This window comes from Gastrolobium bilobum, unplaced genomic scaffold (genome assembly GCF_033153095.1).
Source record: "Gastrolobium bilobum isolate Gb01-03AN ecotype WA unplaced genomic scaffold, APGP_CSIRO_Gbil_v1 utg16407, whole genome shotgun sequence".
Lineage (NCBI taxonomy): Eukaryota > Viridiplantae > Streptophyta > Magnoliopsida > Fabales > Fabaceae > Gastrolobium > Gastrolobium bilobum.
The window spans coordinates 74,906-146,994 of NW_026895530.1; the positions used below are offsets into that span (position 1 = coordinate 74,906).

The 72,089-nt window shown below is 34.1% G+C and overlaps 5 protein-coding genes across 7 annotated transcripts; 2 read left to right on the forward strand and 3 right to left on the reverse strand.

The window, feature by feature from the left end:
• The first annotated feature begins 14,190 nt into the window (after positions 1-14,190).
• LOC133315496 (probable CCR4-associated factor 1 homolog 9) lies at positions 14,191-15,183 on the forward strand. The gene has a single exon (XM_061517134.1). It carries the CDS (start codon positions 14,312-14,314, stop codon positions 15,155-15,157), a length of 846 nt encoding a protein of 281 aa, XP_061373118.1. The 5' UTR covers positions 14,191-14,311; the 3' UTR covers positions 15,158-15,183.
• A 13,173-nt stretch (positions 15,184-28,356) lies between these two features.
• Positions 28,357-29,399, reverse strand: LOC133315503 (uncharacterized). Its single transcript, XM_061517141.1, has one exon. It carries the CDS (start codon positions 29,149-29,151, stop codon positions 28,498-28,500), a length of 654 nt encoding a protein of 217 aa, XP_061373125.1. The 5' UTR covers positions 29,152-29,399; the 3' UTR covers positions 28,357-28,497.
• An 8,518-nt stretch (positions 29,400-37,917) lies between these two features.
• On the forward strand, positions 37,918-39,582 carry LOC133315489 (uncharacterized). The gene is made up of 3 exons (XM_061517123.1): positions 37,918-38,284; positions 38,973-39,164; positions 39,249-39,582. The coding sequence occupies exons 1-3, from the start codon at positions 38,057-38,059 to the stop codon at positions 39,405-39,407; spliced, it is 579 nt and encodes a 192-aa protein (XP_061373107.1). The 5' UTR covers positions 37,918-38,056; the 3' UTR covers positions 39,408-39,582.
• Positions 39,583-39,834: 252 nt separating this feature from the next.
• On the reverse strand, positions 39,835-45,177 carry LOC133315461 (transcription factor E2FB-like). The gene is made up of 14 exons (XM_061517090.1): positions 44,762-45,177; positions 43,586-43,775; positions 43,334-43,393; positions 42,626-42,711; positions 42,461-42,549; positions 42,314-42,368; positions 41,925-41,977; positions 41,779-41,829; positions 41,625-41,673; positions 41,437-41,502; positions 41,274-41,350; positions 40,887-41,106; positions 40,506-40,572; positions 39,835-40,339 (listed from the first exon to the last, which is right to left on the reverse strand). Exons 1-14 carry the CDS (start codon positions 44,960-44,962, stop codon positions 40,209-40,211), a joined length of 1,395 nt encoding a protein of 464 aa, XP_061373074.1. The 5' UTR covers positions 44,963-45,177; the 3' UTR covers positions 39,835-40,208.
• Positions 45,178-48,058: 2,881 nt separating this feature from the next.
• LOC133315443 (5'-3' exoribonuclease 3-like) lies at positions 48,059-53,515 on the reverse strand. 3 transcript variants are annotated; one of them, XM_061517083.1, is made up of 23 exons: positions 53,345-53,515; positions 53,134-53,239; positions 52,919-52,995; positions 52,622-52,813; positions 52,365-52,484; positions 52,195-52,257; positions 52,056-52,106; positions 51,805-51,975; positions 51,633-51,710; positions 51,370-51,519; positions 51,137-51,280; positions 50,894-50,989; positions 50,656-50,751; positions 50,452-50,522; positions 50,230-50,358; positions 50,048-50,124; positions 49,921-49,961; positions 49,750-49,824; positions 49,511-49,641; positions 49,227-49,325; positions 49,060-49,135; positions 48,841-48,911; positions 48,059-48,766 (listed from the first exon to the last, which is right to left on the reverse strand). In XM_061517083.1, the coding sequence occupies exons 1-23, from the start codon at positions 53,504-53,506 to the stop codon at positions 48,208-48,210; spliced, it is 2,835 nt and encodes a 944-aa protein (XP_061373067.1). In that variant the 5' UTR covers positions 53,507-53,515; the 3' UTR covers positions 48,059-48,207. The 3 variants fall into 3 exon arrangements, with proteins under 3 accessions (XP_061373067.1, XP_061373059.1, XP_061373063.1); XM_061517075.1 differs by having other exon boundaries at positions 49,227-49,328; XM_061517079.1 differs by lacking the exon at positions 53,345-53,515 and having other exon boundaries at positions 49,227-49,328; positions 52,921-52,995; positions 53,134-53,161.
• Between the last annotated feature and the right edge of the window lie 18,574 nt (positions 53,516-72,089).

Here is a 72,089-nt window from a genome sequence, read left to right on the forward strand (position 1 = left end):
AAACCGAGTTAAAAGAAAAGCGGGGTCTGCATAATTAAATAAAACCTTGGCCAGGTCATTTTTTCAGATGTAGCAGAAAAGCTAATCTGAATCAATAAAGCCACAGTGCAAGAAACCAGGATCATACTTGGAAATATTGATAATAATACGATATAAGGCACATTAGTCAAAGAAATAATTTAGTAAAAATTCCAAAAGAAATTGAAAAAGTAAAGACCGAAAACAATCCCAGCAATATTCAGTACAACACTATAAGGGGGCCAAAGACCCCAAGTTAAAAAGTACATGATAAAATCAGCATCTTGGCTCTCCACTCAAATGATTGGATAACTTCAGGTTATTCCAGAATGTGATTAACGTGGGTTACAAAATCTCGAGTATCTGCTCCATCCATGTCTATATTAGGGATTGTTGTGGGGGGAATGAATTCTCCATTGTCCACGTACCCAAAATGGTGAAGATTCTCCATTTTGATTAGAAGATATGGGTTGAAAAATTTCACCTGGTCAATAACATTATGGAACGCACCTTCAACCGTCTTCTTAAGCTCAAATTGAGAGAAGTCATAATCATCCTGCAACTATTTATGATCAGCTTGCAATTTCTCCAACGCAATTTTCTTATCATGAAGGTTGTCGGCTCTTTCTTTAAGACAATTAAGAACGGATGCCAAATTAGCTCTATAATTTAGAGTATCGGCAACATATCTGAAATTTTCCTTGCTTTGATCTAACTCTTTCTTCAAATCAAAAGAAGAGTTCATCAAAGATTGATGATCTTCAACAGCTTTATCCCTTTCAGCACGAAGAGCAGATGCTTTTGAAAATAACTCGACATATTTATCCTGAATTTGAAAATATGGCTTCATTATAGATGCTACTTTCATTGTATAATGTTCCATTTTTTGAAGTTATTCAACTTCAAGTTCAGATACAAACTCCGCAGCAAACCAGGAATGAGGTGGATGAATTATACCTCAGAGCTCATCCGTTATCCCAAACCCCCAAAGAACCCATCTCAAAAGTCTTGAAGGAGGTAGGGTGAGGGAGGTTCTTGATCAATAGTAACAAAAGCACCAACTGCAGCAGAAGCGGTATCACCAAAAGAAGAATGAGTGACAGGTGTATCCTTTGTTTTAACTATGCCAGAACTATGACTTTTGGATTGAGAATCTGAAATCTTGAGCCTTTTGGCCTTGGGATCAGAATTAGAACCCCCTCTATTCTTGTTTAAGGAGGCTAGGTAGCCAGGATTAGCCATGCTTGAATATGAGAAAGAATGAAAGAAGCTATTAGATAAAAACAACAAGTATAAAGTTTCCATATAAGATCTACATGAGTAGATGGATAAAGCAGACAATCAACAATCAATCAATCACATACTCATTAGAATTAGCTCGGCTTGTGCTTTTGATACAAGGGAAGCAGAGCTAATGTGACCATGAACTCCCACATGGCCAAGTAATTTAGTAGCATTGTTCTCGTCATCTTTTGAAAGTTTAAGTCTAAAGTCGGAGGACTTTAGATGATGCTCCTAAGACTAATAAAGAGGAAATTTACTCTTAAATCTCTCAGAAGTCATAAACCAAGGTCTTTGTCCGACTTCGACCACTACCTTAAAAAGTAAAGTCTAGAAATATTTGAAGCAGTCGTTGTACACGGAGAAGAATTTCTTCTTGTGACAACCCCGAATGTTAGTCCAACCTTTTAACTCGGGTGGTTCAGACCCAATCCAAGAGGTGTATACATTGAAGAAATGAAGAAAAAGAGCTACTATCTAGAGTAAATTCAAAGATTAACAGAGTTGTTCGAAGGCAATTATGTATGCCCAACCATTTGGATGAATATAAGAGGGAGAAAGATGTAGATGATTTAACAGATCAATCTGAAACTCGATGAAAGAAAATCAAATACCGACTTTGATGATCAAATCACGATAAAAGAAAAAGAAAGGAGTTTCCTCCGAGTTCCTCCCTGAACAAACAGGTTCATCCTCAGCAGGAGGAAAGACATTGTATCCAACCAGGGTACCAACAAGGAGCCCAGTTACATTCTCGACGCTCATGTCAGATTTAATACTTAGGACTTCTTGAGTAACCCAAGGATATTGGGCAATTAACGCAACACTGGGTGGTTGATGCCCCGGATCAATGGAGGTGACTTCAACTTCTACCTCTGTAGAAAGTGACTCCATAAAAACCTAGAATAGGAAAATTTGAAGATTAAAACAAGGGATATACATACCCGGATTAAAGAAACTACTACTGGATAAGCTAGATGTATCATCTGAGATATCAGTAAGATGACATCTACTCCTCGAAATTGAACCCGGTTCCTGAATACCCTCTTGATATTGGCAACTACCTAAAATGAGGTAGGCCATAAAATCGTTGCCATGTTCAATGAATTTAGAACTCAAACATATGCAGGCAAAGCAAAGCTCTAAGTTTGAATTCATGGGACATAAGTCTGAAACTGATAAGGGTGTATTCATCCTTGTTGATTGATTCTTGTAACAGCTTGTTACGTACCGGTATTGTTAACATTAATTATGATATTAAGCGCAGTTACAATCACAGCAATTCATTTATAAAAATACGAATAAACTTTTTCCGATTATTACGCGAGCATTTAAAACAATAAAACGCGTAATAATTAAAAGCTGTGACAATAACTGTTAACTCTTGCGGAATATTTATTTTATCTATTTTTACATCACAATATACTTATTATAAGTTACTAAGGGGTTCCCATAAACCCACTTAGCCAATTACCAAACTTTACGTTTTTACCTATTTGAACATGGTTCACTCCTCAATTTTCTGCGAACACACTGCTCACAACCATACCTTCTTTTCAGATTATATATTTTTCTTACTTAATTTCCTTTTCAACAAGCTATCACACGCTCAATTCGGAGCTCATTTGCTCCGGTTATCGCCGTTTGAAGTTGGATAAGCAAAACAGTCAACCAACCCCAAAACAGCACCAAAACCACTTACACTTCTCGAATTACTGCGCACAATCCACTCATCCAATTGCTCTCAAATTTTTATCCTACAAACTAGACATCTCAAACTTCATTTTTTTCACACGCTCAATTTGACTGAGAGACGAAGTGGGAATCAATTTCCCAAAAACTGGCCAGAACAGCCCCTGCATCAGAGGTCCCTGGAAAGTCCGAACTCAATAAATTCCACAGGGCTGCGTACAACCCAGAACTTGCTCATATTTTAACACCATATAGGGGACATCTCAAGCTTCAAAATGGCGTATGGCACATCCCTATCGGACATCTGTAGAGGGAGATATGCTCTCTTAAAGTTCACCTAAAATCTGCCAATTCTACAGAAAATTTGCCACAGTTTCCTTTGTTTTTCCAACAATCCCCAAATTTGTACAAGCTCACTAATGCCTCAAAGTACCTAATAATCCAACAATAATACAGTAATAATTCAATGGGTGGCACACACATGGACCAACAACGCCTTGGGGCACTTACAACCCAATCTAGTTTATATTTATTACACAGTTTATACTATAGAGCTCACATTATATTCCTTACTTGTTTCACTCACAAAGGTCCCATTTACATGTAGTTTCACAATATAAGCATATAACCATAACTCTAACATAGGCCTAAAATCCTTCCATCTTAGTACATCATGCATCTCTTTTACATTTACAACATATACTTAAATATTACAACTTACGACTTCAACTTCAAATTACCCTTTACAATATTACAACTTCAATTACAAATTTAAACATAAATTCAAATGATACAAACTACTAGACTTAGGCATGCCAACATGAACAATATGCCAAATACTGAAAATGTTCCTCTATCATTCTGCGGGCCTCTTGCCCACTGCTCCAACGCCACAGGTACATCCTGAAATAAAATGCCCCGAGACGGGGTGAGATATACGAATATATCTCAGTAACCCAGAGGTTCTGGAGAAAACTCCGCCCAATGGTTCACTTTGATGCATATGAATAGAATACAACAACCAATTTTAAAACGGGATATAGCAAGGGTTTTAGAGAAAGGGGGAATATAAAGATACAAACTACGACGATACGGGATGGTAACCCCAATTCCATGTACGCCCTGGGCATATATAAGCCTATGGGTATCATCCAAGGTGCGTTCAAAAAACCACAACCATGATGCCCCAACCATCCAAAACGCTAAAGACATTCCTAGTGTGCTCCTACCCGGATCACACACCATGACCCACGGTCAACTGGAACTCCCTCCTGGAGACCTATCCAGTGGAAGTCTGAAACTGCCCGAAGGCTAATAAAACTGTCTACTGGCCAGAGACTCGGTACATAAGTACCCATTGTAATAATGCATGCATGCTCATGTGTTCTATACTACTCATACACACTTTCTACCGTTGCCATCAACTGGCAAGGTGGAACAGAAAAGGGGAACAAGCCCCAGTACCAAGAGGTTACCTTAAATATTTTTCTCACAAGCTCCGCAGCAGCTTATCCCTCAACTTGGTACACAGCAGAATGCCTACACAGAGGACATTCCCAATCACTCATAATTCAAACAATACATGCTAATTTACAATTATACATGCATTGAACCAATTACTTACCTCAATCCACTTGGTCCAGGACCAAGGTAACTCCCAGATTCAAGGTTCGGGATTCAAGTCAACGTACGGCAACCTATACAATCACGTACATCCATCAGTACGCGTCAAATAACATCAAAACGCAAAATCACGAAATCACCTCACCCACACTTGGTTGGTTCGGCCATCCTAGGCTTATTTCCACTTTTATTTTTCTAAATTTTCTTTTTTATTTTATTACGCCTCAATAGGTTGCCAAGAGGCCAGTTCAAGTGCAGTTTCGCCATTTTCGCGTCGAATTACATCAGAACGCGAAAACCGCAAAATCTCCCCCGCCTTCCTTGGTGGTTCGGCCTTTGTAGTGTTAATTTAGGATTTATTTTTCTAAATTTTCTTTCTCATTTTATTACGCTTCCTTAGGTTGCTTAGAGGCTAGTTCAATCGTCGTTTTTCCGTTTTACGACCTTTACGCATCGTTTTGCGAAATATTTCACTCTAGGTTCTTTATGCCAACTAAGCCACTTATTATTTTTGCATTGATTCTTCCACTTGCCAATCACCACACAACCCATCTAATTACCTTTCTAACATATAATTCATCACTCAAACAATTTCCAACAACATCAATTCCTTAATTTTCCTTTAAAGGCCAAGTTGTAACCTAGGGCAATTCTAGGATTTCCATTCACTTTTAATCACTCCACACCTCACACAACCACATTATATCATCATATAATCATACAACAACTCATTAATTAATTCCCAACAAAATTCCAAAACTCAAAGTCATGACATTCCTCAAAATTTCTAAGTTAAATTTTCATAATTTTCATCAATAATTTTCATGGAATTTCTAGCTCCCACACATCATTCTAAGACATTATCATCTAATACACATTTTTCAATTGAGCTCTCTAACAACACAAATCATCAAATTCCCCCTTAGGGTTCATGAATTCAATCCAAGGATTAAACCGTTAAAATGGTGAAGAAACTTACTCAAAAGCTTGGCACAAGACTCCTCCAAGCTATCCTAAACCATTGGAGCTCCAAACAACTCCATGAACATCATTTTTCTCCAAAATTTTGTGGCTGTAAATGGCCCATATCTCACCAAAGAGAGAGTTTCAAGGCTCAAGAGTGGTACCAATGTATTTAGAAGGTGATTTCCATCAAGATTCAAGACAAAAATCGATGGATTCGGTGGAGAAACGGCTAAGTTATGGATCAAAGAAAATTTTCATGAAGAATGGGGGGAGGAGGGCTGCTGATAGGTTTTTGAAGAGAGAGAATGAAGTGAGGAGATGATGAATAGTAAGAAGGTGATGTGGACTTAAGTGGTTTTAAGTGGGGTGGGTCCCACGCCACCTCACGCGATCTAAAACTCGTCCGACTTTCATTAAACGTCCGTAAATTCAAAACCTATTTAGAAATTCAAATTTTTAACATTAACTAATCTCCTTTAATTATACTTGATCAGATGAATTCAGAGTCCTCCATTCGTTCGGAGAAGACACTGCTTTAAGCTATTGCGCGCGTCGTTGGCACGCTTCCCCAAAATGACTTACTTTCATCAGATTTTATCAACAATCATATTTCCTAACTTAATAGACCATTTATAACTCATATTTGAAACCTAGAGCTCAAAATTCAACTGGCACGTTTTACGGTGCAATCGTACCGCGGTATTTTTACCCGCGAAAAACACTATTCACCGATTTTTTTGAAACTTGCCTATCCACTCAATTTTTCGTTCTGAATCCATTTTCAGGGTTATTTTCAACATCTGAGACCTTCTACTCAATTTTTTTATCTTCCTAGGGTTGCGTGTTAGCTAATTACCGTTTTGCCCTTTCTTTGTATTTTAGCCTAATCTTCAGAATTTTACACTAATCCTCACTTAATTACACACTTAATAGTTTAAACACTTAATTTAAAATTGTGAGGTGTTATAATTCTCAATAATACGAGAAGTACCAGGTTGGCTAGATCTTGGAAGGATATTCATAAGCTGAGCTGAAGATGATGGATTCACCATCTCGGAAGAAGAGCTTGGAAACATTGACCTTATATCTTAACCAGCGGTTCCAGAATTACGGCCTCAACCTCGATCACGATCCTAATTTGAATGGGGACGAGATCCTAATCTCTTCCTACTCCCTCCACTTCGGTACCCTTAAAGCATTGTAGTCTTTTTCTCCTCTTCTATTCTAGGAATACCCCAAAGCCAGAACTTTGGACCTGGAGAGAGGATTTGAATAAATTCAACACCCTTCTCTTTAATTTTATCACTTTGTCCAAAACCATGAGGGCAAGTTGGTTTGCCCGTACCTCTTAAACTTATCTTACTCATACTAAAGAATGGGTTTGAAAGACAGAGCAAGAATGAGGTACAATCAGTTTCTGACAACAGAGATTCAAAAAAAATTAAACCCAAAAAACAGAAAGCAAGTATGAAGCACACTTAAGAGTCAAAGGTTAAAATCCAAAAATGCAGCAAAATGAAAAAATAATTGCAAATAAAATCATGAACAAAGATTAAGCTACAATTAAGAAAATAGAGCCAGTATTTGAAGATATAAAAGGTACCTGTTTGATAGCAATACAGTGATATATTGGGCCCATAGACTATTAAAGGCTCAGAATTTTAATATCCACAGGTAAATTCTATAAATAAGAGATAAAGCCTACATGTATGATTTAATCTCTCTCATATATTGTTATGTTGTCATTATGCACACACATCACCCCTTTGGCCAACACCGTTTATACCTGTTTGCAACGATCTTACACCTCTATGTATTCTCACTCATAGATACCTTGGAGAGAGTACCATATCCTATATAAACACGCTAGTCTTCAACTAGACACTTCTGTCATTCAAATAGAACAACTACAATTATATTAAATTATATTTTTACTTTATTAATGCTTTTTAATATGTATTTTAAATGACAAAGGTTTAAATCAAAAAAAAATAGTAATGATTATTTTGAAACAAATTTATTGTTTAATAGGAAAATAAAGATTTGGTTTATTAATTTTATTTTATTTTTTATATTCAATCCGATTAGAGTACTATGAGATTCATTTCTATGACTCTAGACTCTGATTAAGAGAAATAATTTCCTTACCACTTGAATTAATATTTGTTAGTTGTTTATTAACTATTTTGGTTGGACTCCATATAAAGCTTTCTATATTTTTATTTTGGGAAAAGTCTAAAAACCCTACTACGGTTTTGTTTTAAATCACTTACCTACTATATTTTTTTAATCACTTAGGGGGGTGTATTGGATTGAGATTTCAAATAATTTTAATGGATTGTTTTTTGACAAAAAAATTCGTTGGTATTCGATTAGGATTTTAATGGATTGAAAAAAAGTCACGTGGTATTCGATTAGGATTTTAAAGGATTATTTTAGAATCCGTCCAAAACCGTTAGTATTCAATCAGGATTTTAAACAATGGAATCACAATATCGTGGTATTCAAAAATCAGACGATTTTAATGGATTTTCTATTGGTGTAGATTTTGTGAGACTTTTTTGCGAGAAATATAAATAAGATGCCTCTCTCACAATGTCACCCCAACCCCTACGATTTCTTGAGATTTTCTATTGCAGTGTTTTCTTCTTCTTTCGGTAGGTTGACTGCTCGAAATTGGATTCCGTCATGGGAGCTTCGTCAAAACAAAAAAAAAACATATTTTTGAGCGATTTTCATCACAAAATAACCCAGAAGCAACAAACCAACGAGATTTTAATATACTCTATCTCAAAAATAACATATTTTTGAGCCATTTTTGAGAAATTTTGGAAATTTAAAAAGTGATTTTTCAAGCTATGAGTCGCAGTTTTTCTTGGCACAAAAATGTGCTTTTTGTATTAAAAATAACATAAAACAGTGAAAAAATAACAGGGGAACTTTCGTATTATTTTCGTTTTACATCAACGAAACAATATCAATTTAAAGAAAGTTTGAAACTTTTATAATATGAACCCTATATTTCTTAACAATACATTCATGAACGAAATTCCTTAACTATATAGGAAACTATTTCAAACAATTTTTGTGTCAATAAATAACTAAAAGCTTGTTTCTCAAAAGCCCCAAAGAAATTTAAGGTTTCAATGTATCGATTGAAAAAAGTTTGAGAAATTTTCTAAACTTTCATGTAATTAAACCCAAAATTTCAAATTCAAAATTTTCTGAATATTCAATGAAAATATGATATGATATATGGTTAGAAAATTCCAGATCACTTACAAAAAATTCCAAACGAAATTTTATCATGAACTTTAGGTTCTATATGCAAATTTAGAATTATTTTTATAATTAAAAAAATTTGGGACTTATAATCATATTTGCATAGCTTTGATACCAAATGAAGAAGATGATTTTCAACCCATTAGATATGTGAAAAGATGTTGTTTAGTAATTTTGAATGTTTATTAAAAATTATATTAATGTTTAGGGCTGGATATACTTACCACCAAAAAATTTTACCACATTTATAATCAACCTAATCACCATTGATTTTCTTCAATCTAACGGTTATAATTCATTGGGAATTAATAAATACGACCTAAATTTTCAATAAATTATAACCATTAGATTGACGGAAATCAATGGTGATTAAGTTAGTTGTAAAGGTTGTAAACTTTTTTTGTGGTAAGTATATCTTTCCCCATTATGTTTTACTGATTGAGAAAATTATATTTGGTTTTACTTTTCTTAATAATTTCATTGTATTTCTTTGTTATTTTTTTTTATGGGAAAGATTATACTTACAACCTATTTTTGTCTACAACCATATCTTAACCGTTGATTTCCGTTAATTAATAGTTATTATTTTCGCAAATCAAACTTATTAATTAATATTTAATTTACAATGAATGATAATCGTTGATTGACAGGAATCAACAGTTAAGATATAGTTGTAAAATGTTGTAAACAAAAATAGGTTGTAAGTATAACCTTTTCCTTTTGTATTGACTCTTGTAATTTTGAATGTTTGTTAAAAATTTATATGATTTTTTAAAATCTTATAAATCCATATTGTCCTTTCAAATCTTATGAATTCTATTAAAATCCTTTAAACTCCAATCCTATGAAACCTTGATTGTAAAAAAAAGTCTTTTAAAAAAGTCTATAAATTCTCTCCAATTCCAAAATGTCATTTAAAATATGTAGGATTTTTTTATCTCAAAAAGGTTTTTTAAAATTCTAATCCAATACACCCTCTTAGACTCCTAGAAACTTCACTAATATTGAAAAAATAAACTGATGACTAAAAATAAAAAGAAGAAAAATTAGTCCAAATATGCTGGAAAGGGCTAAGCCCCTAGAGAGAGATTTCTTTGTTTAAAAACAAATTAACCAAATACGCTTTAAACGATATGATACATATATATGGGCTTATCATTTCTCAAGCTGCTTGAGACAATGTTATCTCCGGCTACTAAATCATAACCATACAAAGATGGATCAATGGTGATAAATGAAGAGAGAGAAAAAGGGAATCATAACCATTCAAAGGTGAATCAATTAATATAAGGAAATAAATAAACAAAACGACGTAGTTTTGGGATGGCCGGAGATAACATTGTCTCAAGCAGCTTGAGAAATGATAAGCCCACACACACATATATATATATAAGGGTAAAATTAATCTTATGTTGCATAAGATAGTATACCTCATGTTGTGAAACAAAATCAGTGTGGGACTCACTAAAAAATAAAAAATAAAAAAAACCAAGATGGGACCCATCTTGATTTTGTTTCACAAAATGAGATATACTATCTTATGCAACATAAGATTAGTTTTACCCTATATATATATATATATATATATATATATATATATATATATATATATATATATAGGGATAGGATATTGTGACACTCAAGTTATGTTACACCTATGTGACACCCAGTCAATCTCACCGTTAGATCGCTTATGTTGATCCAACGGTTATATTTATTTCCATCTTTGTATGGTCATGATTCCCAAATTTAATATTTTATATTTATTTCTACCTTTGTATGGTTATGATTTCCCATATTTAATGCTTTCACTTTAAATTTGGGAAATCATGACCATACAAAGATGGAAATAAATATAACCGTTGGATCAACATAAGCGATCTAACGGTGAGATTGACTGGGTGTCACATGGGTGTAACATAACTTGGGTGTCACAATATCATATCCCATATATATATATATATATATATATATATATATATATATATATATATATATGGGATAGAATCCATTGACACCGGTGTCAAATTTTGAAATTTGACACCAAATCCTAACTGTTGATTTTCGTCAATCAACGATTATCATTTATTGGCAATTAATGATTAATTAATAAGGGTAATTCCCAATAAATGATAACCGTTGAATGGCGGAAATCAACAGTTAGGATTTGGTGTCAAATTTCAAAGTTTGACACCGGTGTCAAAGGATCCTGCCCCTATATATATATATATGACTTTAATATTTCTACAGTGAATGTAGATAAGTTATCTACATTCGCTCCCAAAACGACGTCGTTTTGGGTTGAAAAATTAAAAAATTATAACGAAAAAGACTATTATAACCCTGAAATACATTATAATTACAAAAATAGCATGATTTCCATCTCAAAACGACGTCGTTTTGAGTTCAATGTAGATAAATTATCTACATTGACTGTAGAAAAAGCGAACCCTATATATATATATATATATATATATATATGTGTGTGTGTGTGTTAATTTAGTAAATAGAATTGTGAGTTAAAATTATGTGCGTAAAGAATTAAGAAGCTCCTTGCACGTAATAAATCTTAATATGTTGTATAAGTTCTTATATTTTTAATTAATAATTGATTATGTATAATTTTTTATAATTATAAATATATTGAAATATTAACAACTTATAACTTGAATAAATAATATATTTATTTATTTGTATATTTGTAAATAGTCTCTTACTTTTTAATTTAACTAGTAGAACTAAAGAGTTAAATTTGATTTTGTTTTCCTTAAAATTCAATTATAAATGGATATCAAATTTTATCTTTCCTTTTCTTTACTAAATCGAATGACCTTAACCATTAAATTAAAATGAAGCCAATAGTTAAATATTAGTTATAAATAAAAAAAAGTTTGACCTAATATAAATAAGAAAAATTATATTCATGTTGCATGAAATTCATCTCTCATGTTACACTTACATAAAAAGATGTGCTTCTCTTTTTTTTTTCCTAAAAATTGGTGAGTCTTATTTTGTTTGTCTTAGAACATAAGATAACTTTTATCCTACTATAGGAGAGAAGTAAAGCTCTATAGATAAATCTCCTCCTGTATATATATATATATATATATATATATATATATATATAACATTTTTAGAATTAAAAATTGTTTCCCGTATTCATTGCCTTGTGAAGAAAGATGCGTACTTTTGGATTTTAAATTTAGTAGTAGGGATGTTCATCAACCGATCCAAACTGATTTAAACTACGGTAACGAAATCGAAAAACGGATAACCGAATAAATCGAAAATCGAAAAACTGAAAAATTGGAAGAAAAAAAACCCAAATTTTAATTGGATTGGATCGGTTTTCGGATTGGTTGATGAAAATCGATCCAATCCAAATCCATCCAATATATTAATTCCTTTCTACCTACTTGGGTCTTTTCCCAATCATAACCCAAAAATTTCTAAACTCAAGACCCATTAATCCATTAATTAAACCCAAGAAAAAGCCTAGTCACATATCATCAATAAAATTTTATCTATGTAGAGCTTCATATCTCATTATCCCACAAAAAAACTATATTATCATTTACTAATACTTTTGTATTTCAAACAAAAAAATTTATAAAGTCAATATATACAAAAGATGTTATTTGCACAATAATCATGAAACAAATTTTAAGATTTTCAAAAAACCGATCAAATCCAAACAGAAAAAAATTGGATTGGATCGGATCAGATTTGAAAAAAAAAACCCAAACCGAATAGATAATTATATGATCAAATTGAAGGGATTGAATCAGATGATTTTTGCTTCTAAAATCAATCCAATCTAGACCGCGAACACATCTCTTTAATAGTGTATAACTATGAAGCACCGACACTTCAAAAACCCTGATGTGTCGTGTCCGACACTTTCTGACACTCCCCGACACTCCAACACGCGTTGTAGAGACTCAAAAAAAGATTCAAATATTGCGTTTTTTGTTGCAATTATTAGATTCGTTGGATTACTATTATCATTTTATTGAGTTTAATATAAATATTTGGGATATCTTATGTTTCTTTACAAAATTGATGGGTATTATAAGTTTAACTTTATTTTTTGAGTAAAGACCATTTTTGATCCCTAACAAAAAACACGGTCTCAACTTTAGTCCCTCAGAAAAATAAATTAGTCAGTTAGTCCCTAACAAATTCAAGGTGGACCCATTTTAGTCCTTTTGAAGGACTAATACGGGTCTTTTTTGAATTTGTGAGGGACCACGATTTCAACTAAATGGGTCAATTTTGAATTTGTTATGGACTAACTGATTAATTTATTTTTGTAAGAGATTAAAGTGGGGACCGTGTTTTTTGTTAGGGACTAAAAAAGGTATTTACTCTTATTTTTTATTAAATTATTGAGTATTAAATATAATATACATTACATAAATTAAAAATAATATTTAATATCAAAACGTGTCCGAACGTGTAAAAATTTAACATTTTTTAAAATTAACCTATCAGAGTATCGTATCTCGTGTCCCGCGTCCGTATCGGTGCTACATAGCTGTATAACAAACATGTATTCATACAATCAAATAACCAGTTTGATTGCATGAATATGCAAATTTTTTGGGTGTACGTGTCGAAACGGCTTGCATAAAACAAGTGATTTTTTTTTAATTACATAAAAGGTCTTATATTTCTTATTTTGAAGGAAATAAAAGTATCTCTTAAGTATATAAAAGTATGAGGTTTATATGGGGCCATATAAAAAAAAGAAAAAAAATATGAATTATATATATGAATTTTATTAATCTCATATTAAAGGAGATAAGTTATCTCATATCATAGAGATAAATTTGTAGGCTCCACCATCTGAAAAATAAAAAGAAAAGAAAAGAAAAGAAGAATGTGACACAATTATTGAAGGGTGTGTAGGAGAGAAAGTTATCACATGTAACATAAGAGTAATTTTTCTCTATATAATATAACGATAATAATATAAAATAATATAAGATGGATTAAACAATTAAACAAGTGACTTTTCTACAGCGTGAAGAACATAATAATTCAATTAATATCAGGACCTCGATATGGACCAAGTCTGGTACTGACTCAGCAGCCTTTACTTGCTTCAGTCAATGTATCTCGACGCGTTGAACTTTGACACTGATAACCCATTCGCTCCTCCATTGAAATTGCCCACATTTTCAATTCAAATACACTGCAGACACACACACACACACTCACACTCTCACTTTGTCTTTGTGCGTATTCAATTTTAATCACTTTCTTTAATCAACAAAATCCACTTTCCACGCAACATCTTCTAAACTTCCTCATTCATTCATATAAAAACCCACTCCACTACCTCCTCTTTCCCACACCCAAAATCGCAATTCCACTTTCCACAACCAAAACACACACACTCTTAATTCTCTCGTCAGTCCAACCTTTGTAACCGACAGTGAACTAAATGGGTGTGCTGAGCGAAGACCCGAACCCGAAACCCATCGTGATCCGTGATGTATGGGCCTCCAATTTAGAATCCGAATTCAAACTCATCGGCGAACTCATTGACCGTTACCCTTTCATCTCCATGGACACCGAGTTCCCCGGCGTCATCTTCCGCCCCCACAATCACCACCACCACCACCGCCTCCGCCCCTCCGATCACTATCGCCTCCTCAAGTCAAACGTCGACGCCCTTAACCTTATTCAGGTCGGACTCACCCTCTCCGACGCCGCCGGCAACCTTCCCGACCTCGGCACCGCCGAGAACCGCTTCATCTGGGAATTCAACTTCCGTGACTTCAATGTAGCGCGTGACGCCTACGCTCCGGACTCCATCGCCCTGCTCCGCCGCCAGGGGATCGATTTCGCCCGCAACGCCGCCGCTGGCGCCGACTGCACCCGATTCGCGGAGTTGATGATGTCATCAGGACTCGTCTGCAACGAATCGGTGAGTTGGGTCACGTTCCACAGCGCGTACGATTTCGGGTACCTAGTGAAGATCCTGACCCGACGGAACTTACCGACCCGGTTGGAGGAGTTTTTGAGCATAGTGAATGTGATCTTCGGAAACAGCGTTTATGACGTCAAACACATGATGCGGTTCTGTGAGACACTCTATGGCGGTCTGGACCGGGTTGCCCAAACACTCAACGTGGACCGGGCGGTTGGGAAGTGCCACCAGGCCGGTTCGGATAGCTTGCTGACGTGGCACGCGTTTCAGAAGATTAGAGACACTTATTTTGTAAAAGATGAGCATAAAAAACATGCCGGCGTGTTGTATGGGTTAGAGGTGTTCTTTTTCTGTTAATTAAAAAAAAGTTTAAGTATAAATAAAAATTGAATTGATTATTTTTATTTTATTTTTGTATAGTAATGTGATTACTACTTTACTTTGTCTTGTTTGTGTTGGCCTGCTACTTATAAAAATCCCAAGATTTGATTGAACGCCTTATCATTAAGTGTTAATTCGAGTATTTTTGGTTCAGATGTTTCTTTTTCATTTAAATTTGATCATTGAGGAATGACTTGGATTCAAGTAATCCTAGCTTACTCAGTGCATCCATCCATAGTTTCACCCAATTTTTGCATTAAAATTTGGGGGGGAAATATTATTATTTTCATATCTCAATTTTTTCTTGAAAGGGGAATTTTCATTTGATGATTGTTGGATATCTTTGTTTGAACCTAAAAAATGTGTTTTAAATACAAATTAAAACTTAACAATTTAATGCAAACCCAATGTAATTAGCACACGAGGACTCATTAATTTGTCAACTCAAATTAATCAATATTTGAATATGCCCGATAATAAAAATGAAGGAAGTTTGTTTCTTGAATGGGCAAAATATGTTGATCTAATGACTAAGGAGGCAATGATATGAACCAAAGCTTTTAAGAGTTATTGTACTAGCCTAAGGTAAATTGAGAGTGTGAGGGGAAGGAGCATTGGACTCGGTTATGACTATGGTAGAAGTTCAGCATAATAACGACTAACTTAAATGATGGAGAAGATGATCCATTTTGGTGAGGCAAAACCATCTATTTATAGGGTAGAGGAGATTCATTTTAACATGGGAAGTGTGATGTCATAATTGTTTCAGTCATGTGGACCTCACTATGATGTGAGGTTGCATGACCCTTGATGTGCAAAACTCAAGAATTTGTTGGAAATGTAGGGGAACACGTGTAATAAGGGGTCTCATGCTCCACATTATTAGTGCTTAAGGCATGGTCGGCCAGCCAATTGAGCTAACTGGACAAGGCCATCCAGTCGGTCCAAAATAATATGTTCTCTATTAGGTTGATTCTCAATAAGCAGCCACAGTACATGATTGTGTAATAATTTGTCCATATCATAATTAATCATCAATAATCATAGCTCAGATTCCATTAAGTGATTAAGTCTTTCTTACTCATTTTAACTCATTACATGTTGTTTCTGCAGGAAGTATTCGAATACTCCACGAGTAGTATTTGAATACTCCAGCTCCCCAGAAAGTATTCGATTACTTTCACTAAAGTATTTGAATACCATCTTTGTTGTCACAAAATAAGTTCATAGGTTCCGTACACCCAATTCATAGATCTTCCAACATTTGTTTGATCCATAAGAGTTCACATAGGCCTTGTAACATTCCTCTAAATTTAGCTTCAGCACTTGATCAAGCCACAACCTTTTTATTTTTTACTCCTCTAAGTAACAAGGTTTCCATCTACGAGAGTCAAGTAGCCTGAGGTAGATCTCCTGCCAAATCTGCGTAAGTATATCCTTCTACAATGAATGTCGTATTCTTTGTAAACAATAGTCCTCTTCCTGGGCACCCTTCAAGTATCTCAAGATTTTGTACACAGTATTCATGTGATATTCATTTGGGGTATGCATAAACTAACTAACTACACTTACTGCATATGCAATGTCTGGCCTGGTATGGTAAGGTAAATTAAATCTCCCCACTAATTGTTGGTAACGACCTTTGTCAACCAAATTTTCTCCAATGGACATCTTAAGCTGATGATTCATCTCCATCGGTGTTTTAGCAGGTTTGCAAGCTAACATTCCACTTTCAGTTAACAAATCCAATACATATTTTCATTGGGAGAGAGAAATACTTTGCTTTGAATGTGAGACAATCCCTAAGAAGTATCTTAATTGCCCCAAGTCTTTAATCTCAAATTTAGTTGCTAAGTATGTCTATAGTCTCTTCATTTCTTCCGGATCATCACCTGTTAGGACCATATCATCCACATATACAATCAATGTGGTCACCTTCCTTTTCTTTTCTTAATGAATAAGGTGTGATTAGATTTGCTTTGCTCATAACCTACTACCTTCATTTCTGCTGTGAACCTTCCAGACCATGCTCTTGGGGATTGTTGCAACACATACAAAGATTTCTTCAATTTACAGACCTTGCCTTCATGTATAGGTTTTTGTTTTACACCTGGAGGAAGCTCCATATAAACCTCTTCCTCTAAGATTCCATTTAGGAAGGCATTCTTACATCAAATTACTGTAAAGGCCAATCCCAGTTAACAATAATAGATATGAGAATACATACAGTGTTATGTTTAGCCACTGGGGCGAAGGTTTCCTGATAGTCAACTCCGTACTTCTGTGCACATCCTTTTGCTACTAATCTTTGTTTATACCTGTCAATATTTTGATCTATTTTAAGTTTCATAGTGTACACCCATTTACACCCCACTGTTCTTTTTCCACTGGGTAAAGAGGCAAGTTCCCAGGTTGAATTTTTTTGTAGGGCCTCCATTTCTATATTCATTGCCTCCTTTTTTTGTAGGCTCTCCTACCTTATAGTTTCACCTCAAAAGCTAGCCCAAAAGATAGGAGAGCTCAAAGTCCATATAAATCCTACATTAGTCACTCATATAACTAATGAGGGACTCAAGTCTCATACTTTGTAAATAGGTCATAACATAGAGATGCATACCGAGTGTTGGACCCTATAAATGTAGAAAGAGTGAATTGTGAATTGTGAATTTCATGCATGTGAGTCCATCCCGAGGCAACGAAGGCAATTAGAAGAAACTTGTCCATTTGTCGTGGAAGCTTTATCAAGGTGATAAGACACGTGTCTACACCAACCTAAAAACTAAGGGGGCGTTTGATAGAGAAGAAATTTTTTATTCCCAATATGCTAGGAAAGTGAGTTTTTTGAGAATGTGACCAAAATGTTGTTTGGTAGGTCAAAATATTACCTATAATATTGGCTGAAGTTCACTGATTCTATGTTTAGTTGATTGTGAAATATTACTGGGAATGTAAGGTTATTTTACAAAAATAACCCCACCTTCATTATTTTATTGAAGCACAATTTACATAGTGTTTTTTACACACAGGTTTTTTATCTGGGTTTTCTTCACCCACCTTCATTCAAACACGATTTTCTTTGGTCCCTGGGTTTTCTTCAACATCTCCCCTAACACTTCAAATGTTGTCTCTATCATAAGACTTGATTGTGTTTTGGATGAAAAGGAATTGAGATGAGTGGAACAAGAGAGTGCAGTTGTCAACACACCGTTCATTGTTCATCGACAACAAGGACCTTAGACACGCAAGCATTCAAGTTCAGGTCTTTGTCTTCTTTTTTGTCTTTCAACGTGCCATTTCTGATCATTTTGCTCTCTGTTATGTGCACTCTTTATCTCTCATGTGTTGGTTCCCTAACACTCTTTATTCGTGTGGAATCATTGGGGAGGAGATCCCTTTAACTCTTCTATTTTTTCTATTTACATATGGGATTCATTGTTCATTACTTCAGCTACCACCATTTGTTGGTATATCCCATGTAAACCTCAAAGTTTGTTTCTTTGAGCTTTATGAGGCAGTTTTATTACCTGGGCATTGTTTTCTCTATTTCTTTTTTAGTTTTTGTTTTGCCTTTCATTATTCTGGGTCTGAGAAAAAACATATGAAGTTTGTTATGATGGAAAGGCTTTTGATTGCAACTGTAGTTCAATGTTTTGGACGGTCGTGTGTTTTAATAATTTTTCATGTGATTTTTGTTGTAGGGGGAATATTCATTGTTTGCAAACAACATCAACTTTGATCGAATGTAGCATGGGTGGAGATGTGACTGGCATATGTGGGTGTGAAAGTGTATATTTCGGGCATTTTTCATCTTCATCCTCATCGAAGGTGAAGATGTGCGATTGTGGAATGAGGGTTGTGTTGCGGAAGTCTTAGACAACAAGGAATCTAGGAAGGAAAGTTTTTGGATGTCCTAACTTCGAAACAAGTGAGAAGTGTAATTTCTTTGAGTGGCTTGATGAACCCACTTACTCTAACTACAAAAAGAATAATAATTTGTTGAAACTATTGGTGGTTTTGCTAATTGTACATCAAATAATACTTGGGATTGTCTTATATAAGATGTAAAAATCTTGTTGAGTTGTAATTTAATGGTATGCTGAATTTTGTGCATTACCAAGTTGTAATGGTATGTAGAGTTATAATTTTGTTGAGCCTTAATGATGTAGAAGCGTTTGATGTAGCATATGATTTCCAAAATATGTTGGTAGTATAACTCTACACATTACTCTGTTTCTGTGGGATTATGTCATGTATGTATGTTTATTGTAGTTATTAATTTGTACTGGCCTACAGAGCTTTCTGATTGCGTTCTTCAAATGTCCGTTCATAGAAGCAAAGAGTTAATATAGTTCTAGTTGTTGCTCCTGCTCTTACCTATCTTCGTGAAGAATGTGATAGGTAAATCATTTATAACTTTGAGTTCTTTAATGTTTTCTAAATTTGGCTCAGAACAAGGTGATGGTGACCACATGAGTGATAAAAGCATATTTTATGACCATGTGATCATGTCTATCTACCTTTTTGATAATTACTATGGTGATGCAAAAGACATTTTTGGGAACCCAATCTGTGGCAGGTTCCCATATATGATAAGAATGGCCGAATAATATTGCAAGTAAAATAATTGCATTAATTGCGTGTTACCATTATGTCCAAAATATGAGTTGTTCCAATTATGTTAGTCATTGCTTGGCATCAATATGGCTATATGCTATAATTCCTGAATACATTATCTCTTTCTGCTTACTAATTGGATTTCTATATTTCTAGGTGTTATGTCTTTTTTCCCCTTTCCTCCATTACGAAATATATTTGTGTTTATGTGTACTTAACTTTGTTGTCAATATCATCATTTAGGATCTTCCCTTGAAGTTTTTCAAATTAATTATATAGGATATATTGCAGACATTTATTTTCTCTATTTCTACATTACAAATTTATAAATATTTTTGTCTCATGCTGATAATTACTCTACAAAACTACAAGAAGGTTGCATTGTTGAGGTTTTAGATGAGCAAGAGGCACGCAACAGGTGCAAAATGTTTACATTTCTTCATGAAGTAGTTTATTTTAGTTACCTAATGTTTCTTCTTTTCTTTTACAAAATCGATTTATGTCAATACCAAATATGGCAAAGAACATTGTAGTTTTTTCTATGACATAGATGCTTATATTACTAATATGAGTAGAATGACCGAAGAACTGTTTGGATATGTCATTGATGCTACTAGATATGGAAATGTCTCTAGGTTCATCAGTAACTGTGGTATTCGTGTAATGGTGAGTGTGGTCAAAAAGGTGATTTGGAAACATTTGAAATTCAAGCACTCCTTGTCTTTTTGAGGAAACAATGTTCAGGCCACATACAATCAATATAGTGTAATCACTTAACTTTTTAATATTTAAACATGGTGGAGAAGGGTTTAGTTGAAAGGAAACATATTTAAATCATGGCCACTATATATCTTACATTATCATATTCACAAAGACCTAAAACATCATTAACATATACTAACAATGACAACATACACTCACCTCAAATAAAATAATTGATTAATTTCACAAAGAAGAACTAATAATTCATATAACTCATCATGATTTACATGCCAGTATAAATATTGTCTTTCTAGTGCCACATAGGATAGCATTATATCTCATCTTGAGATAAATTTCATGACCGAACATTCATTTCCTTATCAAACATAATAGCTTTCATATTGCGGTCCACATTCATTATTCATAGCATGATGAAATTTCTTTAAATGCATTCACACATAAACACACTACTTGGCTATACTCTTCCATTATAACACAAGGTTCACAACATTATGAGGCCTTATTCATAGAATATATAGTCTTGTAAATACATCATACAATCATCATAACCTTACAATTCATAAGAAATTAGACTTGTTTCCATACGACATTCACTTCTTGAATCAATGTTCATATACTAAATAACATGTTGGAACACATTCACATTCAATTTTCCAGGAACATATATTTCCACCACAAATCTCAAGGATACTATTTTAAATTAATTGTATCAATTATATGAAATTTTACAATGACTTTACAACCATGGTCAAACCACCATGGGCAAATATCCTAAGAAAATTAAAGTTTAAATGCTTACAACTAATTTAAAATGGGTTGTCACACATACCATAAATACAGCTTCAAATGTTGATTGTTAAAGTCTCAAACTAGTATCCACAAAAATATAACATTCAACATAGTATAAAAATGCATGCCCCATATGAAGACAAAGTAAAAGAAGCTCTGTGTTTATGACGGTGATGAAAAGCAAAGTTGAAAGAGAAGTAAAGGGGTGAATAAGGCACTGACCTGAAAGTGAGTCCTAATTGCGTCACAGTAATGAATAAGGCACTAACCTGCTTTACACGCAACGTCCTTTTCGAGAAAAAAAGCTCAGATCAGAAACTCGGATCTGGAATGACCAAATACAAATGGGAACAAGCCATCCCTATTTTCATATAGAAAGAGCACAGAATGCCATACTACAAAAATTCACAAAAACGAAAAATAAAGTCGGTAAAGAAAGTGATGAGTTTGAGAAACTGTGGAGACAACTCGCATGAGTGAGAGAGAGTCGAGGAAGAGAACTCATCGCGGAGACAGCTCGAATGCGGTGTGAAGCACATCGACGAACATATACGAGCAAATCGATTTGTTGGTGAACCACACAAAACAATGCCAAGTTTCAAAGGAAATTGATTTTGTTTCACACAAAGCAAAGCTAGGGCTAACTAAGCATGGTAATTTTGTTTGAGAAATCTGTGTCCATTTTCCCACCATGTGGGATTTCTAAAATACCACCTTATCGATGGTATTTTGAATTGGGAAAAGTGTGTGTAAACCAGAATCCTGGGATTGTAATTTTCCCAGGAAAATTTTTGCACTTCTTTGTACCAAACGTGAAAAAATAAGATACCTAATCTCAGTTTCCCATGAATCTTAAATATTCTCATATACCAAACGCCCTCTGTTAGGTGATGAAATGTGAATTCAAAATGAGACCTATGCCTACACTATTAGTCTGCAAAGCTAATGTGACAAATTGGTGGTTGGTTCTAGGCCACATTAGAGGCCTAAAAAAGATTATTTTATCAATAGTAGATTTACGATCTAACTCAAGATGGAAATAGGGTTTTCTCTTCCTAATGTTTGACAATATTTATGAAATAAATTAAAAAAAATTGTTTATATAATTATTGTAACATGTGTTTGTAAGGGAGTAAGATTTTTTATAATAAAAGTCTAAAAATATATCTTTGAAATATAGGAAAATGACCCTTTAGCCTTAGTGACCGGATCATTGGACTGGACCACATAATCATCTGGACACTATTTAAAAATAGGCAATATAATTAATTTTACAGCAGCGGCTAGCAGCAAACATTTAAAAGAAGTGAATGTATAATCTACATTTGACTGGTCATAAATCTTTTATTTGATCTCAATTATCAGATTTGGGGAAAATGTCAGGTACAACTCTAACTTTGGAGAAGTGCACAATATATTTCATAGGCATATTGAGATTTTATCTGGCTAGAATTATAGTTTTTGTATGTTATATATGGTTATATGGCAAAATAATTTGTAATATCACTTGATGTAAGGTTTGGTGTGGTCAAAAATTTATAACTATCTATTCCTAGGAATACATAATTATAATATTAAAAAAAAATTCTCTCTTCATAATTATAATTATGTATTCTCGAAAATATATAATTATAATATTAGAGTTTTTCTTTTCTTTTCTGAACAGCTTTTCAGACATTGTCGGGTGACGTAGAAAAAAAAATTAATATTATAATTATATATTCTCGAAACTACATAATTATAATTCTAAAAAGAAAAAATAATAATTTTATATTATAACTATATATTAATACATAATTATAAATTTTTTATCGTAGCAAACCTTACATCAAGTGACCGACAAATCCGGTTATATTTGTCTTTCACTCATGTTTAACTGCGATAGTTTAATGGCTACTCGTCTCTTAGGGGGCGTTTGGTTGAAGAGAAATTTTTTGAATACTAGGGAAATGTAATTGATAGGGAAATGGTTGGAAAATAAGTTTGGTAGGAAAATTTAAAAAAAGTTGTTTGGTACTGTAAAATATTAGTGGGGGGAAATTGAGTTAAATATGCTGAGTGTATGTTTGGTTGAAAATAAAAGTTTGATGAGGAAATAAATAAAAATTACAGAAGTAACCTTTTTATAAAATTTTGAATGTTACATGTGGTTAAGAAGAGGGGTATTTTTATCTTTATTTTCATCCACTTTTTCAATTTCCCCATCTTTTCAAGAAATATCATGTTGCAAATAGCATTCTTTAACAGTGTAAAAGTTCCTTTTTTAGTGCATTTGTAATTTAGATAAGCAACTCATTTTCATAGGTAAAAATTGTGATTCCATTCAACCAAACGCAGGAAACGAGAATGCAACATCTTCCCTAGATAAATTTTGAGATACTCTGAAACAAACACCCCCTTAGTATTACTTGTTGGATAAAATTACAAAAAATTGAGGATGAAATAATTGTTTTACTATTACCCGTGTTGTTCCGGTATGTATGGAGGATAAAATAAATTTTTTTATTTTCTTTATATAATGGCTTTTTTTTCTGGCAATTGGTCCTTCCCCAGAGAAAATGGATGTAAACTGCTTTGTTATTTTTTTTTAAATAAAAATTATCAGTTAATGTAACCATTATTAACATGGGCTAAATAAATATTAAAAAGCATGGCTATCATATGACTGTCATAAATAGTGACGCCCTTTCTGCCAACGCGTCTGAAAAACGTGGTAAATTTTCGTTTAGCCACGTTTATATAGAATTTAAATAATGTTGTCTCCAATGGTTTGCCCCCTGATTAAAAAATGACATAGTAGTTACTCAAAATAATTCGTAACAATGTTATTAAATCTGAATTGGTCATTGATCCGATTTAGTTACTGAGTAATGGGTTATTAGTTCAATTAATTAAATTAAATTTATGTTAAATTACATGATAAATATATTATAAGATACATTTTAACCCACATTTGAATATAGCCTAAATTAAATTTGTTAAATTATATAATAAATTATATGATAAATATATTAAAAGATACATTTTAACCCACAATTGAATATAGCCTGGTGATAAGTGTTACATTACTCGTTCACATGAAATGGGTTTGATTCCAAACCGTTGTCTTATAATATAATATAATATAATATAATGCAAAAATGTTTTTTTTTTTTTTGGAAATACAAAAATGTTATATGTCCCTTACCTGAACACGATAGCTAATAATTTAAAATTAAGTAGTTAAGAGTTGATATTTGTCGCCTTGATCATTGTGAATGAAAAATTAAATTTTAACATAAGATAAATGAATAAATATTATCCATACTTGAAATTTAAAATTTTAAGGGAATTAATTTATGAAAATATTGTATTTAGATTCCTTTGATAGTTATTAACATAACAATATCATAACATAAAAGTAATTATAGTAAAAAATTTAATTATTTATATAAAATTTAATTATTTATTTATGTCTTTCTTTCTCTTAAAATGGTATTGTCATGTTAATGTGCACACTAGGAAAGATATTCTCATGTGAAAGAAACCTGGTTAAATAATTAAAAGGTAAAGGTTATGATAATTGGTTAAAATAAGTTGTCTAAAGCAGCCCATATGTAAAACGTGAAAAGAAAAAAAAAACACGAGCAAATATCAATTATAATGATTGGTAAAACAAATTGGTCAACTTATGCGGGTTGAATATGAAAAAAAAAATATATATATATATATATATATATATATTTTTTTTTTTTCATATTCAACCAAGACCAAGTACATCGTTGAATCAGTCACCTTAACCTCTTATTGGGCAGAAAATGTCAACTAACTGATAAAAAAGGGTAATACTCCTTAGTATTCCACAACCTACTAGTTTCCAATTATGAGGTTCAATCAAAGTGCGCGTTGGTCTTCACAGATAGTCTTACACCTCTTTAAGGATAGTTGTTACTGCTCAAAGCGGCTATGTTGTTGACACATATATATATATATATATATATATATATATATATATATATATATATATATATATATATATATACTTTAAAAATGGATCCTCTCATGTGAAAAATGATTATGTGATTATGTTATTTAATCACAATCACTTATTTAAAAATTATACATTTTTCTCTTTCTTATTTTATCATCAATGAATGACTGTGATTAAATAATATGATCACATGACCACTTTTTCACATGAAAGAATCCATTCTCATATACTTTATAGACGTCACACAACAATAGTTATCATCTTCCTTTATTTTATTCTTTTTTAAGGTCAACAGAAAAAGTTGAGCTTAATACATTTATTTTATGAAAAAAGTTATGTCATTTTAAGAGAGAGGAAGAGATAGATAAAGGAGGAGAGAGAGTTGACAAAAAAATAAAGGTGTGGGTCTCGTCTCTTTGTGAGAGTGAAATGATATAAGTTGTGTCATTTAAAAGGATAAACATTTTTTTCTTATTTTATTCAAATAAATTGACAAAATATGTTGTCTAAATTAGTAAATTTTAATTTTAATTTTTTCAGTCCAACTTAATTTATTTTTCATTTGAACAAAAACAAATTGCGTAAATTTCTTAAATAACATTGGTTTAAATCTTTAAAAAATTTGGGAAGCTAGTGGGCTAGTTTGCCCAACCCACATTCATCACCATTGAGTTGAATTAGGCTAACATAAAATATTGGCCCAAAACATATCTAGTCTAACTTGCCCACTAAAAAATGGCTCAGTCCAAAATGATTCCCACACATTTTCTTCTTCTTCTTTTCCTTTTGCATCAACCGTTTCCATCATCGACGAAAAAAACTGGTTAGGTATTGGAATCTCCTTTATAACTAAAAAGATTAACTTTTCTAACATGAGCGTTTATAAAAGAGAACTATCAAGTAGCACATTGAAATAACAAAATGATCATAATAAATTCATTAATAATATCCGATAATATATATTTATACGTTTTAAAATACGCAAATTTAGCTAATAAATATGTATGCTACGTAGCGATGGGGCTCGGCATCAACTCTATTTGATGGTAACTCATTTCAATCAAAAAAGTTTTTTTTTTGAAAATATTCCAATCAGTTCATTGTTTTGCAACTAATCTGATTCGGGGCGGATCCAGAATTAAGACTTTAAACTCCTCCCCAAATATGATACTGAGAAGATTCGAATACATGCTCTCACCCCAGCTGCTTAGCTTCCATGCATCAACTCTACCAAAAAGTTAAGTACATTAATAAATGAATGATGCAAATTGCAACAAAAACAAAATCATATTGTCACTTAAAAAGCAAGACTGGTATTAGAAGTATCTTGATTGAACTTGCTACATGCCCTCCGCAAGTGAGGTTAAAGCTCTTCAATTTGATTGGCACTTGAGTGCAATTTTAGAAGCAAAGAAGACAGGGATCGATAGAAGAAAACCATTGGTCCCACCAAATTAAATATCCATTGAAGGATAATTATAGCATATATATCTTCAATTGAGATTGAAGCTTGGGCCCATCAAGGCTTCAAATTCATATTTTTCAAGCATGACGTCTCGCGTGCGAATTTGCACATAGTTGATTATAGCAGATTTATAATTTATGGTGATTTCAATTTCTTTGGCTTTTTGGGTTATGGCTAATAGATAAGAAAAATTATTTCCCGTTGTATTAATTCCTCTAGTTGAGATCATTGAGAGTGATTTGTATATGGTATAATATACATAGGTGATTTAGGGTGCGTGTTTGGCAAAGCTTAGTTTTTCAGGAATAATTTTAATTTTAATTTTTAAAGTCGTTTGTAAGGTTTTGATTAAAACTCTTTCAAATATAATATAAGTAAATTCAAATACAAACAATTAAAATTTATATTCAGAATAAAAAAGCTTTACGAAAGTCCACTGAAGGAGGAGGAGTAACTTTGCTTCCTTAAATTGATGAGTGTCCTTGTTAGATTTGAATGGGTCCTAATCAAATATGCCCATCCGCTAATAATGCTTTCTTCACTGAAAAAAACAAAAAACGTAGTATTTATTTTAAGTTTTGGTTTTCGTAGGTAAGAAATTATATTACTTTCCGTTTGGATATTTCAACATCTACGGCCCATTTCCATCATCTTACGCTATTAGATACTTTAACTAACTACTATTAATCAATTTTAACAAATAAATGCAACTATTTCAGGATCAAATTTTTTATTATCAATATAACATATCTGCATGTATTAATTTTTAATAATCTCAAATGCACAACTATTTCAAAAGTAATGTCATTTGTTCATGTAGAAAAAAAAAAAAAAAACTTCTTGTTTGGAAATTGAGATACTGAAATATAAGTAACCTTTATATTTCATCGCTTCCACATTCCAATATACAATACTGAAAGGTAAGTTATTCACTACTTTTATATAAGAAAAAGGCTATTTACTATTTAAGCATAATACATCCAGGTCAAGTTTTAATTGTCTAAATTTTTTTTTATATTATCATCAATAATATGTATATCATAAGAAATTTTCCTTTAAGTTTTTATTATTATAATCAAATTTTTGTAATAATATGACAGCTTATATATGATCTGATAATAATATTAAAAAAAATTAATTAATAATATATCACTATTAATAAACCTTATATGTGATGAATTAAGACGTTGTAGTTGCAACCTAAAATGTAGCAATTACAAGAAAAAACGTGATTAAGGTATTATATACATGTCCTCCAAAACATAAACCAACCGGATAAAGGTAGCACACCAAATTGAAATGACAAATTAACAGCACATATTTCATCAACAAAAGTGAGAATCTTGTAACCCACATATCATTCACATATATATATATATTGAATGCCCAATCACTTAGAATAAATGGTTGTTTGAAAAAGCTTAAACACTTGAATTGATTAATTGATAAATTAAAAGTAATGGAAGCAAATGAAGTAAAATATCAATCGAACCATTGTCTATACATACCACGAAACTTATACAACCAAATTCGATCCTCAAAGCTCCAAATTTTAATATTTTTTTACAATTTTCTCCAATATATATATATATATGTTCTTTTACAATAGTCTTTTCAACCCCACATACATAATCATACCCTGATCACAAAGGAATTCATTATGAGCCAATTTAAAACCATGATGTTTACATGCAGCTTCTTCCCACGTGTGAATTCAATGCTTTCACATGACACACACACGTGTATGGACTAAGCCTAGGATGGATCCATTGGCATATTCACTGATTCTTTCGAACGATGATGTTGCGGTTCCCTGTGAGATGGAGATGGAGATGGAGATGGAGATGGAGATGGAGATGTTTCAGTAGCAGAAGGTGTAGTACTAACCTTGTCAGGGAAAGCTTCTTCACAGATATCATTGAAGGCTTTAACAATGACATGATGGTGACAAAGAGCATTCAGATGAAGAAAGCATTGTAGAAGATCTTGAAGATCATCTTCTGAGTCAATCTCCTTCTCAAAGATCATTTGAAGCATTGAGTGCTTGAAATCATGATATGGATCCGCAGAGTCCTTCACAAAGGCCATGCTATCCATGAGAGGGCTTCGTTTTGGTTCAACATTACTACTGTTCTTGGGGCTCTTGTTATGGTCATGATCATGACTAGTTTCATCAGCTTCAGAGATTGTGGTGGAGGTGAAGGTGAAGTCTTCATCATTACCATTATTATTGTGTTCCCCTGAAGTTGTGGTTGAAGAAGCCATGGTGTTGAGGTTTGTCTTTTTGTGAATGGAGATTTTGGGTTTGGGGATTGGTTCATGTACTTCAAAGGCCTTTGTTTTGCCACAGCCACAGCTTCCATTTGATGTGAAAACGGTTCTCAAAAGTCCTTTCTTGTTGGAAGACATTAACCTAATAAATTAGTATTCACACTCTCACCTCACACACAAAATAGATATAATATTTATAGAGAGAAATTAAGAAAAAAGAGAGAGAGGACACTGATTTTGCTTCTTCTTCTTCTTTTTTTGTTATGAGAATCAAAAGTACAACAAAGTGTAGCTAGATGGTGGTATTGTTGGTAGGATTCCTTTTCAAACTAACTTTGTGGTGAGCTTTGAGGTGCAAACACAAAAAAAGAGAGGATAAAGTGAAATTAATGTGAGTTGGAGAAGAAGGTGGGATTGAAGATTGGAGACTCTTTTGGAAATGTTTGGTGAATAAAAAGGGTTGGAGTTTAGAGGGAGGGGTTTTATTAAGGTATTTGACTTGACGTAGGAGTATAAATCATTTGATCATTTGATCAATCTTCGGGAAGAAAATAGATAAATCCATCATTGGATCGATTTAATTTGTTTTCAATAACGTAAGTATGAAATTAATTTTCATATGATTAAATATTTTTATTTGGTCAATCAACACCGTTTTAGTTAATTCCGTATGACGATAACACATCAACAAAACAGAGAACTCTTTAAACTTTCAAAAGACTAATTTGTTGTCCCTACGTTATTTAATTTACAACAAACTTCTTGCGTAATAATAATACGAAAATTACCTTCAACTAAAAAGGAAGCTTCTTTTGTTTATAAAGTTGGCTTCCAAGGAAACAAACTATATATATACTCTGCCGTTACTAATATCATTACTTTTTTTTGTAGCACCGTTAAAGCAGATAAAATGCTACTTGACATTTTTTTTTTTTTTTTGAAAAGTGCTACTTGACATTTATTCAACTACTTGCTACTCGCTGCTACAATTGTTGCTATACTTTTTAAACACTATATTTTATATTTTCCGCCGGTTATAATTTATTACTAGATACAGAAATAGCTAATTGTTTCTTCTAGTCCCTTTGTATTGCTAAAAAACTTGAGTTGGATATTTTGATTCACAATTCATTTACACATTGTTAAAACAATGATACGGTACCCATATATAGTATAGTCAAATTTAAAAAATTAAATTAAATTAAATCTTAACTTTTCATCTTGTCTTCTTTTCTCGGTTTGCTTTATTTATTTAGCAGAGAAATACTAGGTCTTGCCGTCTAGCCAGCAACTAGCTTTGAGTTTGATATGACATTAAAGTCTCTCCACGTACAGTATTCAAATTATTAATTATGTGTTAGCATCTTGCTTATAGATTATGCCATCAGGGCTTAAAGTATTACATCATAAGTTTAATATTATATGGTGTACCTTTAATATTGGGATAGTATTCGACCACATTATATATTGTGCTATTTGGAAATGCAATTTTAAACCATCTGAAGCATCGTACATTCGTACAAGGAACATTAAAAACAAATTAAGCTCCAACACGACTAAGCCACCAACTTTCTCTTGCATGTTAAGCCTTACATTTAACCCGTTGTAGCAAACCCACCAAATGCACTCTGTAATGGCATCATTGGCCTCTGTGAGGTATCAGATTTGAGAGAAGAAGAAAAGGGAAAATTGTAATCTATTATTGAAAATGAAAGTTAACTTACATATAGGTGTGTAACTCTAGCATATATACTCTTAGCCTAGATAAATCACAGACATACATTAATAACTGAATGATCTCAACCATTCAGTACTAACAGCCTAACTAACAGACTAACTCACTAACAGTACAAACAGACTAGCTGAGTGATGTTGGGCTGGGCCTCAGGGCCTCTATAGCCTTCATTCCCCCGCAAGCTGAAGAGGGCTTGGACTTGGAGTCCAGCACGCGAAGCTTGGACTTAAACGTAAGAAAAGAGACTTGAGACACAGCCTTGGTAAGGCCATCAGCGATTTGGTCAACGGCTGGAACATGGTGCACTGACATAGCCTTGCTGAGCACCTTCTCCCTGACGAAGTGGAGATCCAGCTCGAAGTGCTTGGTCCGAGAGTGGAAAATGGGGTTCGCTGTGAGGAGAACAGCAGAGAGGTTATCACAGTAGATAACCGGAGATCTTGGGAGGCAGATGCGAAGTTCGGAGAGAAGGGACTGGATCCAAGTAAGCTCAGCGACGGTAGCAGCAAGACAACGATATTCCGCCTCAGTGCTCGAGCGGCTGACCACATGCTGCTTCTTAGAAGACCATGTGACAAGATTTGAACCCAAGAAGACACAGAACCCACTTGTGGAACGCCGGTCATCAAGATCCGAGCCCCAATCAGAGTCACAATAGGCAGCCAGGTGAAAATTTGATGATGGGTTGATGGTTAACCCATGAGAAATCGTCCCACTCAGGTAACGTAGTATCCTTTTAACAGCCTTCCAATGAGTATCCAAAGGAACATGCATAAACTGACAGACTTTATTGACACTGAATGTGATTTCAGGACGAGTAATGGTGGCATATTGAAGAGCCCCAACAATAGATCGATACTGAGATGGGTCAGGATGTGGAGATCCATCACGAGAGGAGAGCTTGGCACTGGACATCATAGGAGTCGGCATAGACTTGCAGTTCTCCATGTTAGCTTTCTTAAGAAGGTCCAGAATGTACTTGGATTGGTGAAGATGCAGACCACCAGATGCAGACTTGGTGACTTCAATACCCAGAAAATAGTGAAGGTGACCAAGATCCTTGAGAGCAAAAGCATCATTGAGAGAGTGAATTAGCGACTGAATAGCAGAGGAGGATGAACCAGTGACAAGGATGTCATCAACATAGACTAGGACATATAGAGTAGCAGTAGGGGTAATGGAGATGAATAGGGAAATGTCACATTTGGCAGTGACAAAACCCAGTCTGTGTAGGGTGCCACTGAGTTTGTCAAACCAGGCACGTGGTGCCTGTTTGAGGCCATATAGGGCCTTAGTTAACTTGCACACCAAGGTTTTATCTTTATGAATGAAACCTGGAGGTTGTTGCATGTATACTTCTTCCTGAAGATCACCATTCAGGAAGGCATTGTTCACATCCAGCTGGTGAACAAGCCATTTTCTAGAGAGAGCAGCAGTGAGGACAATCCGAATGGTAGCAGGTTTCACCACAGGACTAAAGGTTTCCTGATAATCAAAACCTTCTTGTTGGTGAAACCCCTTAGCCACTAGCCTGGCTTTATATTTTAGGATGCTGCCATCAGGATGAAATTTGGTGCGAAATACACATTTACAGCCTATTGGAGACCTATCTGAAGGCATAGGAACCAGTTTCCAAGTATTATTTTTGAGTAAGGCTGCATACTCCTCTTGCATTGCCTTATACCAGTGGGGTGCAGCTATAGCCTGAGATACAGAAGTAGGTTCCAAAGAGGCTAAGTATGCCTTTGGCTTAAAGATGCCAGCTTTGGCTCGAGTAAGCATAGGATGAGTTGGAGGTGCCACAGGAACTTGTAGGTGGAGCAGACCTGCAACCGTTGCCAGATAACATAGAGGATCTGCAAGTAGGATTAGATGTGCTAACAGAAAAATCATTAATAGAATCACTCATTAAAGAATTAGGAGAGGTAGAGGGGTGAGTAATAGGAGCTATGATTGGGACAGGACAAGGAACAGTTACATTGTGTGGACTGGTATTAGTAGGCAGGATAGGGATAGCAGGAGTAGAGAGAAAAGTGGGTGACTCACTGTTTGAGAGTGTAGGAGAAACTGAGGATTGAAGAAAAGGGAATTGAGACTCATCAAAGAGAACATGTCGTGCAAAAATGACCTGACCAGTTGGTTTTAAACATTTGTAACCCTTTTGATTTGTACAGTAGCCAATAAAGGTGCATTTTTCTGATCTAAAATCAATTTTGTGCCTATTATAGGGTCTGAGGTAGGGATAGCATGCACAACCATAGGTTTTAAGAAATGAGTAATCAGGTGTTTTGTGAAACAGGGTTTCAAATGGAGACTTGTTATTTAGGTTGGGGGTGGGTAAAAGGTTAATAACGTGTGCAGCAGAAAGAAAGGCATCAGCCCAGTATTTGGTTGGTAAGTGGGATTGAGCTAAGAGAGCTAGGCCAGTTTCTACAACATGTCTATGCTTTCTTTCGGGTTGGCCATTTTGTTGATGAGTGTAGGGACATGTAAGACGATGGATAACACCTTGTTGTTGTAGATAGGGAGTGAATTTAAGGAATTCTCTGCCATTATCACTTTGGAGAGATTTTATTTTAGTATTAAGATGTAATTCAACCATAGTTTTGAACTGAATGAAAATATTGTAAGCTTGGGATTTGTTTGTCATAGGGTAAAGCCAAGTATATTTGGAAAATGCATCTACAAACAGGATGTAGTAACGAGCACCTAAAGTGCTTTCAATAGGTGCTGGACCCCAAATGTCAGTAAGGACAAGTTCCAAGGGACTGGAGTAAACTGTGTTAGTGGTTGGTAAGTGAAGTTGGTGCATTTTGGCCATACAACAAGCACAACATAATTGGGAATCAGCTTTATTGACAAATGGTATGTTACAATGTTTAAGAACCAACTTGACAGTTTGAAAAGAGGCATGAGCTAATCTCGAATGCCATAGATCTAAAGTAGAAACTTTAGAGGTATTATTACAAGATAGGATAGGTTTAGCTACAGAAAATGTAGGAACACAAGGTGGAGGTGAACTTGAAGTAGCTGCAGTAGAAAACCTTGAAGGCTTCTGTGCTCCATCAAAAGCATATAGACCATTCTTAAGGTTGCCTTGGAGAAGGATCTCCTTGGTAGCCTGAGATTTGACATAGCAGGTGTTAGAATGAAATTCAAAAAATACTTGATGTTCCTTTGCAAACTGTGAAACACTTAACAGGTTTTTGGACATACCAGGAACATGCAGAAGATTTGACAGTGTAAAGGATTTTGAACTAAAAGGTGAGTATAGAATTGAGTGACCTATGTGTTTGATTTTTAGGTTAGATCCATTACCTACTTGAACAGCATCCTGACCAGTGTATGTGGTTCTCTGCAACAGGTTGGAGGATTCTGGTGTGAAGTGATTTGTGGCTCCAGAATCTGGATACCAGCTAGAGTCAGTGAGGGAAAAATAATCAGAGGTGTCATCTTCTTGCTGCCTTGCAGCATTGTTGCTGTTAGTTACTGCCATATTGGCTTGCAGATTAGAGGAAGTATTCTGTTTCAGTGAGCTTTGGTAGCTTTGGTTGAACCTGTGATGACAATCAAGAGCTAAGTGGCCAAACCTGCCACAAACTTGGCATTGAGGTCTATTGTAGCCTCCACTACCATTGTACCTTCCTCCTCTTCCTCTGTAAGGTTGGTAATTTCCTCTGTAAGGTTGGTAATTTCCTCCACTGCCATGGAATCTGCCTCTATTTGAATTGAATCCTCCTCTACTAAAATTGGAGTTGTTGTTCTGTCTTCTGACCTGTAGCTGAGCCATATTAGCTTGAAGATTTGTGGAAAGATTCCTTCTATGTTTTTCCAGTCGTTGCTCTTGAGCCATCAACAAGGCTTCAATCTCACCAACAGTGTAAGGATCCGAACGTGAGATAACTGATGTTACAAAAGCATCATAATCTTCATTTAGTCCATCAAGTATCGCATCTATATGATCTTCACAATCAACAGGTGAACCACATGCTGCCAAAGAGTCCACTGTTTTCTTGATTGTGAGAAGGTACTTTGACACATCACCTTCCTTCTTTATGTTCTTTAACTGCACTTTCAGTTGCTTAATCTTTGCTCTCGTTTGAGACATGAAAAATTCTTCAAGTTTCTGCCAAACTTGGAAAGAGCTGGAACAACCAACTACACGCATGTAGATTGACTCAGACATGGACGATAGTAACCAAGAAAGGATCAACTGATCTTGTTGAGCAGTGACAGCAGCTGTCTGCGTATTTGTGACCTGTGTAGCATGAGGTGCACCATTGCCAACACTTTCTGCACCTTCTTCAGCAGAGGTTCTTGCAACAGGTACTGAATCTTGAACTTCTTGAGTTATGAACTTGATCAAATCATAACCTTTGATTGTAGCTAATGCTTGTTGTTTCCATGGCAGGAAATTGTCTTCATCTAGCTTAAAGGAGACTGGATTGGAGAATGTATGGACAGAGTTTTGCACAGCACGATTTGGCTCCATGGATCAGATCTAGCTCTGATACCATGTGAGGTATCAGATTTGAGAGAAGAAGAAAAGGGAAAATTGTAATCTATTATTGAAAATGAAAGTTAACTTACATATAGGTGTGTAACTCTAGCATATATACTCTTAGCCTAGATAAATCACAGCCATACATTAATAACTGAATGATCTCAACCATTCAGTACTAACAGCCTAACTAACAGACTAACTCACTAACAGTACAAACAGACTAGCTGAGTGATGTTGGGCTGGGCCTCAGGGCCTCTATAGCCTTCAGCCTCTCAGATTTCAGAACACGCACATAGAGGAACCTATAATAATTTTTACAGCAATAAGAAGATATCAGTTTTTTGTTTTTAAAAAAAATTAAAGGGGTAAAATTAAAAAAAATAATTATTATGCATAACAATAAAAGCAGCTGAGAAGGCCGTGTGACACATTAGTCACTATATAGTTTGCTTAGTTATAAAATTACATGAGGTCTAAAACTTGATGTAAGACAAAGAAAGGTAAATTAAAGGCATATCGGTTTAAATAAGACATAAAGCAATCCCTTAAAAATATATTAAGCTCATGAGCTGTTGACTTTAGATCCAGAAAATTTTCTTTATGTCTATACATTTAGGGTGGGGGTTTGGGGGCGTTGCCCCCGATTTTTATTTTTTTAAAGATCGTGATCATGATCTAATTTTTGCTTCCACTTCAAAAGTAAAGCTTTGGTGAATCAACCAAAGTTTTAAGAAAATAATCAATAATGATAATTTAAAAAAAATAAACACCACAAAAAGATATTTATAAAATATAGTATAATTATAAGGGTTAATCGATCAAAAACTCACCTTTGTTGATGTTTATTTGATCCAAAGTTAACCACTTTTGTTTCACAAAAAAGTCAAAAATCCCATACGATTCTCATCCACTTGATAAAGATTGAATTTCAGGAATCGTTGATGTCTATTAAGATTTGGAGCTAATAAAATTTATGTAAAAAAGAGAGAGAAAGACAAAGCAACATGGTAGGATTTAAGCTTTTAAGTTTTTAAGTGTAGGGGTTGGTTGGGTTGGGCATATATTTACCTTTTTTTCTTTCAATCTTTCTATTTTTTTTATTTTTTATTTTACTTGACTTGAATCACACATTTCATGTAAAAAAAATTTTCCACTCAAGTTTGTGTCTGTAAGTGCAGACATCTGCAACCATTTGGGTCCGCTATTATATATATTAAGGATTCTTTTTTTTCATATTACTGAAGAATTTTTTCTTCTATTAATAAAACATCGAACTGTGTGCCACAGTTTTTTTTTAATAAATAGTGAGATCCACCACATCTTGTATTTATAGTAAAAGAAAGAATTCTCTTGTATCATCAGAATTCTTTTCGCCATATATTAATACATTGCATATATGGCTTAAGTTCTTCGGAAGAAGATGTGGCGTGATGGTCCAAATGGTGTAGATGTAATTTGCTAACCTGAGTCATGTGTTTATTTGCTGTGACACAAATGGCAGTCTTATCTAAATCAACTGGATTCCATCATAGGCACTAATCGATGTGCCCTTCTTCCTCTTCAGTCCTTTTATTTTTTAGATTTTTCAATGTATTATGAGTATAATACACTAAAATAAGGCCAAGTCTTATATAGGACCCCCATGCATAGAGAACGTCTAGATATGTGCAGTCTACCCAAATCAATTTATGCAAAAAACGTGTCCTTGAAATTTTAAATTAATTAAACATGTAGGTAGTAAGAATCAATCACACTTTAATTATTTGGTGGAAAACGCTTCAATATTGGGCTAAGATATTAATACTTTTTTACTTCTTTTATTGTATAAACTATCATTACACACTCAATATAATTAAGAAAGCAACAGTATGATCACTTTAACGTTTAAACAAAAATTAAATCGGTACGGGATATAAAATGAAAAAAAAAATGAAATTGAGAGAAAATTAGTAAATTGTTGTTGTGTGTTTGGTTGAATGGTAAATATTTTTACTGTGAAGTCATTACAAATAAATTTATAAAGAAGGGTGTAAATAAATTTGTAAGATAACTTCAGTTAAAAATGTAGTATCTGGTTATGTGTATGAAAAATACTTTATTGGTAGAGATAAAATCCATTTCGGTGATCTCTATGCCTCAAAAGGATTAGTCTTCGACGGTCGGCCGGAGAATACCTTAAGGAAACTAAAAAAAAAAAAAATACAATGCCTTAGCCACAAAAATAAATAAATAAATAAAAACCTTTATTGTGAAAATATAAATCTAAGATCAAATTATCTTTTCTCTCGATGTGTAACTAGCATGTATAGTTGTACATTATGCATAATATGGTACAAGAATTGATTTTCCCGTTGGTTCTATACATCTGACAAAGCGAATGGACTAAGAAGAAAGAACCAATGTCTATATAATAAAAATTGTTGATATACAAAAAATAATATAAGAAAATGAAGTAATTGTTGTGCTGGTTGTGCTGGTATTGCTATATGTCCCTTCCCATGACAATAAATTTCAAGGCACAAGCCTTGGCTGCATCTCATTATTGGGCTTATTTTGTGAGCCCATTGCAATGGACCAAGAGGACTTTCCCATTGTTACATGTGAGTGGGGTGTGAACAACGAAACTAATTATAAACCTGATATTTTGTCCCGTTAGTATCGTATAATATCTTATTTCTTTGTTGGCTCAAGTGAGCGCACAGAAAACTTTGTGTGTCTCTTAGATTTTCTATCTTTTTCTGTTTACAATTTTGATCATCAAAGAACATATGCTTTGAGTATTAGGTACAAGACAGTAAAAAACAATGACAACATTTCTGCTACTCCCATCACCACCTTCTTGTGCTTCTTTACTGAGCAAGGAGACTAATAGATTTTGCAATCATGCTTCATTTCACTCACACAAATCCCATGTAAAGGGTTTCAGAGTTAGAGCTCTTAGAGAGAAAACAGAGGAAATCAAAAGCCCTTCACAACCATCTTCAGCTGAGGAAGTTACAAAGAAGTATGGCCTTGAAGCTGGTCTATGGAAGGTGCCCATTTCTTTCTCTCATCTACTTTGGCTTATCTAGGAGTATGTGGTTGATAAAATTTTCCAATTTTATTAATCAAAGGGTTCTTATTTTTTGGGTGGTTTCCTGTTTATGTGTAATTGCTAGTAAGCTACCACTTTTACTTGGCTTAAATTTGGATTGAGCTTAGACTTAGAGAAAGTCAAAAGTATGCTCGAAGGGTATCCCAGGATATTACTATTTTGGTTGCTGAAATTTTTAGGGAAAGAAAATAGAAACCTTGAAAAAATTCTGTCGAACCAGTGAGGGAAAAATGACTAGTTTTGCTTGTAAAAAAGAATTCGGGTTGCTTCCTTGTTGCCTTTACTACAAAAGATGTGCCACTTGATCAAAGTTTTATTTTTGAAGTCATCTGCTTATGTGTTTATCCCTGAATTGTAGGTTTTCTTTCCATTTCTTCCTTTAGCCTCCTTTTCCCCCCAATTTCGGGGGAGCAAATGATGGGTTTTTTTTATCTTCAAGGAATAGTTAGTAGGTAATCAGTACATTTTTTTTACTCTATCTAAAATTAAAATTGTGTTCAAGGTTCAAATCCTGTAAATAGCCTCTTTATAATTATATAAGGCTGCATACAACATTGTCCTCTTCCTACCTTTGCTAATTTTAACGAGGAGTGATTTATCTAAATGAAAATTGTGGTCTTTTGCAGATTTTCAGCTCAAAGGAGGAAGAAAATGGTAATTCTGAACAACAGAAATCAAAGGGTGATCAAGCCAAGGAATTGCTAGCAAAATATGGAGGAGCATACCTGGCCACCTCCATTACTCTGTCATTAATCTCTTTCACTCTTTGTTATGTACTAATTGGCGCCGGAATTGATGTCCAAGCTTTGCTACAGAAGGTGCAACGCTTAAACAAAGCCTAGTGTAGATTGCAATCTAATCTAAAACAAACTGATCTAAAACCTAATGTTTATTATCTTCAGGTAGGAATCTCAGCTGATGCGACCGGCGAAAAAGTTGGTACCTTTGCTTTGGCATATGCTGCGCATAAAGCTGCATCTCCAATTAGGTTTCCTCCCACAGTAGCTCTTACCCCAATTGTGGCAGGTTGGATTGGAAAGAAAGCTGATAAAGATAAGTAGCTTGTAGTGGTACCTTCCAATACCAAACAAGGCTTTATTGTAATATGCTTCTTCTAATATTTTCAATTCCGTTGGCAGATGAACATTTGTCTTTTACACTAATGGGCATGTACATCCTCTTTTTATTCTGAACAATAATGAAAATTATGCACAATAATAAACAATCTATATCCAACGAATGTCCGTCACTAATCTTGCTATAATTTCCATTTCCGCTCCATACTAGAATTGCTACTGTTCAATAGTGAATTACTGTTTATTTTCAGTAATATTGGAATATCAAGAAAGCGGAACAGATAGAAACAAGGTAACAAGATGACCCTAGGATCTTGGATGAAACTTATCATTTCACCAACAATATTAGGGATTGCGCACATTGGAACCATTCAAATGAACGGATTGCGATAAGTGATAACACAGCCTGAGACTCAGCATAATTCTATTACAATTTGCATTCCGAAGCGTATTTTTATTCCTTGCCAAACATAGACAACGAGCTAAGTGCTTTAGAAAGCCAAGGCTTACAATATACAAAGATGGGTTAAGCAAAGCCGCAATATTTTTTTCTTGAACAAGGTCGCTTGGATTATGTAATATTAACTGTACAATGTGCCAATGACTGGCCCCTCAGTTCCTCGGACGAGCTTCCTGTAGAAACATTGAGAAAGCATCTTCATGGAGCCTTCAATCCAACCTCGGGGACTGAGAGGATACAAGAGGGAGATGGCTGGATGTCATAGGTTCTTAGTGGGAAAGGAACACTACTTTCCCTATGAATTCGCAATATATCCTTTAGAAGCTTCAACCTCCAGCAGGCTTAGATGCAGCAGACACCTCACCTGCGTTTGAAGGATGAATTGGTGTTGTAGTGTGCTCATGAGTCATACAATAATCTTCTTGAAGTGTATCCAGTTCATTCCATTCAACACCAGCTGTAAAAGCACCAAGGAAATTTCAAAACATCACAAAGCTCAGATTTCTTGTTCTTCTATTTTTAAAAAACATGGAACTTCCATACCCCCACGGGATGGTGTGTGAGCATGTGTGTGTGTGTATCATGCGAAATGAAATGGAGGCTAAGGTGTCCAGAGAGGATACGTTCTGTTCTCCACATGTCAGTTATGCTAACATCGGCATCTGATAAAAGCCAGTAATCAGCATTACACTGCAAAGAGAGGGGGGAAAAAACTTCAAATGAGCTCCAAGACTTTTGCTTTCATTTCTTAAATCAGAATCAATATTAACAACTTCATGCCTCCAACAATGAAAGATGCAATAATTTGTACCCAAAAAAATATAAAGAAAACACGCAATATTTGCATACAATTTTGAAAAATAACATCCTACAACTTTTGAAACTTTGTTGCCATGATAAGATACACTCTTTCCTCACAATTTGTAATAATATATGTATTCTCGTCTCAATTGTTCTTTGCAAATCCATAAAACTAAAATCTCACAGACTGAGGTGATACTTACAGCAACATCTGAAGGAACAATCTTCATGATCCCACTTACAAAGTCCTGAGAGGAAGTAAAATCTGAACTAGGCCCATGACCATCTTGTCCGTGCACCTCTATGTCCTTTCCTGTATCCTCTGGGGCTACTGCTGATTGATGCTTGTTAAGTTCTGGACTGGGTGGAAATTTGGGTGCAACATCAACACCATTAATCTCCTCAAACTTTTCTTCAAATTGACTAGAATGACAGAGAGAAAAGGGAGATCAGGAGTGTCAATTTTATTACATGTTGCAATTGTCAAGCATCATTTCTTCATCTGGCATTGTCATCAGACCATGCTATTGCAATAACAAAGTGATCCTTGAGGTAAACGATTTTCGAACCACCAAAAAAGGTAAGCATACCTAACAAGGTAAACATCTATTGGGCCCATTGTGCTTCTCAGGACTATCCTGTATCTCCTCTGGGGATAATCAACAGCCTAACAGAACATGGGGAATTTCCATTGAGAAAGATGCATTTGATATTAGTAACTTCTAAGTAACTCTACACACCCTCTCAAAATACCTCATCAGGATCAGGGACCTCCAAAGTGGTGCCATGTGGAGCTTTAATTGCTATTAAGGTTTCATTCTGGCATTTAAAAAAAAAAAAAAGATCAGTTACAATCCACAATATTATATTATAAGATGCAAAGAAAACATAGACTCACCATATAAAAATATTTATTAAAATGCATAGATAAAGACACTAACCTGGAAGCAAGGCAAGTTCTTTATATCTTCCTCAGTGACAAAAAGCAACCTATGAAGGTGGAAATAGATTCAAGAAAAACACATCAAATAAAGTTATGAACATAAAAATGTGGCAAAATGACCAAAATATGGATAAAGGTAACACAAATATTACTTCTCATTGTTTTCGTCTTCACTAAGATTCCGTAGTTTTTCTTGCATCTCCCTGCAATAATTAGAAAAATTGAATCAATTAATAGATAAACACAAACAATGCAATTAATCAGTAAAGAAGAATCAGCAAAGGCATGGCACCCAAACCTTATTTGTTCATCTAACCGGCGCTCCTCCATTGTAAGATTTTCAACTTCTGCCTGCAGATGAGAAACATAAATAAATCAAATGGCAACAAATTTCGGGAATTAATATTTCCTTTGAAGTCTTGTATATGCAATAAATTATATAAACCTGAATGCAATCCCTATACCCATTGCAAAGCAAATTACATGATTACTGAAATTCAAGTCAGGATGACCACACATTTATTTCAGCCAAAACAATAAAAAATCTGTTTCATAAGCTGCCTCACTTAACATAGAAAAGGAAAGTTCTTGACTATAATCATAAACTGAATCTATCTCAGTGTTTATATCTTCCAAAGAAAACTATCTCCGTGTGAATTCTAAGCAGAAAATCGAATCATTCCTAACCTGTAAGTTAGCAAAACTATCATCAGCCTCCCCTGGCCTGGAAACATCCAGTCCCCTGACCAATCATCAAAGGAGTTGGTAAAAAAGTTTCAACAATTTGGATAACAAATATGACAACAATGACAGAGGCATAGAAAGCATTCCTACTTCCATTGAATTCTGTTCTTTAGCTTCTTTTCTATAAGGCCAATCCCTTCAAGAACATTTGTTATATCGTATATCCTCCTCTTTTGCACCTGTAGATACAAAAGCATCATTAAGTAATCCAACTTTAAAGCATGGAATCATTAGACCAGAAGAAAATATATTAACCTCTAGTGTGTCAGCAGCTTTATTCAGATCAAGAATACCATCCTCTGCTTGTTTGATCAAATTGATGAACTTCTTTGTCAACAGACCTTTTTAAAAAAAAAAAAAAAAAAAAAAGGAGAGAGAGAGAAAAGATATATAGGATAATTAAAAGAATGTATAAAGAGACTTTATTTCATCAGTATAACATATAAAGAGGTTAAATTACACTTTACCACCCACTAGTTCAACCATTTTTCAAATAAACCCATTTAACTTTTTTTGTCACTTAACCCCCCTCCCAAACTTTGGTTTAACTTGAAAATGTTAACTTCTCAGTTAACTTTAAAGGCAATTTAACATTTTCTCAACCTACCCACCTAAATTTTATTCTTTCAGGGGGTAATGTGTAAAATAAACAGTAACTTTAGGGTGGCATGTTGAGAAGAAGTTAAAGTACAGGAGGTGATGCGTAAAATAAAATAATAAATAATAAATGAAGTTAAAAGTTAATTGAAAAATTAATGTTTTCAACTTAAGCCAAAGTTTTTTTCTTTATAGAATCAACTTAAACCAAAGTTGAGGGAGGTTAAGTGACACCAAAAAAAAGTGGAGGTTATTTGAAAAAGGATGAAACTACAAGGGTGTAATTTACCCTACAAAGAGTTGAAATAACAATAAAACCCTAATGATCAACAATGATCTAACGAAGACTGAGCAATGCTGTAATACCTAAAGAGCTGTCATAACGACATGGACCAGCAGGAGTGAGGTTATTGCCTGAAGGAGAACCTGCCATATTTATAGAAAAAATATCAAAAAAATTTGCATGCCAAATTTGACAGGTAAAGGAAAGATGGTGAATATTAATTGACAGCGATCTAGTTGGCAACCAAAGTTTTGGTTAACCTAAATTTTCTCCAATATTTATCAAAACCATAAACATAGAAGCCTACTATACAAAGTTTGGAAGATAATATTCACCAATATTTGAGCCTGGGGTTTGAGTTCCAGATCTGTTACATTTTGTCAGCCTAGAGGATTTGCCTCCCTTCCCCATCTTTCCTGATACAGGTGTCTGGAAAGGACTATTAGCTGCTTCAGTGGATCCAGGAATCATCCTATCACCAGAATCAGCTTCAAAATCAACTGTTTCACTCTTCCGCTTCAATTGCTGAATTGTACAAATATAATAGTTGCTATCAATAGAAAAGATAATACACAGAAGAAGTTCAAATTGTAAGAATTACGTTTTCATAATTGACTCATACCATAATGGACAATCTATATATAGCTTCACATCATTGAAAAAGGTAATTGAAAAGTAATATTTACTTACAATATCCATAAATGGCAATTGACGACACAAGCATAACTCAATAATTGTAAAGATACCAATAGACCTTTGAAAAGAACAAGACGAAAAGGCAGCATTCCACAACATTTAAAAGAATTGGTAGGTCAATCCATCACAAAACTATGCACAATTCAACTTTGAACATGATCATTTTTCTAATATATTGTTAATTTGTGATCACTCAATTTGAAACCCTCAATTGAAAACACTTTTCTCGGAGCCCCAAAGACAGAAGCGCTAGGCACATGCACAAATTTATACAACTGCTTCCATCAGATAGTATGAAAGGCATCCGAAGGAAATGCAACATTGCTTCACTCAGAATTCCTAGCTGAGGAACATATGCATGGAGTGACTCATTTCTGGTCAAATATTTAGGAACATATGCATTTGGCAAAAGCTCCAAGGCCGATATTAGGTTGAGTACAAATTATTCAACTAAAAGATAACCAAAAAAATAATAATATAATAATCAGCCACTAGTTCCTCCATATATTTTCAATTTTTCTATGCACTAAATTTGAACAAAAGGACTTGTTTACTAAAACCCGAGTTATAATTTACCTCTAGTGTTACCTCCAAAACTAATTCAGCGACTAATTTCAACAAATTAATAAATCAGCAACTGATTAAAGCCTTAAATTGAACAGATCTCTAATTTTCTACATAATCATCGAGCACTGAACTAAAAACCCACTCTCAAAACTCAATAAAACTCAGCAGCAACCAAAATAAAAAATAAATAAATAAATAAAAATATCTAAAAAAATAAATAAAATAAAATAAAATTAGGAAATACTGACGGGAGTCTTAACGACGATTGCTTCGGCCTCTTGGTCAACATTTCGGCGGTGGTCGGTGGCGAAGCGATGATAATCTCCGGCAGCTACGAAGGGCGGTTTCATGGACGAGAACGGGAGTTGCCGTTTCATCGACTGCATGATCTGCTCCGGCGGGTTAGCCGACGCGGCGGCGGCGGCGGGGGAAGCTCGCGTGCCCGACATCCAACGGTCGGAGATCGAAGGTCGGAGCGGGATCGAGAGGGGTTGAGGGTTCGAGATTGATTGGAAAAGAGGAATTGGAAGAATCGGAAGAGGAAATGAGAGGGAAAAGGAGGAGATCTGGGTGTTTGGGAAGTGAGAAAATAAAAAAGCGGGAGAGAGAAAGAGAGCAGAAAACGAGGGAAAGAGAAGAGAGAAAGAGAGAGGTGAAGAAGGAGGGAATTTGGTTCGGATATAGATGTGGAGGGAAGAAGCACTTATACAATAATTCACAAATTAAATAATTACTATTTATTTCCCTAAAAAAAAAGAAACAACAAAATTTTATTATTTTTTTAATTTAAATTTTAAATAAAAAATTTTATTTTATGTGTATCTCTCCCTTTAAATGACATAATTTTATATCATTTAAAATGACAAACATTTTTTTCTATTATATTATTTTGTAATTTTTTTTTCGATAAATAATATTTGTCGTTTTAAATGACTTAGAAAGTATTAGTTTAGGTGAAAGAAAGAGATAGACAATATAAATGATGAAAAAAGTAATAATTTTTTTATTAATTTAAATTTAAAATAAAATATATTAATTTTAACTAAAAAAATTGTGCTTTAAAAAACAAATATTAAATAAAATATATTAATTTTAACTAAAAAAATCGTGCTTTAAAAAATAAATATATTTTTATTATTTTATATTTATTTCTTGAATTCTCATTTTATTATAAGGAAAAAACAATTAATACACCGAAGTTTGCCTCTTACTTAAACCGCTTGTATTCGGTTAAGGTTCCGCGCGAATCACATGTATAATAGTCTTTCAAACTTCTCCTACATTTTGTTACATAAGCCACCACCTACTAAAATTCAACCAAATTATTTTTTTATTGGAGATTGTTAAATACAAAATTTTATTTAAAAACAAATTTTATGATTTTTATTTATTTTTATTATTTGATTACAAAGTATATTGATTAATAAATTCAATTAAAATTATTGTGTTGATTTTTTAATAAAAAATAATAAAATATAAACACTCCCGTCTGTTTTTTATTTTTTCATCAACTGTCATAAGAAAATTTGACAAGTTGTCGTAAGAAAAAATAGTATAATTAGTTTTCAAGTACAACTGCCAACAAGTGAAAATTCTCATAATATTTTTCATAAACACACATATACTATGACGAAAAGAGGAGTCTGTTATCAAAAAAACAAAAAAAAAGTCTATGGCAGCCATAGAAATAGAGAGCAAGCTATCAACAAAGTCCGACACAGTTGATAGATAGTTGAATTCCTTAAACATGATGACAGGGATTTGATTCTTGGCTGTGTGTATAGAGAAGGCTTTGTTAGAAGAGGTTTATCCACTTACTGTGATCTTACACCTCGAAAGGATTAGTCTTCGACTGTCGGCGGGAGGATACCATTTTTTCTACAGTTACTGCGGATAACTTATCTGCAATAAGCCTAATACGACATTATTTTGGGACGGAAATCATAGTATTTTTTGTAATTTTAATTTATTTCAGAGTTATTATAGTCTTTATAATTATAATTATTTAATTTTTCAATTTCAAAACGACGTTGTTTTGAGAATAAATGCAGATAACTTATCTGCAGTAATTGCAGAAACATTATTCTGTAAAATAATAATGTCATATTTTTTCCGTATTTTGTTAATTAAAAAATAAAGACGGTTCGAGTTGAAATGCGCATCATATATTAATATTAAAACCAATTATTAAGGTTGGCTTGTGTTGATGTTAAAAATTATTAAATGTTGGTACGTGTTTGTTCTGAATGAATAAAACCAATTATTAGCAATTTAAATTATTTTGACCCGTCGTACATGTCCAAATTCCTTTTTCTTGATAAATAATTGATTCCTGAATTTTGTTAGAGAAAAAGACTTTTTATATTGTTAGAAAAAAATTTCTCCTACCATCCTTATTCCGATATTTGTGTAAAATCTATTTTTTTTTAAGGTTAGCTCACTCTTTTCTCTCTTAGTTGGAAAGCTCCAACTTCTTATGCAAGTCAATTTTATTATTTATAAAATTGTTTGGATTTTCACAATCAACCTATTTAATTTTGTAAAAAGAGATGAATAGATATATCATGATAGTTTTCCTAAAAACTCATATCTTTTTGTTATATACTATGAATTAAAAATTACTATCTTAACCCAAGGTGTAGCTCAGATGGTAAGCAGAGTATAGCTTAAAGGTCGGCCTCCGGTGGCTGATAAAGTCATGAGTTTGATTCTTACGAGAAGCACTTTGAGGCCATGAAAATTGATGGTAAGCGGAGTATAGCTTAAAGGTCGGCCTCTGGTGGCTAATAAAGTCATAAGTTTGATTCCTACGAGAAGCACTTTGAGGTCATGAAAATCTTCTCGCTCCAAACCACGAAGGGATTAGTTTCATCCTACAGGGTGTAAACACCTTGAATTTACTAAAAAAAAAAAAGTTCACCAATACCCATGTGGTTTGTTTCAGAATCATCTATTCTCCTGTGATTTTTTTTGTATCACATATCGCCTGTACTTTGTAAAAAATAAAAAATCACAAGAGGCATAATTGATTTTGAAACAAACCACATGAGCGTTGATGAACTTTTCCCCAAAAAAATATTATATTTTTATATATTATTTTAAGCCAAACAATAACCATACTGGAACATACAATGTGACTAAAATAAGATCTAACAACAATAAAAATTAAATTATTGCAACATATTTTAAGCAGTCAAGTGTTTTCTCATATACTCACTATTATTATCTAAGCATATAATCTTCTGATTAGAGTTTGTTACAAATCTTGAATTAGAGGAAAAAATCATGATTTTGAAGTACAAAGTTGCTTAGCTTCAATCAATTTCAAGAAGTACATGCCCTTAAAAAGGGTAATCTATTAACTCCTATAAACTAATCCGCTTCAGTCTCTATCAATCTCAAGTTATTCACTCATGTCATATAGCAGTGTTAATAACAAATAGCTAATTATTCAAGTGATTAAAGACATGTACTCGTCTTACCCAAAAAAATAAAACAAAAAAGTTAAAGACAGCACCTAACATTTCTCTCCTATGAAGCAACAAAAGATAATGGGAACACAACTCATTTTGAGGACATTTCAAAATGCTAGCATAAGACAAAATGAAACAAGCATAAAAGCACAATAAAAGTTGACCTCATTCCCTGCAGAGCCCCTTTTTAACATTTTTCAAAACAACACAAAAAAACACCCCTAACAACGATTTTGATCCTTCACTTGGGCACCACTCCATTGAGGCCTCAATGAATTGTTAGTAGAAACAGTCCTCCATGAATTTACATTATTAGAACCCTGCTGAAGTCTACCTCTTCCCCTACCAAAAGGCATAGTTTCAGATTGTGAACCTTGATGATAAGAACCATTGTTATATGATTGAAACTGAGATCTTCCATTAGGCCTAGACATATGATTAGACTCTGATATTCTTAATTGCCTAAAGTTATCCATAAAGTTCTGTGATCTTGTGTCTCTCATTGCATTGACATTATAAGATCCTGCATCCATAGGTTGTTTATGAAAAGGAGACAATGATGATATTTTCTCATTTTCCATGGTATCAATCCTTTTCATGTTGAAATCATTGCTTGGCTTCCCTCTACCTGAACTCCAACCAACACCAACACCTTTGTGAAGGACTTCAGGAGAAACATTTGATGAGAAGCTTCTTGTATGTTGAATAGTTTCATTAGAGGGAAACTTTGAAGTTCTGCTATCACTGTTTGCATTCCTCCACTTGTCATGAATCCGCATCCTGAATTTTCAAGTTGGTCAATTACAGAATTATATGTAACAAAGTAAAAGGAAGGAAGAGCAAAATTGCCATACCTATCAAAATGACTTTGATTCTGAACTTCATGCCAGAGTTCTGTTTCCATTATGTCATCTTCAAAGATCGTCTGTAGAAAATGCATTTGGAATGATTTTCAAGCCACAAAAGACATTTTTCAACATCAAGGTTCTCCTTGAGTAACTATTATTCTTTTGTGTAATCCATGATAGAAAAATGGAACGATGCTAAAGAGATTTAACATAACTAGATTTTACCTTTGTTGGAAGGTTTAAACCTGAAAGTAAACCAGGAATACGATTACTATGTACAGGCAGCTCATAATGGACGCATCTGCAACATAAAACGATATCAAAACAATACAAAATTTTCTAAAGCTGAATGCTAATTATAAAAATGAAAACCATAATTTTTTATAGCATACAAGACACGATCTTCTTGAATGTTGTCATGAATATCCATCCCTGAGCAAGGCTCCTCCACATACTCATGGCAAAGACTTATGGTACCCCCAATGCCATCACTGCTAAGAGTATGAGAAATTAAGAATAAATAACAATCAAAACACTAAATCATACATTATTTCTAACACTATATAGAGACTACAAGATTGTTGCTGGCTATAATAGTAGAAGCAGGAAAAGCATAAAGAGAATGAGACAGGATACAAGCATTATTAACTTCAACAATCCATAACCATTGACCAACCTTATGCTCGTATCTAACTTGAAAGATGGGTTGGGCTGTAGAGAAAGGGAAGAAATTTTCACTGCCAATTTGCTAGTGCTTCTCACAAACAAGCTATCAACTTTGATTGAATTTCTAGTTGCTTCATTTTCCTGAAAAACAATACTTGAATTTTAAAGTACATTCGCAAAACATTGACAATTTAAGTTTTCAAAATATATGTGTGCTGTGGTATACTAAGAAAAATAAGTGATTCATACAGATAATTCCTTCTTGAGTTCTCTGGTTTCAGCCAAAAGCCTTCTTTCATCTATCCATGGGAGTTTACAAATACCCTTATGAAACACAGCATTAGTTTCCGTTAGTATATAATGGACTGCATGAATAACAAAAATCATGATGATTATTAGAAGGGGCTTGAGTGAGATAACCTGCCAAGAGAAGCGCTTTCCTTCTTTGTCAACTTCAAAATCTACAAAACCAAAAAGAGAATAAAAATAAGAACTAGAAAACAAATTCAAAATAGGAAGAAAAAAAAAAACTTCAAAATCAGCTTACCAAGAGGGTAGAAATCTAATATTCTGGAGTGGTCATCCAGCATCAACTGTGCATAAGCATTTGGAAGTGCATGAGCACTGCATTGGAACAAAACCAGATAATTTTATCATGGTAAAGGAAATCTTTAAAAAAATTCAATTTCAAGGTATCTAATGGTATGTAAGATAGGAAACATAAATTACCTCCTTGGGGGTAGAACACTTAAGAGTTGATCAAAAGGTAAGAATGGGACACCTTTCTCAAAATTTAATCTCACCTGACCCATGCCCTTTATGTCCGAAGCAAATGGACCATAGTGGTAAGGATAAAACCTATATTTTGAAGTATTTAGTTCTCATTTTCCATACATAAAAGCATAACAAACATAAGAAATCAAGTTACATGTTTTAACCATATTGGCTTACCATGTCCACGAAGCAACTCCTGAAAAATAGTATTGAAGAACCCACAACAACCCCTCAGTGTACTTCTGGACCTACAATTAAATAGCAATGTATAATCACCACTATTGAATGTTATTTAAAAAAAGGCACAGCTACCTAACATAGGAGTAAAAAGAACAAAACCCAATATCAAATCATTGGCAAAAGTTTTGGGGAACCACATACTATTTCTTTCCTTTTGCACTCAAGGTTAGTGGGGCCTTCCACGGAAAACTTCTCTTTATAATACCTTTCTTTGTAACCAGGAGTTCCCAATTTTATCTGAAACGAATGGTAACAGCACTCACAAAGCATCATTGAATTATATAATAAGCATGCTTTATATCCATTGATAAGAGAACTAAGTCAAACAAAAAATCAACTAAGAAAGAATTAAAAAGGCCTTTTGGTAAAAGATAGATACCTTGTCAGATTGGAAGTCTCCACTCTTAAACAAATCACATTTATCTCTAATGCATTTGTTTAGTTCCTCTTTTAACTCCTTTGTGTTACGCAATATCTAGTAATGATGAGCAAAAAGATAGTCAACAATTCAAAATTAAACTCCATTTATAAATGCTGGGATAAATTATCATCAATATGACAAAAAAAAATATATAAATGAAGACAAATTAAATTCTTGACTGACAAAGCATCCACAACTTACTTCAGCAGATGCAACTGGAACATTAGTAACCAAGAAACCAGGTGATTTTTCGGAATTCATGGCCTTCTTGATGAGAAGAGCAGAATCAGAACTACTTTGATTGTCAAGATCAGAGTAACAAACTGAATTCTGTTCTTCCTGCTTCTGGATAGGAATAATAGAATCAAATGAGTCCAACTTAAACTGTAAAATGTGAATGCTTATGTCCATTATTCAAATATATTTCAACTTACAGCATCCTCATAATTCCTAAGAAGCCTTCTCAATTTCCGCTCTCTTATTTCAGATCTTTTCTTAAAGATTTTCTCTTCATATGTACCAACCATAAGTATAAACTTTTCAACTCTTGATAACTTAACAAAAGCTGCTTTCTTCTCTCCAACCTGCTCTCAAAAATTAGCTACAAATGTGTACTCATAAAATATATTTCAAATTAATGGAATTTAAGAGGGAAAAAGAAAAACATGTAAAAGGAATGAGACAGTAATAATGTTACCCTGCTGATATCCACTAGATATCCTCCAAGTTTAGGGAATTGTTTCTTGTAAACAGTAATCAATAAATCAATAGCTCTCTGACAAGATTAAAGCCAAATTAATGAAAGTTCGCTGACCAAGTATTTATTATTTTATATTCACCATATCTAACAAAAAAATATCTATAGAAACCTCGTGAATATCCAAAGATGGCATGTGGGGCAGAAAATCATTTCCAGCAAAAAAGCACATGAAGATGAAATCATCAATTATCCTCTCAAAATCAATGTTGAAATTTTTGGGAGGATCTTCTATCTTCATGTCTATCTCTAGATATTCCCTCAACAACCAAATATGCAAAAACTGCAGACAGTTACAACCATTAGACTCATTAAGTCATTATAACAACAGCAAAGTTGTAGAATGTAAAACATTTATTATACTTGGAAAGGCTTAGCAGCAATTTGTGGCTTCTGCTCCTGATTAAGGACATCCTGTACTCAAAGTAAGAAATTAATTGTGACAATACAACATATGTAATCAAAGCTAAGAATTTATTGATAGGAATCTTGTCAAAACCACCTCTCTCAATATTGAAAAATAAGGCTCATGTGTTGCCATTCCAAGCATTATAAGATCAGCATCCTACATTTCAAAATCAAAAGATTAAGCTTCAACATATGGAAATCATAAGAAATAAGCACTCTATCAAAAAAAAAAAAAAAAAAATCTTTTAACTACTGTTTTTGTACCAAGCCATATAAGCAGTGGCTTGTGTTTGGATCATATTCAGGAAAACTACGCTGTTTGCGTATGTATGAGATAATCTTGTGTTCCCCTTCTCCAGGAACATTAGCATCAGATAGAATTACCTACGTTCAAATTATCAAAGTAAAGAAGGAAACATTTAATTTGTTACAAAATGACAATAATAAAAAATCAACTAGCATATTAATAACAGAGTGAATAAAGCGTATTATTTTCCAAAAACAAGATTATGTATTCGAACCATAATATCCCTCCATAATGAATCACAGGTTATCCTTAAAGAGATATAGCTTTTAAGGGCCTCTGAGAGTTTATGCATGAACTCAGTGCCTGGTGTTATGATATTAGAATCAGACACTTCAGATTCTTGTTTTGGAAGAACTTGTTTGCCTTCCATTTCATAATGTTTCCGAAGCCTCTCTTCCTCAGCTTCCTATAAATCCAAAAGAAAAAAAACACAAAAACTAAGCCTTATATAGTGATGATGATGAAGACACGATGAATATTACTAAGACATTGGTTATGATTAAAAACTCACACGTATATCATTGTCCTTTGCTGTTCGGAAACGTCTTGTTCTTTGTTGGTTCATTTTAGCCCGTGGGGCTACTCCATCTATGCATGAGAAACACAGAGCCTCCTTAGTTGAACTATACTTTAAAATTAACAAACAATAGCCATAGCTCAAAAAATAAAAAGTATATCACTATGAAATGGTTTAATGATGAGTTATTGAAGGTTTTCTTGTCTCACCAATAGCTAAGTACAATAGCTTTCGAGGCCTAACAATGCTAACTAGCCTATCAATGTAGTCAAAGATGTTCCTGAACACATCTTCGAACGTTGTTGGCTGTGAACTCTGAATGACATAAAAAATTTAGTGGTTAGTATACACGAATTTAAGAAGTTTATATATATAGAAGGAAGCATTAAAACTGTAAGCAAGAGAGAGAGAGTAACGAACGTTGAGATCCTCAGGGTGAAAACATGGGTGGATGATTCCATTCATGTCAAGATACAAGTTATCAAACCCAACGAAATCTGGGTTTGAAATTGCTATATCCACGTTTTCTACCGCCCTTGGATATTTTTCAATCAACCATCTATAAAACGAAGGAACACCCATAGCTGAATGTGTTTCTCAGCTTCTTTCTGGTGTAGAACTTAAATAGACACAAAAAGAAAGAAAAAAATGAAAAAGGAAAAGTTGAAATACCCTTGTCGTTTGCCTTTATTCACTTACTTTATTCTTTTTATTTTATCATTTATAATTGGAAGAAACGTGTGTCGTTTTAAAGGAATAAATATGTGTCATTTTAAAGAAGGTAAAATTATGTCATACGAGAAAGAAATACATAAAGAAAGAAAGAGTAGATCAAAAAAAACTAAAGATATGAAATTGTGAGAATAAAATGACAGAAAATATATCATTTAAAAAAACACATTTTTTTCTTCATGCTACTTTTTTCTAACAAAGTTGCTTCAGAACGATATTAGATTTTGTAATAAATATATCTATTTTATCTTTCTTATATAAAAAAATTTACAAGCTTTGTAAGGATTTTATTTTAGGAGAGATTATATTTATTATTATTTTTTAATACTAAATTTTAATAGTAAATTTTTGTTAATATAACGGTTATAATTTATTGAGTCACATTTATTAAGTAATTATTAATTCTCAATAAATTATAACCGTTAAATTACACAAAATTAACAGTTAAAATTTAATAGTAAAATATAATAAGAAAAAAAAGTAAATATAATCTCCCTTTTTATTATATAAAATATTTTCAGTATTAAACAAAATTTATGAACAAAATAGCTTAAATGTATTTTTAAAAGAAGAATAAAATAAACATGTCAATTAAAAATCCTAACACAATTAAGAAGAGACTTCAATAGAAAAAATATAAAAGGTAAATAATAAGAAAATTACAAGGATGTGGGCGTTTAGTAGGCTATTTGACCATTTTGCCCCTCATTAATTAATTAATAATCACTTTGCCACTGATTCGAAACTATCTACCAATCTGCCCCTCTTTAATCGACTAACTTGAATTTTTAATCGACTAAATGGTTGTTGGGAGATTTAATCGACTAAATCTCTCTACTTAATCGATTAAAAAATCATATTAACTTGTTTTCTTTTGTTGTCTATCGAGAGATTTAGTCGATTAAATAAGGAGATTTAGTCTATTAAATCTCCCAACAACCATTTTTGTCTGTTTTGATCATTTAATCGACTAAAAATGCAAGGTAGTCGATTAAAGAAAGACAGATTGGTAGATAATTTCGAATCAGGAGCAAAATAGTTATTAATTAATTAATAAGAGGCAAAAAGATGAAAAAACCGCGTTTAGTAGCCAATTTTTTTTTTTTTTTGAATTCTTTGGGAGAATTAGAATGTCATGTTTGGTAATAAAAAATACAAAACTTTTTCGGATAAAATATTTGCCCGATTTTGTGTTATGTGTAAATTGTTGCACGCCTACCAATTTTGAAAGTGTATGAATTAGGTGGTATAGGTTTTTGCTAGGGGAAGGAAAAAAGTAACCGAAATAATGTGAACCAAATTAAGTCTGGTTTTTTTGTGTACTATTTGTATGTGCAAATGTACTTCATGAAATGACAGCAAGCTCCTACTACTGTAAAGATGGGATTATTTTATAAAGGGAAATAATACGCCACATAGATTACATCATTTTTCTACACAAATTTATTTTTTGTGCTAATTAATTTTTTTCTTTTTTAATATAAAATATGGGACCTACATTTAACTTCTTTTTACTTTTTTTCTCTCCTACAATCTTACAACATAAGAAAATTTAAACCCTTTTATAAAAATAACTTCACATTTCAACTACTATTTCACAATCAACCAAACATCATCTCAATAAACTTAATTAAATATTTTCAGGACAAATTTTGGTCAATCATGCACAATTTTGTAACTTATCCGGGAAAAATATTTCTCACCACATTCCGACAAAATTATTTTTTCTGTAAAAAATTTTTTGTCAGGTACCAAACATCCCCAAGTGATTCAAAAACAACTATTAAGATGTATTTGAACTTTTCAAAAAAAAAATAATAATAATAAAAGAAGAGGAAGGTTATACTTACAACTTATTTTTGTTTACAATATTTTACAATCATAATCTTAACCGTTGATTTCCGTCTATCAACGATTATTGTTTATTGTGAATTAATAATTAATTAATAAATTTAATTTACGAAAATAATAATCGTTGATTGACGAAAATCAACGGTTAAGATTATGGTTATAAAAGATGGTAAATAAAAATAGGTCGTAAATATAACATTCCTCGTAAAAAGAAAAGAAAAAGAAAATAAAAAAAATGTACGTTCAGTTCAGGAATCGATTTTTCATTCTCGAGAATATGATATACCTATGTTATGCCTTCGAACATTAATAAAAATACATATATGCAGAATAAAAGAATAAGAGTCTATTTGGATCCTTTTATTTTTAAGTTAGAAGTTATTTATAAGTTAAAGCTAAAAAAAGAGCTTAAAAAAAGAAGCTAAAAGCTGTTTGGAAATTACATAAAAACTTTAGCTTAAAAATTATTTAAAAACACATATTTCAAGAAAATTATCTCTCTCTATCTTTATCACTCTTCATTTAAAAAAACACACAATTCAAGAAAAACAGATAAGAGCTTAAAAAAAAGCTCTTTTCTTCATTATAAAAGTTTTTAGTTTTCAGCTTTTTTCTTCATTATTAAAAAAAGAGTTTTTCGTTATAAAAGTTTTTCCCAAAACCTGTTTGGCCTAGCTTATGCTTATAAAGAGCTTCTAGCTTAAAAAAAAAGAGAATCCAAACAGGCACTAAATGGCTCAGGAATTTACTATTTGGTTCGTCATTAAATATTTTTTTTCCTTTACCGGAAAAAATGTCGTAATAATAATTTTCTAATTTTTTTAGTTTTACCGAAAAAGAATTACTAAGATTTTGTTCAGTCACAGAAACATAAATATGTGTAACAAAAACAAACAGAGAAAATCAAGAATCATGTTGTTGGAAGAATTTGTTTTCCCGCTCTCCCTTCAAAAGTAGCGTCGCATGTTTTTTTTTATTTTTCTCTTATGTGGGATCCACACTTGACTGTGTCTGTTGGAAGTAAAATACTTCTTCTTGCAACATAACGTTCCATTCTCCCAAACATAAAACCATTCCGTTACTCACCTTTTTTTTTAACCAACAACAAAATCTAACAAGATAAATTATTAAGAAATATAAAAAAGATTTTATAATTCTCAAATTCCATAAGAATTGAAATTTTATATTATAGAGACCAAAAGTATGTCAGACCCATATATTAAAAAAATTTATATATATGACCTACGTCAACACAAAAATTAAAGGATGTGTAAAAATATTTCAATTCTTAATGAAAATTATAAAATTCATATAAAAAATGGGAAAAACACTTCTCAATAACATGAGAAGTGTTTTTTCATGTTGTGATCCTTCAATTCAGATATAAATTTTATTATTATTTTTTTAATAAATATGAAACTCTCCACTAATTAAATCACAACATAAAAAAAACAATTATAATGAAAAATCAAAACCCAAAAAAAAAACACCTACGTTGCAGTAAATCGAGAAAATGAAGAGACATTTGAAAATGGGCAATGTTAACCTTATGTAATAGAAATTTTTTTTATTTTATATTCATACATCGATACTTGTGTTATTTTTTTATTTTTTATTTTTTTTTACTGAACCTCACTTTAAATTAAGTGTGCAGGATACAACAAAATTTTGATACCCCGTGAGACTACAATTACCCTTTGAAAATAGGGTTATGTTTATCTCATTTTACATGAGATAAATATCTTTCCTACACACACACAAAAAGGGTTAGGTCCCACCACTTTTTTTTTTTCTCTCCTCTTACATGTGGGTCCCACTTATACTTTTATTTCTACAACATAAGATAATTCTTTTCTTACAACATAAGAAAAATATATCCCTTGAAAATATACCAAGAGTCGTCATCATTAAAGTTACAATTTGCGAGACGATATGGCGACTTAGTAATGATTATTGAAGATGTGGCTGACACTAGCTAGCTGTTTAGTGTTTCACTTTCTATATTAATGCACTCTCTCTTTTTCCCATTATCGGGTAATGTTACATCACAATCCATAAAGATGTTAATAAAACCCTAAAAAAAAGCAGCAAAAGGTGTGGGGGGAAAATATATATATTTCAGTGAGAGTTTTGCATTTGATTATTAATATTTTAAGCATTCATTTTTCTGCTACGTTTATTGTCTCGAGCAGTTACAGCATTCATTTCTCTGCTACATATTGTCTCGAGCCTTACAAAGCTATTGCATTTTAAGCGTGATATTAGTTCCACGTGTATATATATATATATATAGAGGTAGGATCCTTTGATACTGGTGTCAAATTTGAAGTTTGACACCTCATCTGAGAGCCGTTAGATCAAAAAAGATCAATGATGGCACATGCATACAAATCAGAGTCATTTATCTTTTTTGATCTAACGGCTCTCAGATAAGGTGTCAAACTTCAAATTTGACACCGGTGTCAAAGGATCCTACCTCTATATATGATCCTTTGACACCGGTGTCAAATTTGAAGTGTGACACCTCATCTGAGAGCTGTTAGATCAAAAAAGATCAACGACTCTTATTTGTAAGCATGTGACACCGTTGATCTTTTTTGATCTAAAGGCTCTCAGACGAGGTGTCAAAATTCAAATTTGACCGGTGTCAAAGGATCCTACCTTATATATATATATATATATATATATAACTTTATATTATAATTATATAATACTAATAATTTTATATTTGGTCCTGTCAAATATATTTTTCAATTAACATATTTAAGTTAAATAAAATTTTAAAATAACTTTAAAAAAATTGCAGTATATCTTATATAAGATAAAAATCAATAATAAAAATTATACAATAATAATATGAGTCTTTATATATCTAAAGATTCTAAACTAAGCTAACAAGACTTAATGTTCAACACCACTGATGACTTAACAAGTCAGTTTTTTAAAAAATATATATATAAGTGAAAATTAAACACATAATTTAATATAATCTATTTAAATTTGTAAACCCTTAATCATTAAACCAATCCTAATAACTCTTTGTATATTGATAATAATGAAGGTGTGATGAATATTACTAAACCATTTGTTAAGATTAAAAACTCACACGTATATCGGAACAGTGACCATTGTGCCACTGTTCTCACTCTTATTTACCTAAATGTCACGCACCTGAACTTTTTCCCCAAACTGCCACGCGGGCTAGTTCGCTGGAAGTAGTAGCGAACTAGGCATGATGATGTGTCAGTCAGCTGCTGGTTCTTAAGTTCGCTTGTGTCAGCCGCGAACTTGTTTGATAAAAAGCCTGCAAAGTATTTTGAGTTCGCTGCCTACGCAAGCGACCTAGGTGGCACGTGTTTGAACCCTATCAAGTTCGTTGGGGGCCAAGGCGACCTAGGTGCCACGTGGCTGTTCCCTCGAAGTCCGCTGCCTTGGTCAGCGAACTACTTGCCGACAGCAACAGGTCGTTGGGCCATAAAGCGAACTCAGTGTTATAAATTTAAGTCCACCTTCCTCGATCAGTCATTCATTCTATCGTTCATTTTTAAAAGAAATTTTTCCATTTCTGTGTGTGAATTATATTTTCAATACATAATGAGTGAGAATAACAATGATGTAATATGCCTTCTATATTACAATGGGAGAAGATATTTTGGACCGAATGGTCAAGTGTTTGAAGGAGATACGAAGATCTTCCGCATGAGTCCGCGTTGCAAATATAATGAGCTCAAGAAAATAATATACAAGAAGTTGAGATTACAACGAGGTCAATCCTTGTCTCGACTGATTGTTAGATGTGCTTCTGGTAACCCCGTGTAATGGGTTGCTGTGGAGGTGGTTGAGGATGAAGATGTGTCACTAGTAGTTGATGCATTTCGACAGCATGGAGAGTCCTCATACATCGAGTTATATGTGAAACTAAACAACGGTGGAGAGGCAAGCACTCAATGTTTCATCCCTACCAGTCACTCCATAGACATTAACAAAGAGCCGGAAGTAGATGCGGAAGATATGAATGTGTCACCCCCACCATCATCTCCCCCAATAACACAACCTTTATATGTGATTCATGCCAATGAAGTAGATGATCCATCGGGGCGTACTGATAGTTCCGAGGAGGAGGTTGATGAAGGTCTAGTCCCTGACAGTGACTCGTCGGATACATGCGTTGATGGTGATTTCGAGTTGGAAACGTTCACTGCTTTGGTTCAACCGATTCCATCACCGGGTATTATTGGTGCACATGACCCACCACCTGCTGCAGGTTAGGTAGTTTACCATTTGAGTTTTAAGATAGTTTACTGTTTCAGTTTAATTATATTTTTATGTACTTAACGACATTCGAAATGTGTGTTAAAAAGCAGTGGATAATGTTCCATTTTGGTCAGAAATACCACATTACACGCACATTAACTGGGCACACTCCGATCAAGAGTGTGATGACATGCAAGGGGCACAAGTACCAAATTGGCAAATGGGTCAAGAGCTTTATAAGGACCAGTAATTTGAAAGCAAGCAGGATGTACAAATGGCCATCAAACAGTATTGTATGGCAAAAAATCGCACAACTGTCGTACTAAAAAGTGATACGCAAAGGCTGATAATGATTTGTCAAAATCACAATGATGGTTGTCTGTGGAGGATGCGAGCATATATGAAAAAAGACGGTTATGAATGGATAATAGGCGTGTGGAACAACATCCATACGTGTGTATCTCAAACACTTTCACAGGATCACAAACAACTTAACTCTAGTTTCATTTGTGAATTGATCATCAGTAAGTCAACCATCTGGTAAATATTTAGATTAATATTATGAGTGTAACCCTAATACGTTGTTTGTCAAACCGCAAAAATGATACGTGAAGAGCCTAGAGTTAAAATTGGGTTAATACAGGAGAGGATTGCATCAAGTCTAGGATTTCATATATCATACCGAAAAGCCTGGAAATCAAAGCAGAAGGCAATTGTGAGGGTATTTGGAGATTGGGATGAGTCGTACGCGTTTCTGCCAAGATGGTTGGATTATATGTTATTGTTTTCTCCTGGGTCTGCCTATAAACTGGATGTGAATGAACATAGGATTGATGGTCGGCTCGATGGTGCGCACAAGGTGTTTAAAAGGGTTTTTTGGACATTCAAACAGTGTTGTGATGCCTTTAATTATTGCAAGCCTATTCTCCAAATCGATGGGACACATTTGTATGGAAAATACCGCAGAACGCTAATGATCGCTACAGCTGTTGACGGTAACAATTATGTCCTGCCTGTAGCGTTTGCTGTTGTTAGTTGTGAGAATATTGACAATTGGTCCTGGTTTTTGGCCATGTTACGGATCCATGTGACTCAGAAAGATGGAATATGCCTTATTTCTGATCGACATGCAGGTATATTGGCAGCCGTCAATAATGTTGCGTTAGGGTGGCAACCACCCAAAGCGTACCATGTTTTTTGCGTGAGACATCTGGCAAGCAATTTCAATCATAAGTTCAAAAACATCATGTTGAAGAAGCAGTTAAAGAAGTTAGGTATGGATGTCACTAGAATTTTATTAATTTGTTACAATGATCGTATGACGCTGATGTTATTAGTTATTAACAATTATGTGTTGTCATGTACAGGCTACACTACATCGTGATTGGATTTTGACGCTGGTTTGGAAAAATTTAAAGAATCAAGCCCACAGATAGCAGCATGGATTGATCGAATTCCAAAGGAAAAATGGAGTATATCATACGATGCTGAAGGAAGGCGATTTGGCCATATGACTACAAACTTGTCGGAGTGTGTTAACAAGGTTCTTAAAGGTGCTAGAAACTTACCAATCACGTCTTTGGTGCGCATCACGTACGCTAGGCTTAACGAATATTTTTTGGCCCACGGGCAGGAGGCTCGGGAAGAGATGGACAAAGGTAATCGTTTCGCCAAAGTGTTCTGGGTTGAATATGTTAAAAACCAACAAAATGCTGCAACACACTTTGTTACGTCGTATGACAGACAAAAAACACGATTTGAAGTTCAAGAGTCTTACAATCAAAGAACTCATAGAGGAGGAAAGAAATGGTGGGTTTCATTACAGGATCGGGCATGTCAATGTGGTGAGTTTACTGCTTTTAGGTACCCCTGTAGTCATGTGATTGCTGTGTGCAAATCAGTAAATCTTGACCCCTTACAATACATTGATCCTGCATATAGTGCGTCATATCAATGCCAGGTATATTCCGGGCAATGGTATCCAATTGGTAATGAAGACTTCATCCCACCCAGCCAAGGCCCAACAATTCTCCCGGATGTGTCACTGAGACGTAAAAAAGGCAGGCCGCGAAGTACCCGAATCCGTAACGAAATGGATCAGCGCGAGGGTGTTAGCCAGCAGGTAAGATGTGGTTATTGTAGGGTTGTTGGCCATGACAGACGTCGTTGTCCATCGCGCTTGCAAGGCAATTAAATGTTGCGTGAAACAAACTTGTTGAAACGTTGGTTGCCCTCTTCTGCCTGTGTGTTGTCAAATGTTCTTTTTTGTTTCGTTTATAATTATGCCTGCTTTTATTTGATTCTGGGTTGTCGTTAGTCGTGATGTTTATTGAATGTAAGATGTTAATTAATATAATCATCGTGTGCTTACTGGTTTCATAATTTTCTTTTCGGATAGTTAACTAGGGATAGCACATAACACCACATGAATCTAACAATAACATAATAGTCAGCATATAGTAATAAATGGAAATCAAAGGATGGATTCCAAAACAGATCATTTACATACATATGAATGCCTTGATAAAATAAAAAGTCCTATGATAAAACAACAAATCACTGCTGTCGCGGCCAGCCATGATACTTGGCACAACGTGCCTGGTTATGCTCATATGTGACAAGAAACAGCGCTCCCTGGCCTGTCTATCTGGATTACGCCTGACCACGTCTTCACCGTCTCCTCCGGGTGCAACGTCTGCTTCCGCTCCTGGGTCTGCATCAATATCGTCCACAGTACCCGCAATGTCCTCCTGCGCAAGCAAACCTGTAGGACCAGATGAGGGTGACTGAAAGAAGTCAGCCGAAAATGCCTCTGGTGTGGCCATGACGGCAGGGGAATCGAATGTGGGTATGTAATCCTCTGTGAACTCTTCCAGACCGGGCTGAGGATGCGAACTGGACTGTCCTGGAAACTGGCTGTGCTCGTGCGCAGAAGGCTCAACATGAGAATAAGATGGACCACTGCTCTGACCTGGGAATGGCTGAGTGAAGTACGGCTGATATCCAGGGTACGACTGCGTGGATGCTGAAAACCATGGGTACCCGAAGTGAGTCGATGACCCGCTAGGCTGAGACGGACCGCCTGGGGGAGGCCACCAGTAAGGCTGCGACAGCCCACCTGGAGGGTAAGCTGGGGCATAAAACTGACCGGCTGGACGGGGCGGAAGAGACTGCACAAGCACAGGCCTATCAGCCATAGCGGGAGCCTGATGATGCAGTGGCAGTCCCTCGTGGCGTGCACGCTGGCTAACACGCGGATGACGAGGCGGTTCCACTGTCTGCACCACTGCCGGCGGAGGTGCAGCCTCTCCAGGCTCTGTTAGTCTGCCAAACTCATCGAATGCGGACATCATCTGAAGGGTCTCATCGTATATCTGGCCATATATAAATGCTCCTTGGGCCTCGTCTGATGCCATATGCAGAACAGTCTCCATGCGATCACTCTGTGAAGCGAATATAATGTTAAATGTATGATGTCATTACAAAAAAAAAATACAAAATGTAACAATATTAATGACAAGGGCTAAAATTAACGTACCACATGAGAACGAATGGCCGATCTCTGCATCATCCATCTACGCGTATGCTGAAAATACCACTGCATGTACGTGCTGTTGGGAGACAGATGACCTTCTCTCTGCAAGGGCTGTAGACCCTGCACAATGAGGGCATCCCTGGAATACCACTGCGCTATATACAGTCCATGACGGTCCTTCCAGTCAACATCACCCTTACCAGTCAGGGTGATGGTCAGCAGCTCTGAACTCATGAAAGGATCGCTCGGTATCGGCTGCCTAAAATGAAATTGCCTCAGCACTCTATCCGGCTGCTGGTAGACAACAATCTGGTAGTGTATGAGTGGGCATACAGCTAACCATCTGCGTGACTCCTCAGACGAGGGGGATGCCAGAGAAATGATACATCTTTGATGCCAGAGAAATGATACATCTTTATTATGAGTTATATTACAAATGGAGGCAATAGGAGTATGTAAAAAGGAAAAATCTTGGTCAACTTGCTGCATTTGGTGATCATCATATATAGTCCATTTTTCTTCTTAGTAGAACCAATCATTGTTGGGTAGCCTAGGCTTTTCTCCTGTATAAGACAAGTAGATTCATCAAAGGTGATGGTGCAAGGAATTGAAATCAATAACTTGGTAACTAAAAGAAGATTTATGTGAAAAGTTGGTACAAAAAGAATGTTAGTGAGTGTAAGTATTGGAGAAAGAATGAAAGTTCCTGAAATGGATGTATTTATTGATGTACCCGTAGGCAACATTATAGGAGTTAGTTTGATCTCATGAAAGCTTGAAAACTGCAATAAGAGATGGGTAATATGATCAGTGGCACCTGTGTACACTACCCACTCCACGCTTTTAGTACCTAAGTTCAGATTATCGGTGAGTATTTGAGTGTGAGCAACATTGACTAGATGTTGTGTTTGGGCACTTTGTGATATTTCAGATTTCTGCAATAAATTGAGAATCTTTTGATATTGGTCTTGGATCATAAGCATCGATGGTTGTTGCACTGAATATGAGTTTACTTGCTCAACATTCACTTATGTATTTATTGCATTGGCAATGCTCAAATTGCTCTTTCTGTATCTAGGTGGGAAGCCATGAAGGATATAACAGGTTTCAATAGTATGATTAGTTCTATGACAGTGTGTACAAAGCTTGGAATTGGATCCTCTTCCACCATAGGTGCGTCCACAGCCTTTTCCAACAACATTACGTCCACCACTGAATTTGTTTCCTCTTTTGTAATTATCATTAACTACAACCAAAGCTTGAGGATTATTCGAAAAATTCACAATATTTTCAGATTGAAATTGGTGCTCTTGTTGAGCCACCAATGAAAATGCCTTTGTAACATTAGGTAGAGGCTCAGTTAACATGATTTGTGATCTCACATGAGCATATTGCTTATTCAAGCCTTTCAAAAAATGAATGGTTTGATCTCTATCACGATATGTGGTACCTGCTGTGTAGCTCCACATACACATGGAATAGCAGGTGTGGGAAGAGGTTTTAGAACCTCTAATTCATCCCACATTGTTTTCATTTGTGTGAAGTAATCACTTACAGGTTTATCTCCCTGACATAGTTTGTAAATGTCTTCTTGAAGATCAGACACATGAAACACGTCTGATTGTGAGAAATGATCACACAAAACCTTCCATGCATCAGAGGCCTTCTCTATCCACAAAATTGACTGAGCTATGGTCTGTGTTATGGATCTATGAATCCATCCCAAGACCATCATGTTACACCCAGGCTTCAAATTCGGGATCATCTGCATCTGGTACAACTGCTGCATCACTGATGAAATTGAGTTTGTTCTGGATCTCAGTGCCATTGACATTGCACAAGACCAAGTGAGATAGTTCCTCCCATTTAATCGTGGAGTTACAAGCACCTGAGAAGGACTCTCGTTCGAATGTAAAAAATACGGATGAGATGGATTGGTCAAGAATTCCGGCAACTGGATTTGTTTTGCCATTGAAATTCAAAAAAATTATTGATTATCAGAAGAACGATGAAGATTGAACAATGATCATCGAAGCGGATATTAGAGCTTTCAAAGCTCTGATACCATCTTGAAACTCAAAGAGCAGAGAAAAAATGGAACAGAGAATGTGGAAAACTCTATTGATTTCATTATTTGAGAGTGACAGAACAAAAGTGACTATATATATGGGGAATGATCCGTTTACAATTTTTTTTTTACAAATTACACTAAGTATGACCGGTCATACACTCTTGATTGAAGTATGACCGGTCATACTTAGTGTAGTTTGTAAACAAAAAGTTTGTAAATATAACATTACCATATATATATATATACACATCAAGAAAGAGAAGTACACACGCACGTAATAGCTAAACTAACTAAGTGCATAACTGAGTTTCATAACACACTCTCTAACTAAAAATAAGTCAAGCAATTGATGTGGCTAATGTATTCTATCATGGTTAATACCTTGTAAGTGTGATACACACGATCATTTGCTTCTCTGAATTTGGGTTTCAGCATCTTGAACTTTGGTTGCATTATGTTGGACTTGGGTAGCTTATGTGTTCTCTTGTATAATTTTGGACCGATCTCCACCGTTATCTTGTTGGATGATGCCAGGTTTTTCTTGTTGCCGCATGGCTAATTTTATTTTTAATAATAATTTCCATTATCTTGTTGGATGATGCCACGTTTTGCTGCTTTTGTTTTCAATTGCACAAATGTGGCTAGGATCAAATCTTATTTTAAGTTTTAAGGTACAGTAAATAACTAATATATTATTGCATACACAAATCTGTTAGTCAATTTTTGCTATTGTTTTTTCCCAAAAAAATATATATAATTATCATAACATTTTTTTAAATAGCACAACAAATGACCTTATTTGCTCAAACAAAAACAGAGAATTTATAAATGAAATGTATCAGGTTTACTTCTTTTGGGGCTATGGCCCAGACTAACATGAAAATTTGCTAATCGAGCATAAATGAAGAACAAACAACCCAGACTTTTGATGAAAATAACGGGCCCATGGCCCAACAATTGGCCTTATCCCCACTTGCTCGGCTCCCTACTATCATCATTTGTTTGTACAGTTTCTTAGGGCATGTTTGGTGCATAGTATAGGATAAGGTCTGATAGTATAAGATCTGATAGTATAAGGCCTGATTGTATAAGACCTGGTTGAATTTTAATATTATCCAGTGTTTGGCACGGTATTGTATAAAATAATATATTGTATAAGATAATATCATCTAGTATTTAGTAATGCACTGTATAATACTATATAGAATAAAAATATCCTTTAAGAAAAAATTTATATAATTCTTCAAAAAATGTCAGTGTGTCCAAAACAAATTAATTTTTATAAAAATAAAAATATTCAATATTTTAAAAATTAATATATTGAAAAATTAATTTTTTTAATATATTAATATTAAAATAATATATTAATTTTTGAGAATTGCACTGGTAAACGATAAACGATGTTAATACACTAATCTCTTATCAGGCCTTATTCCTTCCCCTTAGGCCGGATTAAGTTATACATCATTTTGATGTATTAAGGGATTCTGCTGTATAAGCTTATACTATACGATAGTCACACCAAACAATTGAAAATGTCATAACGTATAGTATAAGCTTATACTATCATGCCTTATACGAGTCACACCAAACAGGCCCTTAGTCAAGATAATCGAAAATTGCGAATACGAAAGTTTTGAATTTTGACGATTGTGAATATTTAAAACAGATAACTGATGTATCTGGTCTCAAAAAATTAGAAGAATTTTCATTTAAGCGATGTAAGAATTTAACTACAATTCACCATTCGGTTGGGTTGCTGGAAGAACTTAGAATATTGAATTGTACGGGTAGCATAAAGCTTGAAGCTTTTCCTCCAATCAAATTAACTTCTCTTGGGAGATTTCCAGAAGTATTAGGAAAGATGAAAAATATAAAATATCTTAACTTGTATAAAACTCCCATAAAAGAATTACCATTTTCATTTCGAAATCTTATTCAACTTCGAGAATTGAGTATGAGTCGTTGTGGAACTGTTCAGTTACCAAGTAGCATTATCATGATGCCAGAACTGAGTTTTTGGATTAGCTATTTTGATCGGGAAGGGTGTCTATTGCCAATAGAGGATGAAGGTGAAGGAAAAGATAGCTCAATGGCGTCTTCAAATGTAGAAAGACTTGAGCTCGAACTTTTCAACCTATCCGATGAATTTCTTGCAATAGGTCTCAAACGTGAAAATTTTAAACCTATCCAGAAGTGACTTCACAGTTCTTCCTGTTTGCATCAAATACAGAATCTGCATGAATTGGTTTTAGAAAATGAATGGAACCATGTGAAGGTTTCATGCAAGTAATTGGACCGGACCCCAGCTGGAGGATATTCAATTTACCGATCCTTATAGGAACAAAAAGTTCTTGAAAAATCAGAGGAGTCATACAAAGGTTACCAACCATCAGAAGTGGAACCTGAATACTTTTCAGAGGATGATGATGATTCTGAAAGTGAAGAATCACTTGTTGAGTCTGACGATGAGTAGGAGAAGTAAGACTCACAGGAAGAGAAGGGAAAGACATGTGAAGAACCGGAGAGAGATGCAAACAATGGATAATAATGAGTCTGACAGCATAAAAGATAGGAACAGAAGGAAGCAATCCAGTCTAACTAGTAGAATGCCAAAACAGACTAAGTTAAGATAAATTTTGTTTTTGTTTTTTTTGTTTTTACCAGTTGTTGATTTTGTACTCTTGGTGATTTAACTTGTTTTGTGCTTCTGTAATTTTTTTCTGTTTATATTTCCCAGGTGTTTGTTTTTTATAAGAAAATAACTGAAGGAAAGAAATTGTAACTTGTAACAGAAGTTGCCTAGCAAAAAAAACTATTTATCCATTATTTCCTTGCAGCATTTTTTCGGTGGGGATTAGAGTGATCGAATTCAGTTGCAGCCTTTTAGAGGCACATGATGAACCACTTCAATTCAATCCTCATCCACTCTTTCCTTGCAGCTTAAGCCATTTGGGTTGATGTTGTGCCTCCCTTATACATGAGTTTGGTATAATTTCAGCCTTGTGATTTAAATACAGTAACATGAAAAGTAGCAAGTAGAATATTTGATTTCTGATTCAAAAAAGTTTATGACACAATTTGTATAGCATCCTCTGGCTACACATCCTAGCTAGATTGTTAGGATTACATATGGCATCCTCTGGTTACACACCATAGCAAGTAGAATATTTGATTCACTGATTCAGACAAGTTTATGAGACACAAGTAGAATATATGAATAGGATACTGCCACATGGCACGCTGGATCGTGCATATCATTTTATCTGTCATTCAAATGGTTTATAAGGCCTTTGGTACTCCCATCTTTTGAGCTAGCTTTTGGGGTGGTGTATCCCAAGGTTCTTTACATGGTATCAGATGTTATCAAAGGAAGAGGAAGTAGAGAAAGAACGTAAGAACTCTTCATTATTTCACAATGAATTCACTGAATGATACAATACAGTGAAACTCACTATGTATAGTACATGAACATAACTGTCATAACAGAAGCGGGAAAGTAACTAACATACAGTTTGAACTAATACACTAACTATAGTTAAATTAGACTAACTGATATAGTTAGATTAACTAATATGGTAATACCCCCCTTCAAGTTGGAAGGTGTATGTCAAGTAACTAACATACAGTTTGAACTAATACACTAACTATAGTTAAATTAGACTAACTGATATAGTTAGATTAACTAATATGGTAATACCCCCCTTCAAGTTGGAAGGTGTATGTCAAGTAACCCCAACTTGCTGATGAGAGTTTGGAATTGAGAGGGATGTAGAGCCTTAGTAAATATGTCTGCCAGTTGGTGTTTCGTTGAGATAGGAAGTAGATGAAGAAGACCAGCCTGAATCTTCTCTCTAGTAAGATGACAGTCCAATTCAATATGTTTGCTTCTTTCATGAAATGTTGGATTGTGAACCAAATATATGGCTGCATGATTATCACAACACACTGACGCAGGTTGATCAATGGTAATATGAAGATCATGAAGTATGAATTGAAGCCATTGGAGTTCACAAGTAAGGTGTGCAAGAGCCCTATATTCTGCCTCCGAAGAAGATCTAGAAACTGTGGTCTACTTCTTTGATTTCCAGGATATTAGGGATGAACCCAAAAATATGCAAACACCAGAAATAGACCGTCGTGTGTCAGGGCAACATGCCCAATCAGAATCTGCAAAAGCTAAAATCCGAAGATCATTTGTGGCTGGAAAGAATAAACCTTTCGATGGGGACCCTTTGATGTAATGAAGAACATGACAAGCAGCTTTGTAATGAATGTCCATAGGGGTGGAAACGTACTGGCTTAATTGTTGAACAACACGTGCTATGTCTGGACGTGTGGTGGTTAAATACAATAGCCTTCCAATGATTCTGCGATATTCAAGAACATCAGGATAAAGTGTTCCTTGATGTTTTTGAAGTTTTTTGAGCAGGATCCAAAGGAGTTGAAGTAGGCTTAGCTGCTAATAGACCTGTGTCGGATAGTAATTCAGAGTATATTTCCTTTGGTTAATGATCATACCATGTTTGGAACGGGCAATTTCTAGGCCAAGAAAAAATTTCAAGGAACTCAAATCCTTGATGCTGAACTGTTGATGAAGAGAAGATTTAACCATGGAAATTTCAGCTTGATCATTTCCAGTTAATACAATGTCGTCTACATAGACCAATAAGGCAGTGAATGAACTTCCCTTATTCTTTATGAATAGTGAGTAGTCAGCAAGAGATTGTGCATATCCCAAATCAAGTAAAGCAGCTGTAAGCTTAGCATTCCACTGTCTACTAGCCTGTTTTAAATCATATAACGATTTTTGTAATTTACAAACTTGTGAGGAAGGAGAGGTCAGACTCGGAGGAACTACCATGTAGACTTCTTCATTCAAGTCTCCATGAAGAAAAGCATTGTTCAAATCAAGCTGTTCAATGAGCCAATTTCGGGCAGTTGCAATGGCAAGAAGGATTCTCATTGTTGTGATTTTGACAACTGGCGAAAAGGTATCAAAATAATTCATTCCTTCCAATTGAGTGAAGCCTTTAGCCACTAATCTAGCTTTGTATCGATCTATAGTTCCATCAGGTTTATGTTTGATTTTGTAGACCCATTTGCAATCAATGGGTTGCTTTCCAACTGGTAAATCAACTAGAACCCATGTCTTGTTCTTTTGTAATGCTTGTAATTCATCATTCATAGCTTGCTGCCAATTTGGATTAGAAATAGCTTGCTTGTATGTGTGAGGTTCAAAATGGGATGAAATATGGTGACAAAATGAGGTATGAACAGAGGAACATTTAGTGTAAGACAATACTGATGATAAAGGGTAAGAGGTACCTGAGGATGAATTGGTTGTAGCATTTGCAGCAGGAGGATTGCAGTGAAAATCTTTAAGATACTGTGGAGGATTTCTCATTCGGGTTGATCTCCTTGAAGTACTTTGTACCTGGGTATTGTTATCTGTAGGAAAGGACTGATGTTGAATAATCATATCAGAAGTTGGAATTTGATGTTGAGGTAAGTTTGGTTGTGTGGAGCAAGGTATGTCATCATATATGGGCTGTCTTTGATCTGGGAGGTTAATGGAATGAGATGACTCTTGTTGATTTGTTTGGAAGAAAGGGAAAACAAATTCATAGAATATAACATTTCTGGAAACAAAAGTGTTATGAGTAACAAGATTATATGATAGATATCCCTTAATTCTATCTTTATAACCAAGGAAGATGCCTTTTCTAGCTCTAGGCTGGAACTTTGTACGATTAGCAGAAATGGTATATGCATAACAAAGGCATCCAAAAACTTTAAGGTGAATTAGTAAGGGAGGTTTGTTATGTAATACTTCAAAATGAGTTTTATTTTTGAGATTTGGGGTGGGCAATCTGTTTATAATATGAATTGCATGTGTGATGCAGTAAGTCCAGAAAGTAATAGGTATTTTTGATTGAAATAAAATAAATCTAGCTACATTTAGAATGTGTTGATGCTTTCTTTCAACAACACCATTCTGTTGTGGAGATTCAACACAAGAGGTTTGATGTACAATGCCTTTTTCTTTGAAGAAATTGGTCATTAAGAATTCTGGTCCATTGTCACTTCGAACAATTTTTATTGTGCTTTGAAATTGGTTTTCAATGAGCTTAACAAAATTCTGAATATGACCTCGAGTTTCAGATTTGTTTTTCATTAATATGATCCAGCAGAAACGAGAGTAATCATCAATTAGAGTTAGAAAATATCGATGACCAGAAAAAGAATTTTCACTATAAGGACCCCAGATATCTACATGTATTAAATCAAAGATCTGAGAGGATATAAAAGAACTAAGAGAGAATGATAATTTTCTTTGTGTAGCAAAGTGACAAGTATCACAAGGAACAATAGTATGATTTTTGATGAAAGGAAAAAGATTACAAATGGTCTGCATAACAGGTTGAGAACAGTGGCCTGCCTACTCTTATTTTTCCTACCTTTACCTACCACTTTCAATACTATATAAAATAAACTCTTTTACTCCTTTCTCTCTCTCACTGCCTCTCATTCTTTCTCTCTTCTCTCCTTTCTCTCTCTTTGATGGTGCTTCAGCATCAAAGAAAGGTGCAAGCTTTTTTCTTAATACCCAGCCATTGTTATGAGCATTTACATAAAAAATTGAAAAGGAGTGTCAAGAAGAAACAAACCCAGATGCCCTATGTTATGGGATCAGGTATGTATATTGTTGGGGGTAATAT

Excerpts from the sequence above, each read along its gene's own strand:
- LOC133315443 (XM_061517075.1), bottom strand. The coding sequence starts at position 53,506 with ATGGGTGTTCCTTCGTTTTATAGATGGTTGATTGAAAAATATCCAAGG. Across the intron at positions 52,258-52,364 it reads GCCACTGCTTATATGGCTTG|GATGCTGATCTTATAATGCT; the intron begins GTACAAAAACAG and ends TTTGAAATGTAG. Across the intron at positions 50,990-51,136 it reads TTCCAGTTGCATCTGCTGAA|ATATTGCGTAACACAAAGGA; the intron begins GTAAGTTGTGGA and ends CATCATTACTAG.
- LOC133315489 (XM_061517123.1), top strand. The coding sequence starts at position 38,057 with ATGACAACATTTCTGCTACTCCCATCACCACCTTCTTGTGCTTCTTTA. Across the intron at positions 38,285-38,972 it reads TTGAAGCTGGTCTATGGAAG|ATTTTCAGCTCAAAGGAGGA; the intron begins GTGCCCATTTCT and ends GGTCTTTTGCAG. Across the intron at positions 39,165-39,248 it reads TCCAAGCTTTGCTACAGAAG|GTAGGAATCTCAGCTGATGC; the intron begins GTGCAACGCTTA and ends TATTATCTTCAG.
- LOC133315503 (XM_061517141.1), bottom strand. The coding sequence starts at position 29,151 with ATGTCTTCCAACAAGAAAGGACTTTTGAGAACCGTTTTCACATCAAAT.
- LOC133315461 (XM_061517090.1), bottom strand. The coding sequence starts at position 44,962 with ATGTCGGGCACGCGAGCTTCCCCCGCCGCCGCCGCCGCGTCGGCTAAC. Across the intron at positions 43,394-43,585 it reads AACCCCAGGCTCAAATATTG|GTTCTCCTTCAGGCAATAAC; the intron begins GTGAATATTATC and ends TAAATATGGCAG. Across the intron at positions 42,550-42,625 it reads AAGCTGCTGACACACTAGAG|GTGCAAAAGAGGAGGATATA; the intron begins GTTAATATATTT and ends TTGTATCTACAG.
- LOC133315496 (XM_061517134.1), top strand. The coding sequence starts at position 14,312 with ATGGGTGTGCTGAGCGAAGACCCGAACCCGAAACCCATCGTGATCCGT.